Below are 72089 nucleotides of genomic sequence, written 5' to 3'. Positions count from 1 at the left end.
TTTTGTTTTTTTTACTTCTCTTAACAGACACCCTTGCCTATTGCTGTAATGTTACCAGGCCTTTTCAGAGGATAGTATTTCCATTACCCAAAGAAGACCAGAATTTCCTAGTTTCAGATTCATTGGGAAAACTTCACATCCTCACTGAAGAGCAATGAAGCAAGAAAGGAAGAGTACTTAATTGACCTCTCTGTTGAATAGTTATCTAATTGATTTGTATTCAGAGGACCCAGTAGCTGTGGCCAACAGGGATTGGCCCAAGTCCAAAAGAGAGTTTGTTTTTCTTATTATTAAAGCTTTGGAGATTTAAAATCTTTCTTTTTTGTACTTAAAAGACTATTCTCTGGAACTTAGAAAGTGCCAAGGAAATGTCTTACTTACAAAAGCAGGTCTTCAACATTTACAAATGCAATTAAGGAAAGAACAAGGGCCAGATTACTGTAGCTAATATTTCTTCACCTTTAGGAGTAGGAAGATGACTATTTTGTTTCCTCATTTGAAGGAATTAATATTAAATTCTAGTTGTATGCAATTAGTAAGTTGAAGAGTTAAGTGATGCAGAATTTGAAAGGTTGCATTCTAACCTAGATATTCCCTTATTAACAACTAACTGTTCAAGTATTTCTGTATCTTGTAAGCATGCCTACAGTATTTAGTTCCCTATCTAAATACTTTCCTTTAATAGTTTAATTTCTAAAGCACATCAGGCTTCAATATATCCTGCATGTTAAGAGTAACAAATTAAGCATCATTAGAGGCAGCATTCTTTGGAAAACATGGGTACAAGCCATTTAATTCAGTAACAGTTTTTTTCTTCTTTTTCACAAATTTATTACTGCTCTGTTGTTTTTCAAAGTTTCACTCAAAGGAGGCATTCATAAAAGTGCTTGCTTTCTCTTTCTCTCTCTCTTTTATCCCTGAGCCACATTTTCATGTAATTAATGAAATTAACAACAATGTAATCTGATGTTTCTAATAGCTGCAACAGCATCTCTCACTTTCAGACAGTAGGTTTGAACCATAGACATTTTGTGAAATTTATTTATTTACATCCTGGCTTTATTATTGTTACAAATAACTCAAGGTGATGAACATACACATCACACTTTCCTCTTCCTATTTTCCCCATAACAACAATCTTGCGAGGTGGGTTGGGCTGAGAGAGAATAACTGGTCCAAAGCCACCCAACTGGCTTTCATGACTAAGGCAGGACTTGAACAGCTGGCTTACTACCTCTCCTGAAAAAAAAGTCACATATCTGCTAGTTTTTTTCTTTTTCCTCTGTAAGGTTCGACCCAATCCAAATCTGACAGCTCTCAGCTTGATTCCTAATTCTACAACTGCAGTGTAAGAGGGAAAGAATCAAGAATAAGTATTGTCCTGTATGCTTTTCATTGGTTTATTCATTTAACAGAAGCCCTTGTTAGAAGACGCTCTGGGACATACGTAGAGTTCTGAAAGAACACCAAGTAGCAGCAGGTCCCATTAAAAAACAAAAATGTTCATACTGTAATGTAGTTGTCTTGAATTCAGAATTTATGGCAATGAATACATTCATTATATACTGCTCACAAAAATAAAGGGAACGCAAACCCCTTCAGTTCCATGGTAAAATGTTCCCTTTATTTTTGTGAGCAGTATATTTTAAGTAACAGGTAGATATATTTAATAATATGTATGCTGGAAAAGCCTATCTAATCTAGATCTTGAAGAGAAAGTGGTAAGAAAGATAAGAGAGAAAGTGAAAACTCCCTTTTTGTCTCTTGACACCAAGGCCAGTTGAAAAATCAACACAGAAACAACTTGTGAAGACCCTTCTCCTTATCTATCTATTCTGTTTGCGAGTGGTCCCAGAGCCTCCGAGGCGCAAAGAGATAATGTAGTCTCCAACACCTTTGGGACTGTTGAATATATTAGCCTTTAATAAAAAGGAATTGAGAGAAAATAAGCCTTTAAACAATTCATTCAGTTCTCAGTTTACTCAATTTACTCCCTTTATTTACATACACACACACACACACACACACACACACTCATATATATGTTTGGCTCGTCTAATTCTTATTTAGAGTATTAAATGAATATTATGGTTTGTAAAACATAGTTGATGAAAACCCAGCTAAATGCAGTCTATTTAATAAACACACAAGCCATACTTTAATGTGATGCATGAATTAACTTGAAGTATACGACAGGAATTTCTAGAATTCCAAGGGAATTTTTTTTATTACATTTCAATAGTAAATCCATTCCCAACATTATGAATGGTCGAGCTTTAGCTTGTACCATGTTGTACAAGAATCTGCTATTTCAAAGATGGATCTATTGCATTTCCACTCCCATTGTGTCACTTTTCCAGGAACTCTTATCCTACTTATTGTGAGGAAAGCAAGAATAGAGTGTAAACAGAAATATTGGCAGAAAACTATTTGGACCCCCAATGCACAGATGCTACATCTTCATCATCATCATCATCATCATCATCATCATCATCATCATCATCATCATCATGCTTTCATTGCTAATTGAATTCCAGCTTCTGTCAGTCCCAGTCATAGTTAGTGGTGACAGAATGAGGGATACAGAAGTTACATTTCCCTACTCATATATCAGGCATGTATCTGGATAAATGAAAACAAGTATCTGCTACCAAATCACATTCTATCTTCTCCAGAGTTAAGAGACAGTTAATCAAAGATACATAATAATTTTGCATTGAAACTAATTGTCTGCTATTTCCTTTTATGTTGACTTCAAATAGATGATCTTAGATCACTAAATTCAAATGAACACAGCCCACATAGTTCTGGAGGGGAAATTCCAACTGGTTTTGTTCGTGTCCCGGACAGGAAAATATACACGTATTGAAACCTCTCCCTATACCAGAGTACATGTTAAACATTTGGGGGTGGGAAGTGGGAGGGCCATACCAAACTCAGAATTGATAGAACAATATGTTAAGGAACTGTACAGAACTTTGGCATAGATCTTGGACAGAAACCAATTTTAAAAAAAGGTGTGTTCTCTGCTTTTTTCCTTCCAATCCCCTGAGGCTTGCGGCAGATGTTGGAAGAGGCCCATCACTGCAAGTATTCACAAAAGCTCCTGTGACAATTCAACAAATACTTCTGTTTGCTATCTTATTATAAAACTGAACACCAGGTTAATGTGTTGATATGTCAGGTAATACAAAATGAAACTCCCTGGTGGTGTTTTTGTTCAGTAAATATAAAAAAACACTCCATTTCTGAAGCATCTGCCATGGGAGCTGCAAGTTTGTAGATACTTATTCAGAAATGAAGGTCCATTGAATGAAAGGCAATGCTATAATATGTTTAGAAGTTTTTTTTAAAGAGGTACATTACACTTAAGTTTCCAACTTTTTATTTCACAAAAAAGCATATTTTAGAATAATTCTGAACATTAAAGACAGGAGCATGCCAACCAATGGAAAAGCAAGCCTTTAAATTGTCAGCCAACAATCGTAAGTAGATTGCATGTTTTAACCTTGGAAAGGTTACACCCTGTCAGAACAAACAATTTTCTCCTAGGCTTGTGAGAAGCACAAATATAAAGTTAAAGAATAAGCAAACGAACAGAGTGTACATGCTCTATCTATGCTGTCCTGGATTAGGCTTTTAATTTTTTGTGGTTGGAGGGAGGGAAGGCCCATTGCTCGATTTTAGGCACTACACTCTAATGCTGTTTCTCCAACTGTGCCAAGGACATAAGAGGTTGGGATAAATGAGCATTTTTTTCCCTAAAAAAACTGGTCCACTCCAAATGTCACTTTTCCTAAACAATAAACTCTTGTATAGTTTTATACTGGATCACTTTCAATTTCTGATGCCCAAAGATGTGGGTAGGCTACTTGGAGCAGTAACATTTACCACTTGTACTATAGCTTTTGAGCTTAAATGGACTCCAGAAAATGGTAGAGGACAGGAAGGTCTGGAGGAATGTTGTCCATGGGGCCGCGATGGGTTGGACACGACTTCGCAACTAACAACAACTATAGCTTCACTGTGGGACTTATAATCTCTCTGTATGAGATTATCTGTAATGCCTTAATTAAAATTATAAATATGAGATGGTAGGATGCTTTGTTTAAAGGAGACAATTATTGGACTTTAAGAATCCTGCCTGGGATCTTTCAAGTAAAGGCAGTTTTTAGCTACCTATCATGTTGGGTAAATTAAATGAAATAGAGATGCCTTCTCAACTGCTGGCAACTCTAAAGGAATCAGATAATCCTGATCTAATTAATTGAAACTGAATCCAGACAAGATGGAGGCGCTCATTTTGAGAGGACACAGTTCCAAAATATGGTACAATTATAGAACAATAATCCCAGAAGGAGCAGGTACATACTTTGGAGATACTTCTAAATCCCTATCACTCTTTGGTTTCCCAGGAACTTATTAGGAGCACCATCTATCAGTTTCAGTTGATACACCAATTGTGTTCCTAAAATAATAACCTTAAGACTGCTGTACAATCCAGGAACCTTCAAGCTTAAGCATAATAATGCAGTATGTGGGGCCTTCTTATTTTATGTCCAAGAATTTCTGTCAGTACAAAACTTGGCAATCAGGTTGATTTTGGAGAAAAATGCATAGAGCTCATAATAAATCTAGGCTTAAAACTGTGTCATAACTGTCAGTGGCTTTCAGGGTAAAATGCAAGGGCTGATCACTACCATGAAACTCCTGCATAGTTTAAGTCCTGGCTACATGACATAATTCCAACTTCTCTATTAATGTCCACCTTTACTGAGATTATCTGAAGACCTAGAGCTGGTGCCTGCTGGTTTGGTGTTGATTTTGGACTGACCCTTCTCCCGGCTCTTGGGAAAGTGCTCCTTAGGAATGTTAGCTAGAAATTTTGAAAAGGTTCTTAAACACATCCCTGATAGGCCTCACAACTTTTTTCATTTTTGAAAGGTCCTTAAACATATCTCTCTTGCATAGCTTTTAAGGCTGAGTTTAACCATTATTCTTAATTAGTAATTGTACTTGTTTTACTCGATTTTTAAAACTGCTATTTTAACTGTTTAAATGTTCTGATTTTAAATTGGTCTTCCGCTGTAAACCATTGATGGACTTTACTAGTCAACAGTGTATCAAATGAAATAAATAATCCACAGTAATGAATACTTTGATTTGATTAATCATTCTGTAACTGCTGACTAAGCATAGAAATTCATTTTTCCCCTGCACATATATTATTGTTATTGAGAAAATGGAAACAGAGTAGAGAAAAGCAAACAAGTATCAAATGATGCCAACATTAATGAAACTATTGTTTCTCTGATGTACACCAACTGTGCCTAATTGCAAGTTAAGGTATTGGTTTCAATTACATTACATTTTTTCCCATTCAAACCTTGACAGTTCTAGTGGATATTTATTGGTCAAAAGATGATAAATCAGGTGTCCTAGTTCTGGGAATGTCACTGTTACTGGAAGAATTATCATGCAGTATTCCTTATGTGAATAACTGTTGCTATATGTTGGTTGACCACACTAGAATGGTTTTTCAAAAATTCTAGCTATCATTCTAAATCTCCAGCACATGCCTGAAATATATCTCGACCATTCTAGGAATAATTCTATATTTCCTACATACCTCATCTTGAAGGTAACCATGGAAGTTTGATAGACTTTGCCAAGGAACAAAATGTTTTCTTTTATACATAAACAGAAAATAAAATTGCATATTACAATTAAAATTATTATGCAATTAAACTATTTCAGTTTGAAAGGATACTGTCCCAGGGTACTCTTTTAGATTACATATAGAAAGCAAGATGAGGGAAAGGCAGAAAAAGCAGGATTTTTGCCCTAACAATGCTGCATTATGTTTCCTTAAAGAATTGACATTATTAAAAAGCAAAGTATGATAAATAAAATATTTCATGTGAGGTTTTTTTTAAAAAAACTTTTGACAAATGATCACAAATGCCCTTTGTTATTTCACACATGCAGCCAAATCTTTATTTATTTTAGAAGGAAAAAAAGTGATATAGTTGCCACAAAGATAGTACTGTATTAAAAAATACCAGCTTCACTAATAACAAATGTTTCTTGTACAACTTGATTTATTAAGATTACTTTTCTGGAAGAATTAAGCAGCAAATTACAAATGTATCCACAGACCTTGACTAAGCCTATGAGTACAGTTATTCAGATAGAGGCCTTGCTTGTATGTTTGCCTGTTGGATCCCTATTTCATCTGATTAATTCTCCTAAAGGAATTAAGACTGTAGATGACATGGATATTTGGTCTCTTCTAGCAAAGGATTCTGAAAGTTCTGCAACTCTTCTTCAGCAGCACGTTGAATGATTTTTGATTTGAGTGACCTATCATTCAGCATTATATATCAGCCACTTTATATTATCAATCATTGTGTTTTTCTCGGTAAAATATATGAGTGGTTTACCATTACCTTGTCCTATGTAGTAGGAAATTGTTGTGCCACTACTGTCAGCCCTCCCAGGTAAACCAGGCAAGAAACACAACCAGATGAACTAATTCTACTTTATTGTAAGGTTATATTAACAGATTATTGCAAATCTGAAAGTATAAACTTGCCACCGCCAGTTTTAACTGCTTGATCCATTAGGGTGGGTCCTTTCTAAGTGGCCGTCTCTCTTGTCTGATTGTTTAGTAGGCAGCATTTCTTCCTCTTGTTCACTAAGGCCATGCACAAATTCCATTACACTATAGTGATCATCTTCCCATATAGCTGCTGCTCAGTATAGGTGCCTGTTTGCTTTAGTTGGGCTGTTGGGATGAGCTTCATGCCTTGTATGACCCTGGTGGGATTATTCACTCTTGGCATAGACTCCTGACACCTCCTTTTCACTTCCATACGAGGCAACCAGCAGTATGTGATGGAATTAGGATCTACATCTACTTGTAAATTCATAGTAGATAAATTTACAGCACGGCTACACAATATTTTTGAATATTGGACAAAGAAATAATTTAACTTAATTTTAATTACATTTAAATTAAGTGTAATTGCATTTGAACTAAATATAGTTAATTACATTTTAAGTAAATATAATTAGCATTACTTCCCATGTATTTTTTTATTTTTCCCTTGTTATCAAACTTTAGAATTTGGTAGCTGAATTTGTGGGGACACGATAAAGACTTTGTGGGGCTACAGATTGTGTACTGGAAGCTGACATTCAAAGTGACCAATAAGTGACCCTCCAAAGTTTCTGAACTATTCCCAACACCGTCTCCACTTAAAGTTGCAGGTTTACTAAATATTGAAGGACCAAATCCTACTCCTTTCATCAGCAAACGCTGAGACCATTTTATATCACAGATAGGTAGATTCAATAAAGTATACATGGTTAAACAACAGATACATCATTTAGCAGCATCTTTTGTAAATAAGTAGCCACAGTGAGTTATCTATCTGAAAAGGTGAATTAGCAACTTACTGCATAATCAATTCTGCGTAACCATACTGCATAATCAATTCTCATGTGAAAGAATAGTTTTATTCTTCAGGATATCAAGCACACATTCCAGAAACAGTCTTTCTATCCTGTGTCTGAATGCTACTAAAAACAACTTTGAAAGTATGGAAAAACTGCTATGACCTGTACTTGAAGCAAAAATCCCATTAGACTGATTTGCGTAATTCACCAAAAGGAAGTATAATTTACTTCTGTCAATATGTGTTTAAATATAGAACTATTCTTATGGTTTATTCTTGGCATCTGATGCACTTGAACTACATATGGTTAATTACACATTTTAAGTAAATATAATTACTGTTACTTCCTATGTATTTTAAAATTTTGAAATAAGAGCCATGGTGACACAGTAGTTAGAATGCAGTATTGTAGACTAATTCTGCTAACTGGCAGCAGTTCGATTCTCACCAGCACAAAGTTGACTCAGTCTTCCATCCTTCTAAAGTTGGTAAAATGAAGATCCAGATTGTTGGGGCCAGTATGTTGACATTTTAAACTGCTTAAGAGAGTGCTGCAAAGCACTATGAAGCGGTATATAAGCATAAGTGCTCTTGCTCTTGCTATCTTCCTCATCTGTTCTGCCCTAATGACTTCTTTCAGTTGGCTGAAGCAATGGGAAATGAAGTCAAACCTATGAGTACTCTAATATAGTCTTGTAGCACACAATACATTCCCCTTTTTAAACATCTATATTAAATCACTGGCACAGGTCATCAATTGGTTTGGAGTAAGGTATCATCAATATGCTGATTTTTCTCAGTTTTACAATGACCTCCTGCCCAAATTAGAGATGGTATGGAAATCCTGATCCTGAATTTGCAGACTAGAACAAGCTTGGGTTGACTCTACCTAGAGGCATCCTGGAACCAATCCATTAACTTAAGATATGGTCTCCTGTAGATGGAATCTGCACCCCGTTTGTGCGAGTAGGATCCCATGCTTAGGGAACCCAAACTAGGAAAGATCAAAGGGATGTGGACTCCTATACAATCCTTCTGTATAGTGGCCTCCTTGTTATAGAAGACTTTATCTCCAAAGTGGGAGGAGGCACTCACGTTGTTTTCCACAAAATGGTTTGTTTCATGTAGGTAGTTGATTTTTGAGTGTCTGTGTGTGCCTTTGAGTCACTGTTGCCTGGACTACTCTCTGCAGTTTTCTTGGCAGCATTTTGGAAAGAGGATTATCTTTTCCTTCTTCCTAAATCTGAGAGAGAAAGAACCTTTATGTGCCTAAGGCAGAAATCAGAGTCTGGTTTGTAGCTGGTGCCTTAACCGCTATACCAAACTCGTTCTTGATTGACTTTTATATTATTTTATGATTATATAATGCTCGACCTGCCACACACACACATCCACACATGTATACATACACACTCTTATTTAAATTATTGGGCTGGAGCCTTGAAAGCTCCATGTTATATAATTTATATAAATAATAAAATTTTGAAAGTAGCTTCCATGACATTTAGTACAGCTACAATGATAAGCTGCTAAAATAAGAGCCATTGTAACGTTCAGTAATTCTGGCCTTGAATTTTATTGGAACTATACAAATGTCACTGAAGTGAACATAATTTTGGAAGAAAGTATCCCCAACTCTATTTTTGCACATTTGTGTAGTATAAGTTCTACTATCGGTAGTTTACTGAAGTGAACTCCCAAGTAATTGCTGTCAGATTCTGCACAAGTACATGGTCTTTGTTCTGTGAAAGAGAGTTCCAATTTGAATTAGCAAATCAACCAAATCTTTTTTGTCACAAGAAAGAATTCTGTTGAAGAAAAAAATGGAATACTTGCTCGGTGCCTTTTAGTTTCTAGTGCTAGATATGGTGTTTATAAGCATCCCAGATTCAGAAAAAAATAAAAATAAAAATCACTATTCTTTCTCCCCTTGTCCTTAGTAATGGTTGGGTCTAACAAAAATATTGACCAGTTTCTGTGGACCAAATTCATCATTAACACTATATTTTAAAAAAAAATCAATAGTACAAGTGTGCCTAAAAATCAGTTTTACTAAGGTAATTGGACAGGTTTTAATAATACAACCCACCTGAAACATTAACAGTTGAGCCCTTTCATCACCCTTAACTTAATCACAGACACTTTTTTTCTGAATAAAACATTGTACAGGATATGCTTTATTGCTCCTACTAAAAAAGATAGTAATTCCACGTTAGATTTTAAAATGCACAATTAAAATTCCAACAAATTATTACATCCATGATAAAAAGAATTCTCTTTCAACATAAAGTATACACTGGATAGGAATTAATGTGAACACGGAGTGGAGTTTGACAAGTTATAAAATTAGTGTAAGTAGTGTACATTCATTCTGAAGGTCTGCTAAGTACAATGTTTGTGTGCACAGTCTTAGAATTAATCAGAGGCATTCTGCTCCCCCCCCCATGCTCTTATATTTGTTGGTTGTCTGCAAGAATCTTCTATATTCTGCACTTTAGTATTTACGTATGAGAGAGAGAAAGAGAGAAAGAAACCATAGCTAAAAAGCTGCTTTTCATATAGGACAGCTATGTAGTCCTGCATAAAGATACAGCTTGATACTGGCATTAGCCACATAATTCTTCTACTCTTGCTCCAACAATTTCTAACAAAATAAAAGAATATATGTCGATACGTTTTGTGCTTCTCAGTTGTTCTCTTGAGAAATTGCTGAAGTCTAGAGAAAGAAAGAGATAAAAGGAGAGTTTTCAGTTATTTTAAATAAAGCAGACGGTCTCTGTGACATGAAATTCTAAATAACTGTATGATTGAAAAATATAGTATTAAGTATTATTACATTTTCCAATAATTTCCTGAGGTATAAAACAAATTTGCCTGTTTCATATAAGGGGAAGGAGTGGAATTGATTTGTGAAATACCTAAAAAATATATAATTATCATCATTTATTAGTGTTAAACTACTATCAATAATAATGGTTAATAATCAATAATTGGTTTTATTCTTTTTTTAGCTGAGACACTTCTCAAAGGCTATCATGCAGACCAGCATTTTTAACACTGAAGGCAGAGAACTGCATAATTCAATTTTCTTCAAATGTCTGCCCTGAGGGAACCACATCAGAATAAGGACAGTAGCCTACTCTGATTTCCCAAGTTCCAATATTTTGTTCTTTTTTCAAAGGGCACCCTCCCTTTTTTTAGTCTCCTTTAAAAATATATATATACAGAGTTGCAATATGAAATGTTAAAATGAAGACGGGCCATCCTGAATGTGTATAATATTTTCTATTTGGAAGTTATTTTTTAGTAATGAAAAAGTCAGAATAGAAACTTTTATAATAAATCCAGTGTGTATTTTTTTTCTCTCTTCAACAATCCTGAAGCTTATTATGTTTTTAATATCCTTGTCTAGCCATGGTTACAGTATTTTTCCTGGCTGCTTCCTCATTGCTTCTGTCAGCACGACCACAAATGACAAGACACATAGTGATACTTACATATGGAGTCCTTTCTCCAAACTGACTATAGAACGTCATTTTAACTTTTTGCTTGTGTCCAGTTCTTTGATCAAAGGTCTGGCAGATTTCAAAAGGTGGACTGTACAAGTGGAGACTGACAGCTGTTTCGGTATGGCTTGGGTTCTCCACACGATGCAAACCAATGGAGTCTACAAAGAATAACAAATCAATGCAGTGCAGCAGTTAGCTTGGGCAGATCCCAAGTTCTCAATTCCACCCTTCCATGAAGCCCACTAGGTGACAGTTTCACCCGCTGCTTTATTAACGTGCTATATTTAAATGGGTCTTTCAAAGGCCTAGCATGCATATCCAGGAACCCAGTTTATTTCTTAATCGGCATTGGACTCCCAGCAAAGTATTCTGGAGTAACTGAAGTTTATACTACTGAATCACGTTGTGTCGTGCAAATCTAGAAAGACAATGCTCCTTTCTGGCCATAGGACATAGACCAGCTCCACAAAAGAGCACTTTAAGACTCCATCTCATTTAAAAAAAAAAATTGAAGACAAAATGGTGAAAGAGCAATGAAGGGCTTCCTAAGCCTATTTACAATTATTTCAATCCTAAAATAGGCTATTATGGGTTTTAAAGGCTTTAAAAAAATCAAAAAACCAGATAGACAGATAGATAAAGAACCACACAAAGCACTGGGAGATGTGGCTGGATTACAAGCCAACATAGCTCCTCTGCATTTTATTTGGCAGTTGCCATTTTTACTTAATAATAATAATAATAATAATAATAATGATAAAGTTGGAAGGTCATCTAGTCCAACCCCCTGCTCAGGCAGGAAACCCTATACCATTTCGGACAAATGGCTGTCCAGTTTCTTCTTAAAAACTTCCAGTGTTGGTGCATTCACCGCTTCTGGAGGCAAGTTGTTCCACTGGTTAATTGTTCTGTCAGGAAGTTTCTCCTTAGTTCTAGGTTGCTTCTCTCTTTGGTTAGCTTCCACCTGTTGCTCCTTGTCCTGCCGTCAGGCGCTTTGGAAAATAGCTTGACTCCCTTTTCTTTGTGGCAGCCCCTGAGATATTGGAACAATGCTATCATGTCACCCCTCATCCTTCTTTTCATTAAACTAGACATACCCAATTCCAGCAACCATTCCTTTACTGTATATGTTTTAGCCTCCAGTCCCCTAATCATCTTTGTTGCTCTTCTCTGTACTCTTTCTAGAGTCTCAACATCTTTTTTACATCGTGGTGACTAAAACTGGATGCAGTATTCCAAGTGTGGCCTTATTCATTTTGTTAAATAGCGCCCAGTGTTCATGTCTGTCCAGATCCTCCTATATCCTAAGCCTGTCTTCTGGAGTGTTGGCTATTCCTCCCAGCTTAGTGTCGTCTGCAAATTTGATGAGTTCCCTATCTATCCCCTCGTCCAGATCGTTGATGAAGATGTTGAAGAGCACTGGGCCCAGAACAGAGCCCTGGGGCACCCCACTACACACTTCCCTCCATGTAGATGTGGTTCCATTGAGGACCACACGCTGAGTACGGCCGGTCAGCCAGCTACGGATCCATCTGGTGGTGATGCTGTCTAACCCGCATTTTTCTATCTTCTCGAGTAGTAGGTTGTGGTCTACTTTGTCAAATGCCTTACTGAAGTCCAAGTAAATTATATCCACAGCATTCCTCTGGTCCACTAATTTTGTCACTTGGTCAAAGAATGCAGTAAGATTTGTCTGGCATGATCTGTTTTTGACAAACCCGTGTTGGCTTTTAGTAATGACTTTGTTTGCCTGTAGGTGTTCGCTGATTCGTTGTTTGATTATCTTTTCCAGGATCTTCCCAGGTATTGAGGTCAGGCTGTTAGGTCTGTAATTTCCTGGGTCCTTTTTTTCCCCTTTTTTGAAGATGGGAACTACATCAGCTCTTTTCCAGTCCTCTGGTAGTTCCCCAGTGCTCCAGGATCTCTGAAAAATATAGTTCAGTGGTTCTGAGATCACATCTGCCAGTTCCTTGAGAACCTTGGGATGTAATCCATCTGGGTCCTGGTGATTTGAACTTGTCTAGGCTGGACAGGTGCTCACCATTTTCTTGCCTATCTTAACTTGTATTTATATTTTGTTTTTTATGGCACTATTTTTGATAGGTTGGTCTGTTTTTTTCCCTTTGTGTAAAGACAGATGCGAAAAACGAGTTAAATAGTTCTGCTTTCTCCCTGTTGCACTGCAGGAAAATTGCAGAAACAGAAGTTATTCTCATTATATAAAACTAAAATTTGAATGGGAAGAAATGCCAGAAAAGAAAAACAATGTATGTATTTAATCAAGTCAACAGCAATCCCAGCTGGCCGTATGAATCCAAATATTCGGATTAGGAAGGAACCTGTTATTTTCAACTTGTATTCAAACATATATATTGATTAGCTACTTACTGTCACAGGCAAACATGATAAAATAAATATGCAAAGTGAGCATACACATACATAAAATAAAGTGTAACAAACCTCAAAGTTATCAAAAGATGCTAAAATGATCAGTCTTTTCAGGGAAAGGGAATGTGTATTTGGGGATGGAGAACCTAAACTATTGGTGTTTGAATGAAGGTAGCAGCAGAGACCCTGGCTACCTTTTTCAAGGTTTTCATAGACCTGTGCATCAAAAGAAATTACATTTTCTCCTCTTCTGACTGCCAGAATAGCAGCAAGGGGTCTATTTAGTTTGGACACCAGGCACATATAGCTGTCTCAATGTCATCCAGCTGGCAGAAATATATTTGGTGCTGAACTGGAATATGGTTATGGGTTCCTCCTTTGGATATGCACATGGTGTTAGCATTTCTTAAATCACAATACTTGGTTGAAAAGTACATAGTAGTACTACCAGGACATCCTTCTTGGTATATATAGATTGACGAAGTTGAGAGGAGAAAAGCCAAAAAATTAGAAAGTGTCATGTCTAGCTTCATGGACTAACTGATGTAAAGGACTTTAAGCAATGATATATAGGTCAAATGCCAGATATTAAGAAGGTTTCATTAACCTGGATTTCATTTGCATCTGGAGTTGGAAGAGAAGGTTAGCTCCAGCTTAGCCTCTTCTTCTGAATTCCAGCACAAAGCCAGAAAAATAAAATGGCCAGGAAAAACAGGAAAGGTTAGGCACCCATTTTTCCTCTACTTGGAGAGAAAGAAGATACTAAACCTGCCATTGTATATCTACAGATATGGAGTCACATAATTTTATTTTTTGTTATTTTAAACAAATGGAGGGACAGGGACCCAGAAGTGCCTAATACCAAAAGTAGCTTCTAATTTAGTCAGGAATGGTTTAGTTTTCTTTATTATTTAAGAATATGGCCATGCAGAACAAACTTTTCTAAACTTAAAAAACAGATAATTTGCAACGTTCAACATCTACTGTAAGCATGTAATTTGTGCAACCATATAGCTGAAAGATGGTTTGAAGGGAAACATTTTTTTTTAAAGAAATGGATGTTTTATGGATGGTCGGGTAAATAAGATGACAGCTTGGGAGAAAGGAAAAACACTGTGGCAAACAGAACAAATAAAACAAACTGAAGACAACTCTCAGGAATGTAATGGAAAATTATGTGGTTTGAAGATAAGGAAAACTTAGTAGCAGCAAGGTAAGTGAAAGCTTATTAAAAATATTTAGTAGCTATTATGAGACAGGAAGATAATCTCTGGGATCAGATTACTGATCTTTTTAAATATTTTTATCCCCTCTCTATTATCTTTACAAATAATTCAAAGTGGCAAATGTACCTAATTCTTTTTCCTCCTTCTATTTTTCCCACAACAACAATCCTGTGAGGTGAGTTGGGCTGAAAGAGAGTGACTGGCCCAAAGTCACCCAGTCTGTTTTTCATGCTTAAGGTCAAATGAAAACTTACGGTCTTCTGTTTTCTAACTGAAATCCCCGCTATCAAAATTATATAGAATCCAACGTTTTAGTTATTATGTATACAGTAAGTCAAAATGACACAGATTAGAAAGAAATAGTTTAGCTTTCTGGGGAAAAAATTGATGGAAAATTACAAGCTGTTAGGAAAGGAAATCTAGTCAGTATTTTAAATTAAGGACTGGTGTATTTTCAACTGTTGTTCTTTCTATCTATTCTCTATCTTGTCTCCAAAGTTAGAAAAATATTCAAACAATGGTGTACTAACATGAACTGAACACATTCTCTTCTCTCTGTTTTGTTTTGTTGTCAATAAAGTTATTTTCTAAAAATCAGTTCAATTTTGTCTCCAATTAAATCATCTTTTTCCCCTATCCAGTAACATGCTGTCCAGGGTAGAAAATATAATCTTTGAAGTTTCTTTTCCTCAGATAATAGCCAATATTGCAAAATGAAGGGGGCTTTTTTTAAGGACAAGCTAGGAATTCATAGGGTATGCCTCTGTCATAAAAATGCAACAATTCTGGGATTCAAGTATCTTCCCCATATTTTTTTTTTTACAAGAGTGAAATTGGCAGCATTTGGGAGGATCAAGCAGTATCTCTTGTTCCACTCCTGTCCTCTAGGATTAGAGAACAGAGCTGAATCATAATAAATATTACTAGACAAAATATGCCAAAGGAAAAGAGAAGGTGAGATGACTAAGTGATAAATGAATGATCGGCATAGGGGCAACCTATGTTCCTTGCACTAAGCAATAGTTTTGATGGCAGTTGGGATATCAATAAGACCTTTTTGAATTACCAAGCTGTCAGTAGATGCCATGTCAGTGTCTAAGTTGGTCCCTGTTGGAGGTAAACTGTTAAAATTGTAAGGAGGAGATTAAATGAGCTTCCCATAATCTGTTGAAGGCTATGGAATAAAAATCATGCATGCATGCACGTACGTATATATAAATAAGCAAGCAAGCAAGCAAAACAAGTCATTTACGGAAGCAGGAAAAATAAGGTTATTTCCCCAAAAATCATAGAAGGACCGTGTCATGACTTTTACCATACCATAAAAAATTAAACTTTAATGGTAATCACTATTGGGGAAAGTAATGTTAAATTTAAAGATACCAAAGCAAAATGACTTACCATTAATATAGGCACACTGATTTCTCTTTAACACTCTTTCTGATTTTTTTAGCATCTCTCCAGTCCCCTTTTTGCCAGGCCACTCAAACAAAGTTTCCTTTAGGTTTCCTTGAAGTAGCTTCATAAAACAGTGTGAATCTGTGTGATCATGGATACTACTACAAAAACAGAGATTTCAAAAAATGCATAAAGTCAGAAAGATTGATGCCTATAAGGCAGAGGCTCCCTACCTGTTCTATACCCCGCGCCCCTAGAACACTTCTAATATATTCTCACACCCCTTACAAAAGTTTGAAATAATGAATTATGGATATACACTATAATTTTGAAAACCTAAGTTTTCACACCCCCTGGAATATCATCTCGCACCCCCGGTTGGGAACCCCTGCTGTAAGATGTGTTGTGTGTGTGTCTGTGTTATATACTAGATCAATTTTCCACAATTTGGCATTTTCCAAAGAGTTAAAATACTACTTCCAGAATTCCCAGACAGCACATTGGCAATAAACAAAAATAATTGCTGTTTTGCATGGCGCAACATGCCCTACAAATTCAATTATCATGAATATAATGTTCTATTCCAGTTAGGTAACAGCAATAAACCACCATCTTTGGCTGATCTGGAAAAGCTAAGCAAGGTTTGGACCTGCTTAGTATTTGGATTGCAGATTGCCAGGAAATTCCAGAATTGTAAATTAGACTGAGAAGTTGGGGGGGGGGAGGAGGGAATACCCTGGAGGAAGGCAAATGGTAAACCAGTTATTCCTTGTTGCCAAGAAAACTAAATAGACATATCCCTGAATTAACTAGAGGTTGCGTTCTGTTCGAACGAGTCTTATCTTTACAATGCTCCAAAGCAGCCAACTTTCAATATCCAAGTGTTGCTAAACTCTTAATCCCAGTATCCCAGCCAAATGATCCATGGTGAGGGTGTTGGGAACTATAGTTCAGCAAAAGTGGACAGTTCAGGTGCAATCTTTACTTTTTTTTTACTTAAATAAAATTTTACATTGACCCTTCAATTGTAAACTCCGTCTGCAATTATGTCTTTCATACAGGCATACTTATTTATATGCTAGTTATAAAATTTTTGTCCTGCAAGCTTCCTAATATGCTTTAAGATCTACCATTATTAATGCTATATTTCTGAGCCTTAGTACTTATATGATATGTTTGCACATCTTTTTTTATTAAAAACCAATTTGGCAGTATTTGTTTTCTCTGTCTGTTTTGCAATAGAAAATAAATGCCACGTACTTATATTGTGCAACACAGTTAAGGGAAAAAAAGTAAAGTATCTAGGTTATAAAACACATATATTTCAAAGAGGCTAGGAAAGAAATAGAACTAAGACAGCCAATATTTAGGTTTGGAAACAGTGTTAAACTATGTAGAAACAACTCTTACCCATAGATTTACTATTACAGACCTCACTGCCCTACTATTTTATCAATAGTAATGTTCTCAGAGTTCTACTTTTCTTATAAGGGACTGAAATGTATTAAGCGATGTTGGCACCTTAAATGCATTTGACTACAAGCAGAACCGTGTAAGCAAATTTACTAGACACTACTGCAGCTTCCCAGCAGAACTTCATGCTAACTAATCTTTCTAAACATCCAAGTACCTGTAATCCCTCAATTTTGGCCATAAATGTGATGGGTAAAATTGTGAATATGGTTGTAATTGCTGCGTACACCATCCATATCCACAAAATGGTTTTTTTCACATGCAGAATAGAAGAGGAATCACTTGGTATCCTACTTTCCATCTCTGGAATAGAAATAAGGCTGCAATAGCCTAAGGTCACTTGGTTTGAGAATGTCCATGCTAATTCCCCAGTATACTTTCCCCAGTGGAAAGTTCTATGTCTTTTGATAAATAATTGAGACAATATAAATTTTGTTTGCTTGTGGTTCACGTCTCCCTCTCTATTTTGCCAGCCTTTATTACAGTCTTGCCAGTTTACTGTTTTCAATATTTGCTGCTAAGTAAGCATCAAGCTATATTTTTGCAGCTGAATTGGGTGATTGTGTGCTTGCTCTGATCTGATCTAGTATAAGGATTAACAGGAATGTAATGGGTGCAAACTAAAGTAGAAATGAGCCACAATAATTTTCCAAAATTAATAGCATACATTCCAGAAAAACAAAACAAATAAAAAACCAAACCAGAAGCAGTATTATTCTGTTTCTTATTAACTAAGGAACAAGCTAAAAAATGGAGCAGGACCTTTTCTGTCTTACAAAGCTCATTATCCTTCCATGTCATGGAAACCGGTTTTACCATAGAGCAGAGATGGGCAACTACAGCAACTTTACAACTTGTGGACTTCAACTCCCAGAATTCCTGAGCCAGCATAGCTGCCCTAGAGCAGGGGTGTCAAAGTGCCGGCCCGTGGGCTGGATGCGTCACGAAGAAACCGCACCCACCCCATTGCCGGCAATGGGGAAAAAGTTCCGATACGTCGTACAATGTCACGTGACATCGTGAGTTTGACATGTCTGCCCTAGAGGCCTGAGAGCTGAGAACAACTGTTATTTCAGGATCTCAGGATTCCAAGCCATTCTTGCACATAAAAAGGATATGTTATCCTTTGCCACATTGCCAACAACATTTCAGAGAGATATTGGCAGATTGAAAAAAAAAAGGAAAAAACTGGGGTGGAGAAGGAATAAGAGGAGCATTCTACTCCTGGTTTTAAGCAGCCATCATAACACAATGCTCTTTCAGTCAAACCCTGGAGCCATCTTATAGAGGCTGGTCAGAGCAATGAAAACCCTGCTACCATTGTAGTAAAGCACAAAGAAAGAAGTCACCAAGTGGCGCTAAAGCAACTTGTTCTGACAAAAGCAATCAAGATAGCAGTCCTGCAAAAACCAGAAATAAAATGACAGACTGTTTTCAAGAACTATTTCTGGCTAAGCTATAAAACCACTTACAACATATGTTTGCAATGCTCACCCTGTTTTTGTCATTTGTAGCTGGCAGTGGAAGCCTATCACTGAAGATTGCAGGGATAGGATGAACATTTATGAAGGAATCCAGATGTCCACCAGCATTTGATGTGTACCATAATTTGGTGATATTCCTATGTATGTGATTTTTAGTGGTGAACCCATGTGGAAATCACTGCATATTAGACAATCATGTAACCACATTATGTGGACTGCGTTCCGAAGAAGCGGATTCTTCAGGCTCCCAGAGGATCTTGTACACAACTGACAGGCTGTGTCAGTGTCAGTATCAAATGTGATGCTGGGCCTCTTGTTGTTCTTATTGCCCCGGTCTTAAAATGCTAGAATTAGGTGGTCTTAATCTTCTTTAATACCCACAATTTGACAGTTACAGTTAGAATAAAAATGGGATGAAGGGGGAATGAATACTGTATTATAAATGAATTCCTCCCCATTCTCCAACATGGTATGCATAGACAGGACTGATAGACTAGTTCTTGGCCCACTTGTGAAGTCATACTCAAATAATGTTAAAGTGTAACAAAAAATGCTTGTAAATTAAATATTAGAAAATGGGAGGAGTTGCCTTTCCAGGAATAGAGGTTCTATAATTGATGCTTATTTCTTTTTTTAAAAATAGTTATGTCTGATCTCAGTTAAGCTGAAAGGGGTCAGGTGTGATTGGTGTTTGTATGGGTGAGAATGAGGGACTGAGACCTAGAAGTCCGGAAGGTGGCAATGGAAAACCCTTTATACACTGTTGCCAAGAAAACACATGAATGAGTGTGCAAAATTGCTAGAAGTCACAAAATTGCGAAAAAGTGTGTGGTGTGTATGGGGAGGTTGTATTTTTGAGCCACCTTTTTGGTAATTATTCTCTTATGAGAAGTGGTGTTAAGAGTCTCAGTTCTGGAGATGGGGACTTAAAATAGCAGCATTATAAAACATGGTCTTCTTTTGGACTAATCTTGGTGGTTGTTGAATGCAGGCAGAAAACAAAGCACATCTTCATTTGCTTTCCTGAAGTTAAAACAAGCTCTATCTGTTCTGACTAACCTTTGCAGGCCGAATGCATTATACTCTTACGGAAAAACAAAATCTTCTTCAAGAGAAACAGCAAGCACTAATGAAGCCTCACCAAATGACCAGTGACCATTAGAAGTAATCAGGTATACAAAAACATGGTCATTGATAACTGTTGCACATTTGGTTTTGATCTGTGAATTTAAAAGTTATCAATCTGTTGGAAAGGTGGACTTTAAAAATTTATTGATAAGTTACAACATAAACAACATTCTCTTCAGAGTGCATTCAAGTGTATTCACATTGTAAAATCGGATCCACAGACTTTTGACCATTAGTATCTTCTTAATTACAAACCTGCCATGGCCTTCTCCCCAGCATAAGATCATCAGATTGAATTTTCCATTTCCTTTATCTACAAGATTTCTTGTGTATCTGAAACGATAAAACGTCAGGGAGCCTTTGTAAGTTTTACCTTCGGGAAGCAGAAACAATTTTTAAGAAGATATGAAATGGCATAGACAGGCTGCCATCCTGTTCCAAAAGCACTTCACGTTAAAGGTTATTTCTGTATTGAGACATTAAACGATTTTGCATCCTTTGATATTATGAGCACTTATAGCATGCTAGTATTCAGAAAATAATACTGAGTTACTTTACAGGCAGATGCTGGACAATAAACACATGTCAAATGATTTAAACAGATTGCAGGACATAGACTAAAGCATATATTTATTTAGAGGTTTTTTTATCCCACCTTTATTATTTTTTATAAAAAAACTCAAGGTGATGAATGTACTTCATACTCCTTCCTCTTCCTATTTTCTTGACAACGACAATCCTGTGAGATGGGTTGGGCTGAGAGAGAGCTACTAGCTCACAGTCACCCAGACAGCTTACATGCCTAAGGCAGAACTAGAACTCATGGTTTCCTGATTTCTAGCCTGGTCTCTTCACCCTTGGACTATATGATTAATAGTGGACACCAGCTTTCAAGATTTTTTGCTTTCTTTTGAAAACAGTTCCTTAAGGTTTAGTGAGCTCCAATGAATATGCGAGTCTACTTGTGGAATTTTTCTCTATGGTGTATGTGTGTGTGTGTGGTGGGGGGGAATTTTCCTCTTCGGCTCCCCATGCCTGACCTTTCACTCTATGCAGATGGATATTTCTTGAACCCTGGAGGAACAAAGATAATTATTTTCTGCCACAAGTATTACATTACATGCATTTTTCTCCATCTCTTTATATTTTATACTAATCTTTTCCAAGATTCTTCTCTCATTTCAAAGGAAGTCCAGCATCAAATAATTTTTTTAAAGAAAAAATACATGTATATAGTGCTATAAAATTCCAAACAAATTTATTAAAAACAAATTTGCAACCCAGTTGACAATATAACCCAAATCCTTCTTGAATTAGATAATTTCCAAATAGTCATATTAAGGAAAGCTACTTTTCTGTGTGAGTTATTTTATACCCCAAAGGAAAAGTTATATAACAATATATAGCGTGTGCATACATGCATGGACACGTATGCATAGAGTCAACAAAAGAGAAAGGAAGAGATTTTCCTGATGAAATACCAATTTTATATATAGCAAACAAGAGATTATGACAAATAAGATAAGGAGTGTCAAGGGTAGGAGTTACACAAGAGTCTCTGATTAGGAAGTTCTTCAATAAGATTCAAGATAACAGAATACAGCTCGCAGAACAGGAAAAAGAACTGAACAGATATTCTCCAAAACATTTGAATTAAGTCTGATTTTTAAAAAGCTGCAAATAAGGACAGTTTCCTAATGCATTTTCATTAGAAAATACATCTTTTAAACATTATTCACAATTTATCTGTCTTAAATATTACCAGGTGAATGTATGTAGTTTTAAACCAGAGAACCATCCAGACATGGAGCAAACTAGAAGTTATCTGCAAGGAATTTTTTTTTCCAAATGAAAAACAGAAAGAATTGAAATGCAGGAAACTTACTTATGCATAGACAATGTGTTATCAAAAATATTGCAACCAATATATGATATATAACATAACAAAATGATCCAGTCCTAGAAAATGAAATCTCGCTTTTATTACATGACATTGTATTTCTCTTATGTAACTCGTAATAACATTATAAAACGTAAGTCAATACTTGAGTAATGAGGGGGACTTCTGGTGAGCATTATGGTGAGCTAGATGTCCTGTTGACAGAGGATGGCATTTATGACCGAGATAGCAGTTGGATGCTGTATCTGAACTTTGAAAATCTCTTCAGAGAAAGGAAAGATTACATGCACTCGAGAAAAGCTGGTCCTTGTTGAGTAAACTGCAGGAACCATAGTTTTGTGGGCCGTTTATGAGTTGTTGAGTGGTTGGGAATCAAAGTAATAGTAACAATACAACAGAGTTGGAAGGGACCTTGGAGGTCTCCTAATCCAACTCCCTGCTTAAGCAGGATATCCTATATCATTCCAAACACATGGCTGTCCAAACTCTTCTTAAAAATTTCCAGTGATGGAACACCCAGAATTTCTGGAGGGAAGCTGTTGCACTTGTTAATTATTCCCACTATCAGGAAATTTCTCCTTAATTCTAGGTCAGATCTTTTTTTGATAAATTTCCATCTGTTGCTTCTTGTCCTGCCTTCAGGTGCTTTGGAGAATAGGTTGACCCACCTTCTCTGTGGGGCAGCCCTTCAAACTTTGGAAGATTGGTATCAATCAACTTTAATCCTTCTCTTTGTTAGATTAGACATACCCATCGTAACATGGTCTTTTAAGGACAAAAAGTTTGACCGAACCTCATTTCTTAATCTTTTCTTGAATTATCTTTTTATTCTTTGGGGAAATATTAAGAATGTTGAGATCAACAAGTTTCTACTGTATTCAATGCGCAAGGTTCCTTCTCCTAGGTAAAAGACGTTTTAAATACAAGTCTAAGTCCTTTGAAACATATTATTTTTGGAATATAGCAAATAATGTTTTTTGAGTGCTTTGTTTTTGAAAAGTTAAAGGATTTGGAATTAAAAAATTGAAATAAATTATAAAATCCTTTCTATGGGAAACTGGATGTTTGCATTTTTAGGAAAAATGGTAAGTTGGGTTTTTGAAGATTGGATCCTAGAAGCCACTAGAAGCAAATAATATAATTGATACATCCAGAAGTATACGTATGTAGTAAGTGATTGAGAAGATACCCTTAAAAATTTCTGCCATTATTGAAAAATTAGAGGGTATAATGGAAGAGAAACAAGTTTCACTCAACAAGTATCAAATTTACTTAAATATGAAGCTGAAAAAGATAAGATAGATATAAAACAAGGTGCTGAACCTATAAACCAAGCGTGCTGATGTTTTAATAATTAAACAGGACATGACAAAAATAGACCATAAAAGTGGCATATACAATTTTTGTATTGGATTTATAAAAGAGATGTGTTTGATTTTTTTTTGAGAAAAGACAACAACAAAATGAAAAAAAAATGTGTTGTATTATTTCTAGGGGCTTAAGATCAAGACTTACTCCCCTTGGGAGTAAGGGGAAGCAATATTGGGTGGGTTATTTGGCCAAGGTTAAACAATAGATTGTTATTTCTGATAATTTTTAATGGATTTTTTCTGACTAGGACTGTAAGGTTTTTAAGGTTTTGCTCTACTGAGAAGAAGCAACATGCTGCGGATCCTGCTGGTTGAGGAATTTCAGCTGGCGGGGTCCAGGAGAAGAGCCTTTTCTGCCGTGGTGCCTGCAGTTGGGAACACTGTGCCCAGCTGAGGTGAAATCCTCACCCACTTATTTGGCCTTCTAAAAGGGTTTGACAACCTCTGCCTGGAGCCCCAATGGGAGAATGGCATCCTGGAGAAGGTTAATGAATTAGATAGACCCCATCTCCTCCCTGTGTGTACTGCGCTCCCGTCCCCTCTATCTTAGTCAATTGAATTTTAACAAATTTAAATTTATGGTCTTTATTTATTATTTTAATATTTCATATGGTATTTTTATTAAATGACTGAGCTGCCTAGGCATAGAAATTTAAGAAACAAATAAATAAAATAAGACTTCTATTTCTGACCATTTTTAATTTCTTTTCTGATTAGGACCAAAGATGATATTTTAAGGTTTTGTGTTAATAATAAAGAGTTATGTGGGTAAAAGGTTGTTATATTTTAAATCTTTTTTTTATTAAATTTAGAATTATTATGTTAACATTTCTGGTAGCTTTTTTGGTTATTTATTGAATATATTTGAAGGATAAGGTTTGGGAGATTTGTTGAAGAATAGAGAAAAGGAGATATGAATGAAAAGAAGGAAATTAAGTGGTCTTATTAGATTAAGCTTGTAACAGATGTGGTCATTTCTGGTAACTCTTAATAGAGTTTTGCTGATTAAGGTGGATGACAAGGAGTTTTAGATATGTTTATAGAGAATGAGGTGAGATATGGGATTAAAAGATTGTTGTATTTGAAAAGTTGGTGATAAGTTGTTAAAGTTGTTTAATACTTGCTGGGGAAAAGGAGAAGTTCCTTTTTATCTTCTTTTTTCTTTTTAAATATTTTTTTCTGTTTTTTCACTTTTTGTTCATGTTTTTTTTGTAGTTTGCATTTTTTATTGTATATTGTACTCTTTAGTAAAATTAAAAATGTTATTAAAATTAAAATTAAAAATATTTTGAGAGTTGAGCATTGAGCACCTTAAATCAGTTTCTGTTTTGTAATTGATAGGCACAGTTCGCTATATAAGTATGAAGCAGGAATGTGTACTAATACAGATATTTCCTGATACTATGATATACTATGACTCAAAAATAGATTTTCGTTTCCCCGAAGTGACCAGTGGCATTTTCAGGGTGTCAAAGGCCATCCACCTTCATGATTAAAGCCTTACCCCTTTGTATGTGTATGTGTAGCCTTGATCTCTTAGATTGCAGTTCTGCAATTGCCATCTTGCCAGTTTTGAACACACACACACACACACCACTGATATCAGTGAAAATGACACAGATGGGGTTGGAACCAATTCCATTCCAATTTGATCACTGATGAAACTAAATCCTTATTGCTTTATCCAGAATTCAGGTGTGTTGCATAGGTAAACAGCATGGCAGCTGTTTGGGAGCAGACAGTCGTTTTGTAAAGCTCTCTGCAGGAAATTTATGAACAAGAGGAATAATCAGATTTAGGCTTGTGGATTCTATTTTGCGTTTTACCAGAGTCTTGAGGACCATCAGTTGGAGTAGAGGCAACAAAAGGGTTCAAGAAGAGGAAAACAAGGATTCTTACTTTCTTCAAGGATTCCTGAATGCTTTAGGAAAACAAATAGTGCTCAAGATGAGCCACAATCAACCAATTATTCAGAGATTATAGTCTATGAATAAACATAACCAGCGAAGGGGAATCTCCCTGGATAATTGGTTCCACTGTCAAAGTGCTCAGTTAGAAAGGTTTTCCCCTCACTTCATAATCTGCCTTTTGTAACTTAAGTTCACTATTCAAAATCTTGTCCTTTGGAATGAGACAAAACTGGTCCTGCCCCATTTTATGTGACCTTCTTTCAGGTATTTGAAGTATGTTATCATTTTATCTTCCCCCTCAGATTTTTCTCAAGGTTAAACATATCCCACTCCTTCAAACTCTCTTCATAGGACTTAAGAGAGGAAAGTGCATAAACTTGTTAGCAGGACCTTGTAGCATCCTAAATATGAGATAATTCCTGAGAGTTATTTCTCTATAACCAAGTCATCTATTCTGAGGAGCTAATCGTAGCTCTTTATTGTACCAAGATATATTGCTTAATTTTTAAAGACTTCCTGTATTTAATAACTTGCTTTGTTGTGGCTTGCTTTATTATTTGTAATCCTGATAATATTCATGCTTGCATTCATATAATACAGTATCAGGCAATTTCATCAAGCCATCTAGTACGGTAATAATGCCATTAAGGGAGTATATCAATCCAGCCAAAACATTTGGATCTACAAATGGGTTTAAACCTAAATTTCCACTGCCACCCAAATCAGAAAATGTGGAATTTGCATCTCAGAGGCCTTGCTATTATTTCCGTTTAATTGTCAATATGATGGGTGATGTAAATGGTGCAATACTCAATTTGCAGAGTTGGTCCCTAGCAAGTCCCTTAGCTGTTTGGTCACTCCAGTCTTACCCTCTGCTTCCAATCACCTGAGCCTCAAATAAGTAGTTTCCTTTAAATTTATAGAATATATTTACTTTAGGGAAAGGAGACAACCAATCAAATGCTAAATAACCATTAGCTCATGATTTGATCATTTCGTCTTCTTTCCCTCTACACCAGTGGTTCTCAACCTTTTTAATGCCGTGACCCCAACCGGTCGTAAGTCGAGGACTAAACCGGTCGTAAGTCGAGGACTAAACCGGTCGTAAGTCAAGGACTTTCCCTGCCCGGGAGCGCCGTGCATGCGTGGTTCCGCCCCCCTGCGCTGGCCGAGGCATAGCTGGCAAGCGGCAGAGACGGAGCAGGCCGACCACCAGCTGGCCCAGCCCAAGGGAGGTAAGACACCCGCCGGAAAAGGGAGAAAAAATGGCGGACAAAAAAAATGGCGGACAGCCTTGCTTGGCGACCCCCGTGAAATGGTCGATCGACCCCAAATGGGGTCCCGACCCACAGGTTGAGAACCACTGCTCTACACCTATAGTAGGGAACTCCTGGCCTTCCAGATGTATATATCTGGCTTCAACCCCAGTTAGAGATGTAGGCTTCTGGGTGTTACTATCCTTCAGACATTGCTAAAACCACAGGCTCTCCATACCTGTCTTTTGTCGTGAACAGAAATATATAGCAGTTAACCATCTAAGGCACAAAGTATGGGGAGGGATGGTAACATTCCCTTACATTTGCAAATAAACAGCTGTCTATCCTAATAATGAAATTATTTATATTAAATAATTTTTAACAGAATATACAACAAAAGTAGTCAGGATGCCAGAAAGATGTGAAAGTTAACAGCGCTTTTGATTTCTGTTGATCAAGATAAGTTACTTTAAAGATGTATTTGGGATTCTTTATTCAGTGGTATCTGTAACATTCTTCACAGGAGAACTGGAAGGACAGGAGAAAGGTAATTTTGCAAGATACCCTGTGCAACTAGGATGGCCTTGACTGACAGTTGCGCATTTACCAACCAATTGGCAGCTTATAGGGAAAAGTAATCAATGCCATTGTTTACCTTAGAAGATTAACACTGATAAGGAGTCAGCTAACCCTTTTTAACCTCCTGTAAATGAAATGTAATGTACCAGGAAGGGTCACGCCTGCTATATCAGCCACTGAGGTCATCTATATTCTAAATACTAGTTGTCACTCTCCAAAGTTTTGGGAGTTATCTTTGGTATTTTGCCAAACATGATCAGGTCATAGAACCGTGGTTCTCAACCTATGGGTCGGGACCCCATTTGGGGTCGATCGACCATTTCACGGGGGTCGCCAAGCAAGGCTGTCTGCCATTTTTTTTGTCCGCCATTTTTTCCCCTTTTCCGGCAGGTGCCTTACCTCCCTTGGGCTAGGCCAGCTGGTGGTTGGCCTGCTCGGTCTCTGCCGCTAGCCAGCTACGCCTCGGCCGGCGCAGGGGCCGGAACCACGCATGCGTGGCGCTCCCAGGCAGGGAAAGTCCTCGACTTACGACCAGTTGGGTAGTCCTCCACTTACGACCGGTTTAGTCCTCGACTTACGACCGGTTTAGTCCTCGACTTACGACCGGTTTAGTCCTCGACTTACAACCGGTTTAGTCCTCGACTTATGACCGGTTGGGGTCACGGCATTAAAAAGGTTGAGAACCACTGTCATAGAATCCTGATTAACTTATGTAACAACCATATTGATTTGGATGTACCTTAAGAACTCACTTTTTGACCTTTATTTATTACATATGGGAAGGATAACTTAATGGTTAAGGCAGCATATCTGACCTGGTGCTTTCTCTTGGCTGTGATTAGCAGTATTTCCAAGCACTATGGCCAATACCAGATTCAAGAAGGCTATATGCAAGGATAAACAACAACTGATTCACTCAAATCGGCAGTGGGGATATGCTACTAGTTGAAAGATGCAGCTTTAAAGAATTAGTTCACAAACTACTACAAGCTCGGAGAGTTGGGTCTGCATTAAGTATTTACCTACTTATCATAATGCAGACATCAATGTGATATATGTTGCTATACTCAACATCACTGAATGCAGGTTATTTTTTTCCTCTAATATCTCTTATTCTCTTTCAGAGAAATATGCTTGTTGGACTGTTGTGACATAGACCACAAAGAATATCATAATGCTAAAGAATAACAACGCATTTGATTTGCTAGACTAAAACCAAATTAACCATACACATGAAGTTTCTGTTGAGGCAGAAAATATGTTTGCACGTATGATTGTGGAAATGGAAGATGGTAGATGATAACCATAAGGTTCAAGGGGAGTGAACTGCATAAATGATGGGTAGTAACAACTATTTTATTATAGTGGCTATTCACAAATGTGCATGATCAGTCAGATATTACAGCTGTGCTGCAGTTTACTCAGCTTTTGGTTCCTTGAGGTCAAAGGGACAAAGTTCTCTTTTGTTTAAAATCAACCTGCACATGTCAAATAGCTCTACTGAGTGATGATATCTAATCCTTTGATCTCATTCCCACATGGGAATAGAATCTAATACCTGTTGCAGTTATACAGGACCCCATCAATATGAAAGAACACACAAATTGGGCCAATAGCAACTGGATGTGTTTATATGAAGCTTCTGGATTTAAAAGACATACTACGTGCTAATGTTGTTAGGAGGTTTGTGAATGCAATTTATAAGTCCATCCTATGGATTATGAATCAAACCAGCATCAGAATCAAGTATAACAACTTTGCAGCATTACATGGGAAATACAAGACTGTACTGTAAGTTGCCATTCTGTGTAATGTGATTTTCAACTGCATTTGACAGCCATCACATTACAGAGCGACTCCTCTACATCTCTGCAAGACAGGCAGCGCTTCTTTTACATTATATTCTGCAACAGACAGGGTTGTATTGCTCCAAATTCCCTTTCAGATGCATTCCTGAAGATTCGGTATAAAAAAAAATGAAGAAATTCTTGGAAAATCTTGCAAAATGAAAACCAGACGATCAACTTAACTTCACACCTAGTAATCAGATGCACAAAACGGTAGAAAAATTGAACAGGTAATGCCAATTCTAACATATCAGCTGCAAAGGCAGGATAAAACTAGTACGACGTCCTTGGACACAAAGGTTGGTTAGTCCAGGTGCCACTTTAATTCCCCGAACGGGAAGTTCGAATGAGAACCAAGGACGTCCTGCAGCATAAAAAGGGTCACACTGCAAGAAAGTCTGGGCTAGACAGTCTGGGAGTTTTGCCAAAGCAGCTCTCCCCAGCTGTTTCTAAGATACCCCATTCATTTCTAAATTACCAACCAGCGCCGGATTGCGTGGCCCACCCTCGCTCCAAGTTAGGGTTTTTTTTTCTCTCTCTTTTTTTTTAAAAAAAATCCCACTTAATTTCATTTGCAACCAAGGGGAACCGTGTTGGTAACAAAACATTATCCATCAGGGATGAATTATGCATATTTTTTATGAAAGCTGCAAATTAGATTCGCGTAGCAGAGTTGGGCACACCTTAAAATCGGGAGGGGGGCAACGGAAGAGAATGGGCTTTCATCTAAAGGGCTGCACACCAAAGGCATTTCTTTCTCTGCATTCGCGAGCAACTAAAAGCTCCGAGGGTATAACTCGGCGTTAGCAGGCATTCATTTCCTCCCCCCTGGTTTCCCCCACGTTTACCTGAATTGGTCAAACTGGGCATATTTGGTCCACTCGTCCGGGTTGCTCTCGTAAGATTCCATTACAGTTTGCACTTCTGCCACATTGACTTTATCGCTCGCAAACAAGTGATGCAGGATCTCGACCAGCTCCTTCAAGGTCTGCACTTTCCACACTTCTCCCTGCATCGAGTACTCCATAATTCTCGGTCGCCGCTCCGTTGCACGGAAAGCCTTCCCGCTCGATGGACGACGAAAGCTACCCGGGGCGCACCTCACCGCGAAAGCGACGCTCGCACTGAAGCCGCCGGCTTCGCTCGCCTGTCTTCTCTTCTGGCGCTCAGAGGAGGAACGTACCAAATACCCAAGGAGAGCAGAGGGAGGTACCAATTGGGTCCTTTCAGTCAGCTATAGGTCCCTGGGCAGGCTAAAATAAAGGACACCCCCAGCGTCGCCGCCGCCACACAAGTTCTCGAGCTGCTCTTTGGAGAACCCTTCGCTTTTCCAAAATGAAGCGCCCGCCTCTTTCTTTCATTGCTTTCCGGCCCCGTTTCATACAAAATTAGGGTCCTAAGCGATACGGTGTTTTAACTCTGCAGCGCAAACGGAATTGTGGGGCGAATGCACAAAGAAAGGCCTCATCAATGGAAGAAGGAAGGAGTTCCCAGCCCCCCAAAGATTGTCCTATCTAACCAATTATTGCTAATCTTTACAACTACAATAGAAGGCAAAGCCTCCAGATTCGATCGGATTATCCAGCAATTTAACAAATCTTAAGAGATGGCACATCTGTTCGTTCTTTACATACTCTCTCTCTCTCTCTGTGCAGGTTTAATTTCCACTTTTCCTGTACAATAGTCGTGGGATCAAGAGAAGGTTGCTTACTAGTGCTCTTCCATATCCCTTAACTGGCTTGCTTAAAAGTACCGAAGTAATAATTTGGGGGGGATTCTTCTTTTTCTATCACTGTAGGCACAGTAATACCCGTCTTGAAAATAGAATTAAGATTTAGCACGGCTTTATGCAAGCATCGGGGTGTGATCCAAGATGAAATGATGCAGGTAGGATCAGCTACATCCAGAGATCTCTAAACTTGGCTAAAAATATATTGCAGGAGAAAGCAGGTGCAAAATCCCAAAGCAAACATAAAAACTGTTTGAAGTTCTGTCAAAAGCAGTAAGTCAATCATTAGCTCGAAAAATAAGCTCCCGCTTACATCATTCATAGTTCTGGCATGGCAACCAAGAGCATCATCAGCTGAAATTTCAGCACAGAGTCCATGTAGTAAAGTTGTGTACCACCTATTTTGAACTGGAATGAACAATTTCGGACCCATTGGTACAACAGACTATATAAACACACACACACACACCCCTTTGCACAACTATTAAATCCTTCTGTTGTGCATTACATGTAACCATTACTGTTAATCTTTACATTTATAAAGTAATGTTAGCTAAATTCATTTGGTTGTGTTAAGCTATACTAAGAACCCATCTGAAAAACTAACATTGCAGTTATTGTTTGCAGATGGGGTATTGAAAGCACAAAATACTTCTTCCATTTAGAACACGCATAATTTATTTTGATGAAATCTGACACAGTCCCATTTGCTTTCTTGTTTAATGCTTTTTTTCTGAATTTAAACATACAGAGTTTATATATTTAGTTATTTTTACAACTGGAGACTTAGTCACGCATAGCTTTTTAATGCTCCTATTTAAAAGCTAACCATGCTGATTTTACCATAGTGGAAGGGTGTCAAAATGCTGGCCCGCAGGCCAGTTGCATCATATGGAGGCCGCGCCCACCTCAGCTCCGGCAATGCAAAACAAGTCGCAATACATTGCGACACATCACGTGGCGAGTTTGACACCCATGTCACAGTGCATCATGCTGCTTGTATGAAATACAACATTCTGTTGTTTGGTGCAGAATAGATTGAAACACAAAGGACCTAAAGAGAAAAGGTTGCAATCCAAATCCAGATGGGATTTCTGAACAGGAGTGGTCATTTAGAAAAGCCTTTTACCTATTGGACTTATTTCAAAAATCAAATTGCTAGGCAACATTTTGAATTAACATTTTGAATATTTTACATATTTATATATTTTACATTTTATATTGTTTATAGTACTAATAATCTTGCAATCCAATTTTATGTGAACAATCTAGAAATGATATAAATTTTGGTGGAAACATACATATGGCTTTCAAAAAGGTTGCACAAATCAATTCAGTATTATTTTTTCCAGAATGTCAATACATATTATATATGAAATGCTAAAAAGATCAATGAAAATGATACTAGTGCTAAATATTAAAGATGCAAGAAGAAATATTACTAATTGGTCCTTCTCAAACTTAAAATTCTGCTTGTAAAAATGTTGTGGTGATTCAAAAGCAGTATTAATTTCTTTGGAATTTATTTTCCAATGGACCAATACATCTATTTGCATTTTTGTCTGAATTAAACATACATATTAATCTTTCATTTCCTTGTTATTAATAGCATTTTTTCCATACTTGAGCTATTAAATGAAGCAATTTGTACGTTCCTCTGGGCACACAAGAAAGGCTGACGTATGCATGGTTGCATATTTTGACATTTTGATCTGTATTGAGGTCATGATTCTATTCCAGGTAGTTAGCATTTAGTTTAGTAGTGAGAAGCTTATAGCTTGTCAGATACTGCCCAATTCTTACATGCAAGCCTGCAAAGCCAAGGAAGAATATTAGGATCCGTTTTGAAATGGAAGATCATAGGTCATCCATGTTGAACCTAAATTAAAGAAGTAAAGTTCTCTTTCTGTGGAATACCCTTCCACCAAATAAAAGAACTGTACTCTTGCTTCTAGCATGCAAGAAAATTTTAAATACACAATGCTTTAATGTGTATTTGGAGACTGAAGTGAGGATAAGATGAATCTAGCTGATTCATGTTGTTATGATTTTATATTAGTACTACTCTGTTTTTGAATTTGAAATGCTCATTATTGACTCCTAACAGTGAAGCAGCAAATAACTTTTTATAATAAATACATTGGCAGGTGAGAATATGAGAAGGAATAAAGAAAACCATTAAATAACTGCAATACATCATAGAAAATTCTCAGAAGCCGTATAGAGTAGCCATAGTGTGATAGACAGCAAATAAAATTTAACACATAAATAAATAATTTCTGCAATCTTGGCTTGAAAGAATACTAAAAAAATAACCTTACCAAAACAAAAACTAAAAAGACCTAAAATGACTAACTTCCTTCACAGCAATTATGCTTGAAACAATTTTCCTGCTTTTAAATTATATAACATGATTTCCTTCTTCCCATATTCAATCCTTATTTGGTAAATCGTGCTTTATCAATTTTGATTAAAGAATAGTTTAGACAGTTTCAAAGAGGAACAAATTAGTGTGGGCCATAGCTAAAAAGCAGAATACGATTAATTTCACTTTTGACTATTATTATGATTAAATATTAAAGTACTACTGATATAGTTCTTATTCACCCTCTATAACAGAGAAATTAATCTGATCAATGATATCTCTTAAAGGTCATTATTTGATAGTTATTTCCTTAAATAGTGTAACAAGATTCTGTAGACTCCACTTGAAGCAACCTGTTGAAATGAAATAAACATGAAATATAAAGGTTGAGAGACTTCAATGAGGAAGGTGGCTTTGCATAGCATTTGGATTAACATATAAATGGAAAGAAGTAACAAAGGTCACACATTAGAAAAAAAAATATTTATACCTTGGATAAGAAAGAATGCAGAATGTGATTTACTTTTGAAGTAGTTCTGACATTTAATGTGTAAAGACTATATCTGACCTTAATTAGAGGAATGTGATTATTTTCCACATATAGATTTCAAAAATGAATACAAAAATTACAGGAAAATTTGTTTTCTGTGTGCTTGGGAAGGTAGTGTTTGGCAAAGTTTTGTTTAAAACCAAAAAAGAAACAAAATTTATAAGCTGAAGTGAAGTTTTATTGTAATAAGAGGGTATGCAGACCAGAGTTTTTGCTCATCAGCACATATTGAGAAATACATGAATGTGGGAACATTTACTGCATGTTTGATTTAGAGAGTGTGATAAATGAATAGGCTTCAAATATGGAATGTTTTGCAATAGTATGAAATTAAAGTTTGTTCCCTGAATACTATAATAGAAATATAGGATAGAGGTAAAACATATATAAATCACTCTGAGTACTTTGGTAATGACATTAATAAATCTTTTAAATGCAATGGAGGATGTAAGAAGAAAAAATACTTCCTTATTTATTCAATTTACGAATACTGGTATATTAATAGGAGTCTTTGTCGTAATGCTGAAGATAGGTTAATTAGCACTGTGAATAGCATATGTACTTGGCTGAGAACTCAAAATGATTTGCAGCAAATATTAGATGGTATGATGCAACAACAGGCACAGGTCTGAATATTAATATATGAGAGAATTTGGGAAGGGATATGAAACACGTGAAAAATTTTAAGATATGTGAAAAATTACAGCAGGTAAATTATTTTATATATCTTGATAAAATGTTTTTAAAGATAGAAAAGTGGAGTAATTTTGGGATGTGGCTGTAGGTTGGAGCATGCTCCTGGCTACTTTGTTACATGGAAGAGAATTGGCTACATTAAAATATATATATATAAAAGCTGAATGCAATAGGAAAGTATTATGTAAGAAGCAGGTGTGGTAAAAACAGAAAAGGATAAAGAATAAATGAAAACTTGAATGTGGACTGAGTACAAAAATGAGTGACCAATATGAAAGAACATTAGCCAGGATACTACAATGCTATTGTAAAGTGGTAGTTTGGCTGCCGGTTTACCAGCAGTTAGGTACATGCTTGCACGCTTCCCACTGTGCACCACAGGAGGGTGAGCTAACTTTGCATGGGGGGGGAAATGAATGGCTCTTCCTGCAGTGTCATCCAAGCCCCCCCTCCCTCCCCTGGAGCCGCCTCGCAAATGGGTATTGCAACCAGAAGATTCAGGAATGATTGCCTGAATGACGTACCAACTCGTCTCCCCACCAAACTGGTACCTATTTATCTACTCACATAGAATATGCTTTAAAACTGCAAGGTGGGCAGAAGCTGAGGCAAGTGATGGAAGCTCACCCTGCCACACAGTGCTGCAGTTCAAACTGCCAAGCAGAAATAATCTCCAGCCTCATTAAGCCACTGAAATGCCATACCTCAAAGTCTTAGTAAGAAGGAGAAGATGAAATCCTCAGAGTCTCAAGAAGTTTAAAGAGGAAAAGGCAATGTATGAAACTATATAGAGGAGGTGGAAACAAAGATGGTTTTCAAGGAAAATAAGATATGAAAAGTATTGTGCATAGTCCTGATGTAAACTAGTCTGGATTGGGGGTTTCTTTAAGGAACGGTTGCTGGAATTGGGTATGTCTAGTTTAACGAAGAGAAGGACGAGAGGGGACATGATAGCAGTGTTCCAATATCTCCGGGGCTGCCACAAAGAAGAGGGAGTCAAGCTATTCTCCAAGGTGCCTGAAGGCAGGACAAAAAGCAACGGATGGAAACTGATCAAGGAGAGAAGTAACTTAGAACTAAGGAGAAACTTCCTGACAGTTAGAACAATTAACCAATGGAACAACCTGCCTCCAGAAGCGGTGAATGCTCCAACACTGGAAGTTTTTACAAAGAGACTGGACAGCCATTTGTCCGAAATGGTGTAGGGTTCCTGCCTGAGCAGGTGGTTGGACTCGATGATCTCCAAGGTCCCTTCCAATTTTTTTTTTTTATTATTATTATTATTATTATTATTATTATTATTATTATTATTATTATTATATTATTATATTATTATTATTATTAGTATTATTTCTCACCATTTCTCATTTCTTTCTGCTTTTTGAATTATTTTACTTACCTCAAAAGAGAATGATATGTATATAAGAAAAACCTTGTTAAGCACTTGGCAATCATCACATTCACATATACATTCATTGCATATTTCATGAAATGAAATGGGAAAAAGCAACTAATGGGGAAATATTATCCCAAACTTTCTCTGGTCTCAAAAGCAAAACGAAACTAAATTACAAACAGAATCCAGTCTATTGCATTTAAAATAATGAATCACAGACAAGACCAAGTAGAAAATACATCTATTTATCTCAGATGTAGATGCTTTAAGCTTTCCATGTACGATAAAGCTCCTTCAAAGAGCGAGATCGTAAACTCCACACAGCCTTGTGAAATGTACTCTCCATGTCAGACATGAACCTGTTTCCCACGAACAGACATGCCAAATCTTGGAACAATAAATGCTAAATTCAGCTGTAAAGGTGGCACATTAATTTCTGCAAGAAAATCATCAAAGAATTTGTACTATAAACTTTCCTCAGTATGTGTTTCTGTACTTTTCTCCTATACTAACAATATAGAGAAAAGAGAAGGAAAAAGAAAAAAATTCCATGGCAATAGTGCAGATATCTCTTCCATCTGTCCATGGGGAATGTCTCTGAAGATTATTTTAGCCAATCCACTATCTAATAGTCTTAAGCAACTGTAGCTATTAATTCATCCCCAGGCCTGAGACTTACAATAATGTAATACAAGTTTGCCATCGCTTCCAAAACACTGTAAAAAAAACAAGAAAAAAAGTTTAACAAGTAGTTAAACAACAAATGTTAATACTTAATTAAAATTTATATTAGCAAATTTTATTGTAGTTAGTTCAGTTAGTTATATAAAGATTTTCTTGTGAAATGCTGCCATCTATTGACAATATATTTTTAAAAAGTTTTGATTATATTGTTATTTGTTTTGGTGTGATATATCTTATAAACATGTGAGAGCTCTGGTATTCTTAAAAACTATAGTGCTTCCCAATTTTTTTAAAAAAATCAATTTGTACAAGTCATTACCAAATTTCCTAAGCATTCACATGCAAGATTTTAGGATTAAAACTATTGGTGAATTGTGAGATTTGGTATTTACAAAAATCCAGCTCTTTATAATGTTATAAAAGTATCCACCCCAAATACTAAACTCTCTGGCACCAAGTGACCTTTTAATTCCTACCATAAGAGGCAGAAATAATTTTGTAAACTAGTAGTCACCTCATATAGTGTTCCAACCTCCTGATCTGGTGAAGGAGCAAAGGACTGATTCACGTAAATAAACTGCATGAGAAAGAAATAATACATTGGTAACATTTTATCAACTCTAAGCACAAGAATGCTGCCCAACAATATTGTGGCCATTATGTCTTTTAATGTTTAACATATTTTCTATCTGTGCAGCCCTTAAGCCCTCTGGGCCTGGTTGTTTGTTTACTGGTGTTTCATTACTCAACATCATCAGTGCTCCTATTTTTTAAACTCAAAATGTTGCATAACAAACCAAGTATTTTATACTTATTCAGAAACAGTAATTCAGCATAGACACACTGATGATAATTTTGTATTGCGATTATCAGGTTAAAGGGAAGAACAACATCCCCAAATACAAGACAGAGGTTATACTGTACTGAACTCCCTTCTCCACCTCAAAAAAGTGTTGCAATTATTGAAATGAGAAAAACAGCCTACTGCCGATCCAAGAAACTGGGCTACTAAATCGGCATTTCCTGCTTCACATCATATTCAGTAGCATCATTAAACAATAGGGGATTGAAAAGAATAAATTAGGCTCAGTGGAAAATTTGTAACCTCCAACAAATAGAAATTTTGAATCCATTCTAGTATTTGGAATAGTGTTTTCATCCAACCTCCCTTTTTTGGCTTATATTACTACAGTTATAATTTTTGTTAATAAATAAAAACAGAAGAAGAAAACTTCTGGGCACTTTGTATAAACCATTGTGTGGAACTCAACTCATTTAAATTTACGGTCACTGACCAATACACAGCAATATAAACAGCTACATAAAAGAATAAAAACTGCTGTTTTCACAAAATATGTTACGGCATCTTCAGCAAATTCTACCAATGTAGGAATTGAATAAAATTTATTTACGTTACACATAGTATTGAACAAGAATCAAATGGGTAAATATATACTTCATCTTCTTTGCCCAACTTTTTCCCCAAAACAGCAGAAATGTAATCCTGCCCTCAGATTTTTATAAATGTGACTACATATATGAATATTCTTTACTGTTTTTATGTCACAGGGGTAATGATGTAATCCTTCCCATGGCTCTCTGATAGAATCAACATTAGATTTTTTCAAGGGAAAATATTTTAAGATTATAATTTGGACTGAGATCCATACCCAACTCTCCACTTTTACATCTCCAACCTCCACTACTAAGGTTGTAGTGGAAATACTTCTGGGTAGCTTTGAAATTTAGACTGCATTATTTCTGAAGAGTTTATGGCTGTGTAGAAATTCAAATTAGGTAAGTTGTAGTATATATTTTGCTTCAGATAATTTCAGGTTGTACCATGTGTGGAAGTTCCTTGACCTTCTTGGCAAATATCACTGCCTTGATTTTATGGAAGTTAATTTGTAAACTTTCTACTTCACAACACTGGACAAATGAAGATAAGGCTCTTTTCAATCGCACTTCCGTTCCCCCCAAAATAGCCCTATTACTAGCATAGAGAAGGCGTGGGGCAGGCCATTAAGCAAGTTTAGGTAGGTGAAACATTAATGTGTAAGTTAACCATAAGCAGGACAAAAACATATCCCTGTTTCAACCCAATGACTCTCTAACCAGGTCAGTTAAATAACAATAGCAGTAGCACTTAGACTTATATACCACTTCACAGCATTGGCCATTTCATTGGTGGGAGTTCCTGCTTTAGCTTTGCGAGCCCATATCAACATAAACTCCGTCGCGTGCAGTCTGGCTAAGACAATTAATGCTACTTCGGTGGCTCTGTCAGCCATTAACCAAGAACTTATAGAATTACGTAAAGCTATTCTGCAGAACAGGGCTGCCATTGACTATCTTTTACTCCGCCAACATCTAGGTTGTGACTCTTTCGAAGGGATGTGTTGTGGACTTCAACTCCCAGAATTCCTCAGCCAGCAAAGCGTAAAGTTGCCAAGGTTGGAGATCCCTGGTCTAACATCATGGACTAGTATGGCAAACAAGTCCAAAATAATCTACATCTTTATTCCCATATCTGATAGTGCATACAGTTTTATTGTCCTGCAGTATGTGAACTTCAAGCCAGTCACATGGATTTAAGTTAAGGAATCTTTTACAGCCACAATTAATTTTTATACCATGAGGAAAGTGACTTTTATGGATTTTTTTATCACTTAATATACTGCTCTACACAAGTTTTAAATGGGATGGCATGGCACTCATGTTCAAAAAATGTTGTTTAAAAAAGATATGCTTTCCTCTGGTTTCTTATTTAAGAATGAGAACATAATTGCATACCAGCTGTTCAGATGCCAAAAGTTTGAGAAATTTTTTGATGAAGTCAATTAGGCTTTGTATTGTTCGAGTTCTTTCTACCGTCCATTTCTTGGTCTTCATTATAGGAGTATCTCCAACAGCTTTGAGCAACACATCAACTAGAAAACAGAACACACACTGTAAATGAAAAATTGAAAATCAAACATGATATATGCTAAAGTATACTGAATGAAGTCTCAAAAATACAGAATGGGCTTTAGAAATAAAAGCAAACATCCTAAGCTATATTTTTTTTTCTTCCATTCAATCACGTCAGATTCTTCCTCTACAAGGCCCTGCTGTTTTCTTGGCAAGGTTTTTTCAGAAGTAGTTTGCCATTGCGCTTCCTAGGGCAGAGAAAAAATGACAAGCCCACGGTCGCCCAACTGATTTTATGCCTGAGACAGAACTTAAAAATCCCAGTATCCTGATTTCTAGCCTGATGTCTGAACCACTACACCGAACTGCTTTCCAGTGGCTTATTATGCCAATTTGTATTATTTTATTTAAAATATATTTAGAAGATAAAACCAAAAGAAATCTCATGACCACAATAAATAGGAAATGACTAATAAAATAGTTATAAAGAAATATCCAGCTCAGCTACATACATAATTGCTACTAAAAACTGTAAAATAAAATGTAGTTGCAGAGACTAAAATGTTTACTGACAACTGTAATAATATAGCCCCGGGGTGTCAAACTCGCAACATCACATGACGTGTCATGACGTATCGTGACTTTTTTTCCATTGCCGGCAATGGGATGGGCGCAGTTTCAGCATGACGCATCCGGCCTGCGGGCCGGCAGTTTGACACCCCTGATACAGCCCAATGGATTTGTGGTAGTGATAAATTCCAAATTCAAGAGGGTAATACAACCCCTCCCCCCATCATCATTCTTATTCTTGTCCAGCTTATCCTTCAACTGCAAGTAAATGAATATTTTTCCTTTTGCCAATTTAAAATACAGACGAGCTGAAAAGGGATGGTCACATTGAAATATATGGCATTCTTAAGATTTTTAAAGTGGACATTGCACATTCCAATAGGTAATTTTAAAATCGAACAAAATGTTGCCATGCAACATTTTAAAGATTTATCATTTTAAAGATGCAAATTAGCAAATGTTCAAAGAGCTCTGGACCCTACTCCATGACATGGCTAGAAGGTGCTTTGCGTGTGGTCCTAAGCTTGTACATTGTGCTTTTAACTATATTTTTTTTAATTAACTGATTTAAATAACAGCTAGAAAAGAATTTAAGGGGAACTTGGCATCTCTGAATAGTTTCAGTCAAACCAATAAAGTCCCACTATTAACTTTCTCGGTCCCTAAATAAGCAAAATGTGAATGTATAATGAGGCCTTATTATAAAGGGGGGAGCACTTTCATGCAGCCCTCTGGGAATCAAAAACGAATCACAAAGCGGAGAAGGTAACAATCAATAGAAAATTGGAAATGTGAAAAAAGGCTGCGATATCTACGACGGCAAGTTTCCCCCCCCCCCATCCGCCCTGCCCGACAGGTGATCTTTCCTCCTCCAGCCGCTTTACTTTTCTTCTTCGTGTCTCCCGGAGGTTCTTCGGCCACCGGGGAAAGAGCCGAGGGGGGAGTCGCGTCGAGCACCCCTACCGCAACGGCTCCTCCTCCTCCTCCTCCATTTTCCGAGGTTTCTTCCCCACCTTCCCCTCGGCTCCCCTCCTCGGGCGAACAGCCAAGCGCCGCAGCAATCGGCGGCGGCGCCTCCTGCTTCTCGCCGGTCTCCGACATAGTGCTGCAAAAGCAGAAGTGGTGCCCCTCCCCCGTCCCTTTCAGCGGCTGACGTTAGGAGCACGTGACGGGGAGTTCAGCCTTTTTTTTTTGTTTTTTGTTTTTGGTCCTTCCGAGCCGCCGTACCCCCCCCCCCCGGAGTTAATCAAACGACGTGCCCTCCGTCGGTCGCAAGCCCGTAGAACGGTTCTCGTCTCTGAACTCCGCCTTCGCTCGGGGCTGAGAGAGGGAGGGGCCGGAGCCGAGCAGGGGGAGGGGCTTCTGCCGACTCGGCGCGCCGCAGAGTGGGGTCCGCGAGCCCCCTCCTCGCGTCTCGGTGGGGGGGGTCCTCCGCCGACGCCCTCACCATGATTAAAGCGATCCTCATTTTCAACAACCATGGGAAGCCGCGGCTTTCCAAATTCTACCAGCGCTACGTGAGTGTCGAAAGGGAGGCCGCCCTCGGGTGGCTTAAGGGGAAGGGGGCTGCGTCCTCACGACGCACGGGACCCTTTGCGCCCTCCGGGGCGGCGGGCTTATTATTCGGGACGAGCCCAGGAAAACGGGTTGAATGGGCGCCGTCCAGTCGTCCTCTGAAGGCGCGGGTTGGGGTGGGAATGGCTCGACGCCGTGACGGGGAAGTCGATGCGAGGCGGGTTGAAAGTCTTCGTCGTGTGGCGAGCGCCAGATTAAGGAACCCGATTCGGCTCTAGGAGGAAAGGGCGGAAGGGAGACTTATTTGCTAGATGTTTACGTGTTGCAATAGCGCCTCTTCCCCAGGTCGGACTCTTCAGGGTTTCCTAGTGGCTCTGCGCGAGAGGTGGAGAAGATAACGGGAGATCTCAGGTTGCCTACCCCTGGCCCTAGACCAGTGGTTCTCAACCTTTTTAATGCCGCGACCCCAACCAGTCGTAAGTCGAGGACTAAACCGGTCGTAAGTCGAGGACTACCCAACCGGTCATAAGTTGAGGACTTTCCCTGCCCGGGAGTGCCACGCATGCGTGGTTCCGCCCCCTGCGCCGGCCGGGGCGTAGCTGGCAAGCGGCAGAGACGGAGCAGGCCGACCACCAGCTGGCCCAGCCCAAGGGAGGTAAGGCACCCGCCGGAAAAGGGGAAAAAAATTGGCGGACAAAAAAAATGGCGGACAGCCTTGCTTGGCGACCCCCTTGAAATGGTCGATCGACCCCAAATGGGGTCCCGCCCCACAGGTTGAGAACCACTGCCCTAGACGGCAGAAGCAGCCGGCTGAGTTGGTTAGCGGTTGTTTCCGAAACGTGCAATGCCCTTATTTTCCCAAAGGACACACCTGAATAGGGCAAATCTGAAGGAGGTTTAGAAGGGTAAAAATTTAGGTTTATAATTTTGCTTTACAAAGGAAAATTCAAGAGCAAAGTAAAAAAAAATGTAAAAAAAAAAAATCTTAAAATCTTTATGAAATGAATATATGGCCCATGTAGCAATCTGATATTTTCTAAACGTTTGGGGATTGCAGCTCCTGTTGTGCCCAGCCAGATTGCTATGCAACTTTGCTCACCTGGAGCTTCCAGGTTAAACTTCTCACTATTGGTCAAATAGGCTGGGAATGATAGAGGTTGTGATCCGATTGATATAAATTTGAAGCTCTTTTTTTTAAAAAAAAGTAAGATCGGAAACAGGAGAGCCTGGTTGGATGCAATGAATTTCTCATGTTGCTTGAGAATTAAAGCTGTTTTCCAGTTGATGATATACTATAATATAAGTTGATCCTGTGCACTGTTATAAATTAAAAGTTGAGTGTTCAGCTTGCTACTATTAGGTACCTGATGGAAGAGGGAAAACAACAGCAAATATATGTTTATCAAAGAGAAATGCAAAACAAAATGTCTTAAGAGTTGCTTATTTTCTGTTAAAATTGGTATAATGTGGCTTTGCCAATATATAGAAAAATATTATTTTTTTTCTACACAACTGTGTATGTGTGAATGTTTTGTTATGTAACTGTGTATGTGTGAATGCTTTGTTACATAAATGTGCCAGTTCTGATTAGCAGCATGGACATGCAATAAATCACAAATGTTTGTATACTAGCGTCTTAATTGTATTTTCCTATGAAAAAGATTTGTTATGGGGAGTGTTAAATAGAACGATCAAGAACTTGGCATATCAGCTTAGATTTATTCCAAAGGATTTCCTCAACATTGGAACAAATTTGGAACAAAATCAGATTCACTGAGGTTGTAAGATATAATTTTGTATAATCTAAAAATAAAATATTACATTTGAACTTTCCTCCAAATGTTCAATACAGCATACATTTTCATCTGAAGCAGCATTCCAAAGTATTTAAAATCCTACAGTGAGTCATTGAACCTCTGGAGAGTTTTAACATAAGTCTCTTTGGGTCTGGTCTGATATTAACTGTGAAAACACAACAGCTTTTCAGTTGCTACTTAAGCTCTTCCCAAGGCCTTTTGCAAGCACGAATAAAGCCCCCCTGGATTGTGTTTCTTTTTCATTCCTGTTTGATTCTTGTCATCTTTGCCATCTTTTATTTTTGTCTCCTTCCTTTTTAAAGAAAATATATTTACTTTTAAATTGCTTAGAGTCACTGGAAATAGAATGGCTTACATTTTTAACAAATGTGTTTTTGTTATAAAAGTTGTATTGTTATAAATGATGACAGATGAATGGTTCTATTTGGAAACATCAACATGTTCCTTTCTTTTCAGAGTGAAGATATACAACAACAGATTATCAGAGAAACATTCCATTTAGTATCAAAACGTGATGAAAATGTTTGTAATTTCTTAGAAGGAGGCTTGTAAGTATGATCAAATTAGAAGCTATATACTCAGTGCATATATACATTGTGTTGAGAGTTGTTCTAAAATAGAAACTCTTAAAGTGAAATGGAAAACTGTAATCTTTACCAAGCCTGATACTTATTAATGCCCTATTCTGGAGATATATAGAGAGAAAAAGATTGAGAGAGAGAAATATGGAACGTGTACAACCAGAAACATGGCATTTGGATTCATTCACACTTTTCTGATACTATTAACTGGAAGCAGAATTTGAACCTTAAGTCACAAGGACTGTTGTAGTTAAACTCCTTCCTTGAAAAACATGTAAATGTTTGGTTAGACCATTATTTATTGTATGATCTTAAATCTTCATTAGCACTCAGTTTGCAGCCTCTTTCCCTTAGTCATTCTAGATCTTGTGTAAGAACCTTTTAAATTTTTCATTTTTTATTGTAGTGCGAACACGATATATTTATGAAAGGGACACTTTGATCAAATTTATCTTCACAGTGTTTCTATATCTACTATTGTGGAACATTTCTTAAGTATCAAAACTAGTGAAAAAATATATATTCAGATTATCAGTTATTTTTATCATTAAATTTCCCACAATTATGCCTCATGTTTTCTCTTTTAGCTACCAACCAAGACCGCTGGAATATTGTTAATTGCTCTTTGACACACTATTCTATTTTAGATTAATAGGTGGATCTGACAACAAATTGATATATCGCCATTATGCTACATTGTACTTTGTTTTCTGCGTTGATTCTTCAGAAAGTGAACTTGGCATTTTAGATCTAATACAAGTAAGTCATCTACGAGAGGGTCACAATATTGTATTCTGTAGTTGTTCTTTGTTTTCTTACTTGATAATAAAGGAGATCAGAAATCTTGAGAAATACTATTTCACTAACATAATACTGTAATTGGATAACAATTAAACTGATCTCTTATTCATGGCCTTTAAATTTTCAAATTTCTCAGTATTTTTATTTGAATATTTTCTTAGTGTTATGTATTAGTACAAGTATCAGGAAATAACTACAGTTGTAACTTCCCAATATTAAGGTTAAGGAGCTGATGTAAGCTCTAAAATATCCTTTGGAATGTGATAAAAAAATATTGGTCATACTTCTTTGCGATTGGAAAATGATAGGATAAAATAAATGTAAGGTATATCATTTTCAGTGTGTAAAAGATTACAGGTAGTCCTTGATTTACAACCACATCTGAGCTCAAAATTTCTGTTGCTAAGCAAGACAGTTAAGTGAATTTTGCCCCATTTCATGATCTTTCTTGCCACAGATCTTAAATGAATCACTACAGTTGTTTACTTAGTAGCATGGTTGTTAAGTGAATCGGGCTTACCGGTTGACTTTGTCAGGAGATTGTGTGATGTTGGGACACTGCAACCCTCATAAATATCTGCCAGTTGCCAAGTGTATGAATCACGTGAAGTATTAATACCACTTTATAAATCCTTAGTAAGACCATACCTGGAATACTGCATCTAGTGTTGGTAACATTAGAAAAAAGATGTTGAGACTTTGGAAAAAGTTCAAATAAGAGCTACTAAGATGATTAAGGGGCTGGAGATAAAAACATATGAAGAACGGTTGCAGGAATTGGGTATGGCCAATCTAGAGAAAAGAAGGTCTAAGGGTGACATGATAACAATATTCCAGTATTTGAGGGGCTGCCACAAAGAAGAGGTGTCAACTTATTCTCCAAACACCAGAAGGCAAGACAAGAAACGATGGATGGAAACTAATCAAGGAGAAAAGCAACCTGGAATGAAGGGGAAACTTCCTAACAGTGAGGACAACTTTCAGTAGAACAGCTTGCCTTCAGAAGTTGTGGGGGCTTCATCACTGGAGGTTTTTAAGAAGGGACTGGACAATCACTTGTCTGAAATGATATAGGATCTCCTGCTTGAGCAGGGTGTTGGACTAGAAGACCTCCAAGGTCCCTTCCAGCTCTATTCTGATTGATCACGTGATCATGTAGATGCTGCAACAGTCATAAGTGAAAAATGATCATAAGTCACTTTTTTCAGTGCCATTGTAACTTTGGTCACTAAACGAATGTTTGTAAGTTGAGAACTTGTAGTTCTCCATTATTTCAAAATGTAGTGTAGTATTTAATCATAGCCCTTTGCTGTTACAAAACATAATTTGCATTTTGGTTGTTGCACTTGCCTGCAAGTTCCTTATCCTCACATTGACGTATTAACCAATAAAGGAGTAGGTGTCTGAAGGAAGGTAATTACAAAGCTGGACTTTTTGAAATCTGATGTTGCAATTGAGACTTATTTGGGAATTGTACTACTTTTTAAATTGGTTTTCTGATCAAGTTTAGGGATCATAAATTCCATGGGATAGTATAAGTAGTATATGTTTTTTGTTACGGTATTAGGAATAAGTACATCCATAACTGGTCAAACCACTTTTGGGCTGCCATAGTATAGATCAGGCATGTCAAACTGCCGGCCTGCGGGCCGGATGTGTCACGCTGAAACCGCACCCACCCCATTGCCAGCAATGGGGAAAAAGTCCCGATATGTCGTGTGATGTCACGTGACGTTGCGAGTTTGACATACCTGGTATAGATAGTCCCATTCTTTTATTTATTTTTTGGGCACTCAGCTCATTAAGTGCATTTTTGGGTGGTTAACATAAAAACAAAAAAGTTAAACAATGAAAATTAAAGAACGACATTATAAAATAGCACAAACAGCACAAAACACAAATCTATTCAAGAACCTAGATCATTGTTCCATGTGGATCTATCCAATATCCTAACTCAGTTCTTTGGGATAAAACCAAATGTTTAAAGCTTTTTGGAAGCAGAGCAAGATTTGGGCCTTTTGGATCTCATGGGATTTGCTGTTCTAAACGGCAGGTGCCAGGACAGTAAAAGCATAATTCCTGAGTCCCATTAGATGGCATTGTTTCATTGAGGACACCAAGGCATGCTCATTCTGTCAGATCTAATGGGATGGAGAGAGTAAGTCAGAGATAAATAGTCCTGCAAATCATGGGTAATGCCTCTGATTATACTATAATTATATTCTATAAGTGGGGCTCACATGCTACCTTAGATAACTTTGTATAAAATGTGAAAGTTTTATATAATTTTTTTGTATTGCTTACATAAAGAAGATAATCTTAGACATTTTTCTCCGACTATACTTGGACTTCCTAACTTCTGCAAATTAAATAATTGCTTTTTATATATAATAGGGATGTGCATACTTCTAAAATAATTTAGAAGTGTTTTGAATTCTGTGTGAGCAAGCATCTTTTTATTCATTAAAGTAACCCAACTTTCAGGCTTTTATGCATACCTAAAAAAGTTGTGGCTGCTTTAAGAATCTTACTAACTTGGGAACTGTTTCCTTAAAGCATGTACATTTTTTAGACTTTCAGTAAACATGAAAAATAAAGGGTAGACTACTTTAATTAATAGAGCAGCAGTGCAACAGCTATATGTGGGATCCAAAGCTCTTTTTTAAAAACATGTTCTACCCTAATATATAAACTTGTTAACTGTGGGTTCCAGAATAAAGCAGTAGAGGGAGCTAGGTGCTAACTTACCATTAGAGTCTAATGTTACTTTTCTAATTGCAGTGATTTGAAAATGAATGTCCCTTTATTCACTGACAAACAACAAAGTGTAGTATGTTTTTAGTGGCTTCCATTCATCTTTGCAGTTGAAAACATAAGTTTGCACTTATGTAGCTTTAATTCCCCTAATCTTAGCTTTCAATCAGTCTTTTTGTGTGCACTCTTGCTGTTTTTTAAATGCTGCCTACATAATACATTGTGATTTGTAGAATTAGACATGTTAATATCACTACCAGGAAACGCTTAGTTGTGCAGACACTTGAATAGTCTTATTTTATTCTGTTTCAGTAATACTTTTATGGCAGCATAATGACTTAGTGTACCTTTTCTCTTTAGCTAAAAGCACCTATTTTGACATTATGCTTAGAAAGTTTGTAACATACCTGCATCATTATAATTTGATGTGCTTTACTCCTAATCTTCTTGCACCAGAAAGCAACAACTCAGATCCACAACAATGGGAGAGTCAGTTCTTATATGGTTAGAGAGTTTTTTAAAATTAGATCTGGTTCTTATCATAACAAGAGACAAGTGGAATCTATGCCTCTTCAGGAATATGATGGAAATAGGCACTAGAGACAGGAACATAATGCTACAAATAAAGTTTATTCTCTGCAACTATGCATTTGTTAAGGGCTTATATGTAGAAATACTACTTTTAAACTGAGTAGGGGCTCTATATATCCCATTAGAAGAAATATTTAGCACCACTGAACTTTTTAGCTTTTTTCTTTCCAATTCTGAATTTGCTTTCCCATTTGGCAAAAATATTTGTCTCAGTAAGAAATTGAGGGTTGAGAAGTGTCAATCATGGTCAATGTGTCTGGGTTATAAACCCAAAATTCCAGGCCAAGTCTGAAGTCTTTGACAAATAACCTACCCTTGACATTGTTACTTCTCATTCTCTGACAAGGATTCATCTGAGGAAATCATGACAACAGATAGTGAACATTGTAAGCTGGTTCTTAAAACATTGATTGATGAATAGGCTGTTTTATCATGAAAATGAGTTAAAGTTAACACTTTTCCAATTCTCTAATACAGGGGTGTCAAACTGCCTGCCCGCAGACCAGTTGCATCATACGGTGGCTGTGCCCACTCCAGCTCTGGAAATGCAAAAAAAGTCGTGATACGTCGCGACACGTCACATGACGTGGCGAGTTTGACACCCGTGCTCTAGTACTACAAGAAAGAATATGCAAGCTTTCATTTCTGTTTTAGATTGCATAAGAAAGCTTGTGGCTATATTCAAACTATAGTTAAACTGAACAAGCCCAAACTATAGCATATATATGTAATACATAAAGAGGAAGTCAGAAATGTAATGCGTACTATATATCTTGTGGATTAGAAATGCATGTTGAGTTTGCTACATGATACAGAATGGAGATACGGAGTGATAGTATTTCTTTATAATGGAAAAAAAAATTGGATTAAAATTATAATTGCTTCATATATGTTTGAGTGGCAATAAGCGGTGATGCTCATATGTATTACAACTAGAATGCTATTTTTTTAACAAGAACAATGTAGGGTTTTTTTTAGGTTGGTGAAGTGAATGGAACCCAGAGACTTTCTTCAAAATAAAAAATATGCTTGAAACTGGCATTTTGTAGCATGTTAGCTTCTACATTATTAACTTGGAACAATATTCAAAATTGGTCTTTTCAGTTGGTGAGTATTGAAGGAAGAAATATCACTAAGTGCATAAATCCCTTTATGTAAACAAAGGGAATAGTCTTGTTTCAAAACAAAATATGTTGAAATCTAAACAAACTCCATTCTTAAACAGATGGGTTTAATTTATGTCATAGCTGAAATAATGTCCACCATATTTTGCTTACAGTTATAATAAGAGTTCCTAAGCATATTTAGACTGTTAAGCTGTTATTAATTTTCTAGCCATATTGCTAATTAAAAAGTAAGATAATGCTAGGCTCACTGAAAAAGCAACAAACTTAATATAGTAAGATTAGAAATACACAGGTGAAAAGTGAGCAAGCAAAGAACAGCTTGTTTATCCTTGGTCAAATTGGAAATGAAGTTTAGAGCAAACATCTGGAGTTGTTTTTGGTTTTTTTAGAATACATGTATATATTCTGATACCATATATTCAGTATATGCTGTACTTTTAACAATGGCCTTTTTGGTAAACATTTCTGTTTTTATAAAAATAAACTATAGTTTTTGGTGATGTTTGTAGCAGTAGGCTATTGCTCCTAAATTACAGCAATATAAGGATGCTAATTGTCTACTACAGAATGACCCAATGTAGATTAGTAGGCTAATTTTTGTAGATCTGGTTGAGATTAATGTAATGTTCAAGTAGTGGATGTATCTAACAATAGACTAAAAATAATCTTTTAGATGATAATCTAGCCTTCCTGCATTTTCAAAATAGGAATTAGCATGAAATATGAGAGCTTACATTTCTATGTAAGTGCTAGAGCATTATATTAATAAAATTTGATCTCTTTACAGACCCATTCATGCAGCAACTGTTTGAAGTTAAGACAGTACTGAACAGGGAGGCCTGTGACCAATCCTCGAAGTTGTGGCCATCACAGCGTCCTCACAGTCATGTGATTACAATTCAGGCACTTGGCAACTTGGATACAATTATGACAGTCACAATGTCTCACAGTCACATGATCGCTATTTACAAGCTTCACCACAGGCTTCTGACAAGCAAAGTCAGTGGGGAAGCCAGCAGGGAGTTCCAAGTCATGATCACATGATGTGCTTCACTGCTGCCAGAACTGTCCTTATAAGTTGGCGGGGTCATGTTTTTTTCCCAGTTTACAACCATATCGCTTAGCAAGAAAACTAATGTTTCTGACATTTCATTTCATTTCATTCATTTTATTAAATTTATACCCCGCCCTTCTCCCGTAGGACTCAGGGCGGCTTACAGCCAGCTAAAAACAATCTTCCAAGAGACAAGGCATATGGATATATTTGACTTCCTGACTTCTTTATAGTAAATAGTACTTGATTTCATGTTTGTTCATAATGTCGAGGTTAAGTTGCTATTCACCTTTGACCCTTTGTTTTTTTTTTCCTTTACAGGTTTTTGTAGAAACTTTAGACAAGTGTTTTGAGAATGTCTGTGAACTGGATTTAATTTTCCATGTAGACAAGGTACTGTGGTGAGATGCTGTAACATGAAGTCACAATCTTCTGAGAAACATTTGTTTCTGCTTCCATCAGATATGTTTTTTTCATATTTCAGTTATAGATAGGGTAGTAATTTTTAGTTTACTGAAACATTAAATACCATTTGTGGCATTCTTACCTGTAGAATTTCTTTGCAAAGAAGTATAAAAATGATTACATATAGTACATTCTAGTTATTAAGAATGGAATCATTGCATGCTTTATTTGAAATCAGCCTCTTGAATATTGTGTTCTAAGTTAAAGATTTAGAAAACTATGCTGCCGACTTCTGGTTTGACGTCGTGGCATGATGGGCGCAGGAAGATGGGGTTTCGTCTTCCGTGTTCGATTTTGCCCCGCTGGGGACCCTAAAAAGGGTCAAAAGTCACCCCAAAGAGGCAACGGAGAAGGAGAAGGCATTGATCGTGGGAGGGCGGTGGCCCTTCTGTTTGATCTGAGGAAGCCCTCCAAACCAGCGGGGGAAAGACTGCTTGTAGCGGTCAAATGTCTGAGACATGATGTGAAAACTTGGTAAACTTGAATATAATTTTTTAAAAATTATTTTAGTTGATGTAGCAATCGAAAGTTTAAATTTCAACACAATTCTTTTCATTAGATTTATATTCCACCTTTCTTCTTAAAATTCAAAGTGGTATATATAATTCCCCCTACCCCTCGCATCAATAATCTACAAGGTAGGTTAGGTTCATTTCAAATGGTTGTCCCAAAGTTATCCAATTATTTTTCATACCAGAGGGTGAATGTTCTTGGTGCTACACTGCACTTGTGCTTCAGATGAAAGAAATATATATTTGATCTATTACAAATGTTATATTAGGAAAGTTGATTTATGTTAAGATAAGCATACTTTAGAAAAAGCATAATAAAATACAACTGCATTATTGATATAATTGGTGCAACCATTGTTTATTGAGTGTTCTTTTTAGGTTCATAATATCCTGGCTGAAATGGTGATGGGCGGAATGGTTTTGGAGACGAACATGAATGAAATAGTCACCCAAATTGATGCTCAAAATAAACTGGAAAAATCTGAGGTAAGAATGAAAGTTGGTAAAGCCAGTTGGAGCATGATCATACAGTTGCATGATCCAAAGTAGTCGTCTACTTTTTAATACTTGGCTATTTTGATTGCTACAAGTCACCATTTAGAATGTGGCATGATAAAGCCTTTGTTGAGTGCTTAAATAGCTGAACATTTCATTTTTCTTCTATCAGATTCCCATTTGCATTTATATTTCTGAGCTTCCTTCAGTCAAGGCTTCTGACTCTTAAAGCCTGTTTAAAATGGTGATAACCATCATTTATGTAGTAGTGTACATGTGGATACATTTTTTGTTGTGTTCCAGGCTCTACCTAATTTGATATTAATATTTTTAGATACATTTAATTAAAAGAATAAACGAGAAGCCAGCATGTTGTTAAAAAACCAACCCATTTTTTTGTTTGGAAGTGTGTTTTGTTTAATTCTCAGAAGCCATAAAATATGGCAAAGAGCAGCCTAAAATATTTTAACTTCTGCTAAATTTTGTGTTAGAATAATTCAGGCCAGCGTTTTTCAAACTTGGCAACTTTTAAGATCTGTGGACTTCAACTTCCATAATTCCCCAGCTAGCAGTAATTGGGGAATTTATGGGAGTTGAAGTCTGTATCTTAAAGTTGCCAAGTCTGAAAAAGCTTTGGACAGGTCACTTTTGAAAGTGCCCATAATATGTTCCCTGCATTCCAGATAAGCCTTCAGGGCAAAACTTTTGAGGAATCCCTGTTTAGATTGGCTCACTAAATGGTATTTTTGTAGCAAATAGAAATTTAAAAATGTTAATAAGATGAGCATGTGCCCCTAAAAAAATTGAACACACAATTAAGAACCTTAGCTAATCCTAAAACATGATAAGTGCTGTGTTATCATAGCATTACCTTTTCTTTTTCTTTTTTTAAAAAAGGGTAATATATCTTGAGTTAAGTAAAAATGTTTGTTAAATAATCAACAAAACTGCTGATTCTCTTTCCACAAAATATCAAAAGAACTATAAATAACTTCATGAATTCCTATCAAATTAAATGAGACATTAAATACATTTTCTATCCTTTTGCCTCTCAGTAACTTTATTTACTCTTTAGCAGCCCTTTGGAGAGAAGCTTTCCCCCTGCCCCAGAATCACATTCCTTTTCCTGCCCTCTCATGGCTATTTGCTTGCAAAAGAAAACCTGCCAAAAATGCAGATATCTTAATTTCAGTGACAAAAAACACCTTTGGTCAAGTCTTTATTTTCTAATTTGATCTAGTTTTATACCATATTTACCCAAATGGAAGAAACCATAGGCAGCAATCTTCAAATAGTCCAAAGGAATTGCTAGAACAGAGGCAGGAGAATGAGAAAAGCTGGTATCCACTGCTTTTGCCTCTCTTGAGAAAAATGCAGAGTCCATGAACGTTTTCCATCTGCAGTGCCAGCTAGTCACCCTGATCAAGGTTAGAAAAATTACTTTCTAACAGTGGACTTGGGACATTTTTATCCTCTCCTGACTCTTGGTAAGGCAGGCATAATGTTTTGAATTCTTCCTCTTTTTTGTCTTGCTATAGCAACTCATCTCTACAGTGGAGGGCAACAAGAGGATGGGCAACAAGAGGATGGGACAGCTACCCATGTCTTGTGCAAAAATGTGGGTGGCGGGGAGGAGGAGATAAATGACAAAACAACATGATGACATCATCATGGAAATGCTGCAATTTACCTGCCCCAACATCAAGGCATGATTGTGGCATTAATCTGATGTCACTGTGTGTAAATCATGATTGTGGCATCATCACAGCTTGCCGTGGAGGCTACTAAAAAGAAATAGAGAGTTACTGGATTTCTTACTGACTATAAACAAGTAAAGCCCTAAGTTTGCCTATTGGGAGAGTAAAAGTTATTGGTTTGAGTTTCACACCCTACAGAATAAGGATGCATAAGATTTGTGCTTACTGGGCACAGTGCAAAAGATGAGTTTTCTGTAAATTGTTTTTCTTTTTTTCCTTATTCAGCTACTTTGCTTCCTCTACATCACGGGCTCCCAACCAAGGGTGCTCGCACCCCCTGGGGGTGCGAGACGATATACTATGACAGTGTTTCTCAACCTTGACAATTTTAAGGCATGTGGACTTCAACTCCCAGAATTCCACAGCCAGCAAAGCTGGCTGTGGAATTCTGGGAGTTGAAGTCCACATGCCTTAAAATTGTCAAGGTTGAGAAACACTGTACTATGAGGTGCAAACCTTGGGTTTTGAAGTTTCAAAATTATAGTATATATGCATAATTCATTATTTTGAACTTTTGTAGGGTGCAAGAATATATCAGAAGCATTTTAGGGGTGTGGGGTATAGAAAAGGTTAGGAGCTGCTGCTCTACATCCTATTTTGTCTTGCTCTTTATAGTATAGCTGTCCGTCTTCCATCTGCATTTCTGCTACTTTATTTGCTAATTCTGCTGGAAAGGAAGAAGGGCATGTGTTGTGTGTGAGAAACAGAGTATGTAATTGTATGCATATTTAGGTGATTATCAATTTTATATACTGAAAGAGAGAAAGAAAAGCACGTGCAAATATATGTTAGGTGTAAATATTTAATGGTGCAATAAGGAGGTAGACAGTCTCCAGGATTAGTTTCAATTAGATTGCCCAAGTGGAGAAAGGTGTACAAGATGTTGGTATATTTTCTTGTTTGGGATGATAATCTTAAATTCAGGCTTGTCTTCCTTTTGGGTAAATTTGTGATAAACAGGTAAATATTGTGATATATAAATAGGTATGACATATACATTATTTTCTGTATCTGTCTATAATCTAAAATATGTATCATACATACTACAAATAAAAAAGATATCCCAATTGATAAACTTTTTTCAAGTAAATTTGCTTTGAAAATTCATAAAATCTCTCTATTCACCATTTGGTTGCATTTTTAAAATTATTATTTAAGCTATGTTCTAACTAAAGAGCAGAGCAGCACTGGCTGAGAAGCACAGAAATTTGCATACCTATGCTAAGAGGTTATATGCTGGTGCAAAAATAAAGGTATAATAAAATTGGAATCAGGCTTGTCTAAATATACAGTAATTTCTTTGAGTGGTTCAAGAGATAAAGGACCTCTTCATTCTTTTTTGAAGTGCAGTTTTAGTAATCTACAAATATGTTCCTTTTTATTAAATTATGTTTTAAAGGATTAACCTGTTCCTGAGTTTTAAATAATGAAGGAAACCATTTCAGTATAGTAGTCCAGGTTAATTTTAATTTCTATTGCCTCACTGAATGATTAATTGTTTTCTGTGTATGCAAATAAAACTTGACAGGTATTTAACAAAGTACTAATGGAATAGTACTTTACAACTTTTACTTTCTATCAGTGCATATTACAGAGCAAAATAATAATGACAAAAAGGCAATATAGTCTGTGAATGAACTAATGAAACCCTTTAAAACCTCTTTGGTATTTACTTTGGAGAAGATACTTTTGTTTTCATGTCAACTCCTAATCTTTTGCCTTTGATCCAAAATATCCCTTCTGCTTACACACTATGTGTGCATATTACTAATTCCCTCTCCATCCCACAACTGCACTGCATACTATCTTGAAGTGTAAGTAGAATGACTTTTTGGAATTGTGTTGGGCAAACCCTGATGCATGCACAAAATACTGCATGTGGGTCTTTGGATCCAAATCATGGCACTATTATTTCCAGTTGATACTCAAATACCATTTTTTTTTCAAATACATTCAATACGAATGTCAGTTTTGCTGCACTTTTAGGCAGCTGGGCTTCACTTCATAATCAAGCTAATCCTGGATAATTTTGTTCAAAGGGAGTGGCCTGCTTTAAAATAAATGGGTGGACAACTGCTTACAATGAAATGAAGGTCCTGCTTCCCCAACATACGTCAACTGAAATGTTAAGCAGAAGTATCTTTTGCTTCTCTTAACAAGACACGGTCAAATTTACTTGTCAATTTTTTATACCCTTTCTTCAGAAGAAAAATAAGCCAAATTAATAAAGTTTAGTCTTTGGTAAAAGGGAAAATTTGGGATGAGTGTCAGGCACTATCAGTGACATGGAAGGTGTTCCCTGGAAGAATTGATATTCTTGTGTTTTTTCTGTAGTCTTCAGCTGGGTGTGAATTTGGTCGTTTTAAGTCAGTCCTCATTTTTTCAAACCACCTGATCTTTTCTAGTTCTTTCCATTCTTCTCTTTACAGACCTTTATCTTTCAGTCTCCCAGACAGGACAGGTAGATACAGGTATTGCTAATTTTCAGAAAAAAATGTGCTGCTTTAAAATAAGGGAAAGCAAAATGATGTCAAAGGCAAATGATAAATTAGGCCAGACTCAAAAATTACGTGTTGATAAACCCATATTAGTCTTCGTAGCCCACTTTTTGTGCTGGTTTCCTTCATCTTTTATTGCTGTAGTGTATTTAATAGATTATCATTAACTTCATATATTTTTACTTTTGTTTTCTCCTTTCATTAGTGTTCAGCTTTAGAATTTCTATCTTTAAAATGTAATTTTATCATTTGAATGCCCACATCATTAACAAATCTAATTTATTTGCTATAGATATGGTGTTCCTAATTGCCTGGTTATAATCAGCTAGTCAGAAATCAGAATGCTATCATATCCACTCTATTCTTTCATGCCTTTTGTTTATTTCTAGAGTATTCAAGCATCTGTGTTAACCATAATTATATTATGTCTATAATTAGATTAATATCTGTTAGAATATATATGTTTTTTTTTAAAAAAAACCAAAGATGTGAAAATAAGATGTTAAGCTGATTTCAGATCCTGGATGGACAGAAACTTTTGCTGTCCTTTACTATAATTAATATCGTTGATATATCACTTAAAACCAAGGCCAGCCATTGAGAATTCATGTTCCAGAAGGGAGAAATCGTGAACATTCATAAAATGTTAGTCACCATCAATTCTTTAATATTTATTCAGAACTGCTGACCTTTCTAATCCTTACTGAGAATGCAGGAGTACAAACTCTGCGTGTTAGGTTTTACATTGTAAGATTAATCAGTTGTTATACATAAATATTTTTGAAGAGTTTAATATAATAGACCCCTTGTTCAAATGAAAAACGCCTAAATTCATGCTATGGATGAGCATCTTCTATTTCTGTCATCCCCACTTTTCTAAGGGCTCCCCCAACAGGAACAATTTATAGGGTTTGCATTGGATTGTAGCAAAAAAAGATGTGGAGAATTAGAGGTGTTTTGTTTTTTTAAGCTAAAATCTTCAATTTTCACAGGATGTTCTATGTTAGGGCTGGTGATATTTTTTCTCCCAATTTTTAAAACTACACAGTAATTCTAGGGAGTTTATAGCGGGTAAAGACTTTGAAGTGAACTTTGTATTTTTAAGCTGTTACCAATAGTGTAACAAAATGCAGTTAGCATCCTCCAAGCCCCCCCCCCCATCTGCTCCTATGTTAATGCTTCTATGCTGTGTTACAAATTTACACAATTAGGTAACTCCAATAATAATTATAAGTATCTAACTAGATAGCCATAGTAGCAACTGTGGTTTAAATACTGTTTTTATGTATCCGTTCTCTTTTTTTTCTCTGAGAACTTTTGTTAGTTAGAAAAATATAAATACTATTTTAAATTAGATATCCATTTTGAAAAACAAAATCTGGAGAAATTAAATACAAGAATAATATTTAAAAGAAAAAAACATTTTAGGGCTTTGAGAAATTATTGTCAATAAGTTTTGAATGGGTTAAGATTGAATATGGCTAGTTAATGTTACTGAGGAGGTTTTGCTAGCAAATGAGAGAATGCTAAAATAAGAAAGCATTTAAAGCTCAGTCCATGTTCCATGTCAGATATAATCTTAATCAGTAGCATGTAAAATCCTAAAACAGTATATTTATTTGTATCACTCTTTGTAGGCAAATGTTATCATTAAATAGCTAAGCATTTCTGTAGAATTTTCTCTTATAATCCTAAAAAAATCATGTAACTAGGTATCTATTTCCAGTTAAAGTTAGTATGCTTCACAATATCCTATGTTCATGTTAAAAGCGACCAAAATTAAAATACAACTTTAGATTTAAAGTCTAATTAAGAGCATTCCAAACAGTCCATTTTTTTTAATTCTATAAATATATTCTTCAAGATAAGGGTTCTTTCTTTATTTTTATGTAATATTGCTGTTTTATTTTCTGCTTTACACATTGTTTTTATTTTTGGGTCTGGCAACTTAAAAGGAGATAATAAATCAAAAATTTTTAAAAAATTCATGTCCATCCATTACTATCGCTGTGATCCAAGTGCTTGAAATTTCTAAGAGTATGTGTAAGTCTTCTATCTGTTTGGCATTTTGATATACTTGCAGACTTCATTTTGTTTTTTCTCTAATTCTGTTCATTTATTTAACCTCATGAGAAGAGAACATGATCATACTTTTATATTCTGTACTGCATCCTTCCATCTTATTCATAACCCTGCTGCTTTGAATCATACTTGTTCTGGGAAGAAGTGTTGATAGAAAACACGAACAGTTATAATATCTAATATCAAATATGTTGGAGGAATGAATTCTAAAAATAGTGCATATAAAAGGATCTACCTTTTATAATAAGCACAAACACTTGGGAGGTTGATCTATCCATTTATCTTGTAAAAAAAGCTTGGAATAGAGTTATTACAATTCTGTCATTTGGAAGATAATTATAATTTAAGCAAACAATAAAGCTAGGCACTTATGTTTCAATGTAATGTGCTGTATAAAAAAGAAATACAATATACAACTTCCATATTACTAAATAGTGTCCTGAAAAGAATCTAAAATATGCTTTGCATTGCTAAATGTCAATTTTTGTAATTAGAAGGACTATGACTTTCCCACTTATGCTAGCTGGGTTAAATGTATTATTATCATCTCTGCCTTTTTAACACGTAAGAGTGCTCAGTCTGTAATTTGTGATTACAAGCATCACTGAAGGCAACCTGTTATAGGTTTGATTCAGACAAATGTCAGTGAAAGTTGGAGAGACAAGAGGTGACTTTCCCAGCCATCCTTTCATAAGCAAGTCTTTAAGCAGTGAAAAAAAACACTCTTTTTGAAGGCTCAGGGAATCTTGCTGTTTCATTGGGTTAGAGATCATGCTGATGATTGATTATCTAAAAAAAAATGAAAGGATCTTGCCAAAACTAAGAAGCTACCATTTGTAAATGTTTTCAAAATACAGGAAAGGAAATCAGTCACCCCTTGTCCATGTCCTTATTGGGGATATTGTTATGGAATCAACCCTATGTCTTTCAGTGACCATTGAATTTTGAAGTACATATCAAACTTATGTGATTATTTAAGTTGAGATTACAAAGCAGCTGGGGAAATGTGGTTGGATTAGTTGTAATTTTAGCTGTATATAAATTCACACTGTATTTCTAATACCATGTGGGCATGGGTAATTAGAACCACAAAAATGTGCCCATTGGCAACTTGTTTATGATGTAATTGTGAAACTCCATGGGATATTTTATAATTTTTCCAATACATGTAAAAAAATGACTGATGCATTCAAGAACAACTGCTAAGATGAGGCATATTGAATTCCTTTGTCAATTGCTGTAACTTTTTGTCTTTCTTTCCAACTCTCAAAATAGAAGTTAGCTAGAAAGGGAATTGGTAATCATGAGCTGGGTGATGGAAGAAGACTGGATTTTTAAAAATGTTATATTCCTCATCTCTTTTACTTCCATGTTAATTGGATGGGCCCATGAAAAGAAATGCATGTGTGGCACAATTGCCTATAGCTATGCATCATTGGTAGATTTTTTGTTTACCATAATTATAATTCCAGAACAGTCCACTATGTCTTAGAAGTATAGTGTGATTTTTAGTTCATACTTTAAATTGTGGTGGTGGATGAAAGGCAGCTGTGAACTAAAATTGAAGTGGTTTGCCCCATTTATAGTAATACATAGATTCATCTACTGAATTCCTGCCAGGGAAATCCTATTAAACATTGTCTATCAATATCTTTAATAGCTGGCAGGAATCCTAGTTCATATGAAGTATTTATAAATATGCTTTATTTAAGTAGATGTAGATGCACACATAGATTATTTTCCTTGCATAAAGAAAGTATGTACTAGAATGAGGGTAAACTATTTTTCCTTTAAAAAAATAAATAAAGCAGGATATAGGGTTCTCTGGTATTTGGAAACCCACCAAGAGAAACAAAATGTTTAAAGAATCTTTATAAAACAATGTTAATTTGTGCTGCTCTGTCAAGGAATATCAAATTGTTTTAGGTTTACTAAAACTAAAAAAAAATGGGATGGATATTAGAGGTTAATATTTGTATGTTTGACACTGGTGAGCTTTTCTCTTGCTTGCAAAAATACAACATTGGGACTTGGAAGTTCCAGCTATTGAAAAAGCAGAGATTACATTTTCCTGGAAAAAGGCAATTATGTTTTCCTATACAAGAATGTGTTAACTTCTATTTAAATGTATTATTAAATAATCCTTTTATGAATTTTGCAAATACTGTTATGATTAAATGTTCTTGACCAAATAGAACTTTTTTTGGGGGGGGGGAACTAATGGCAGCTAATGAAAAATTCTGAATTAATGGCCCAAATCCTTGGAATATTTATGTGAATTCAGTATGTTTTATGTTCACACAAACATGATTATGATAAAGTTGTGGTCTTTAGCATTTCATTTTTTTTCTTTATGAAAAAATTAATGGGGTCTAAAATAAATTTAGATTACTTACCTTTAAAGTAAGTAAATGCTGTAAAATGAAATAATTAGATAGATATATAGAAGCCACATGCAAATGTGATATACAGACATTGTAAATTAAAAATTTTCTCAGGGAGCATTTTTTTAAAAAAAAATGGTAGTGAAACATATTAGCAATTGTTAATCATAGACAAAAAACAGTGGTGCTTTCTTCTAGAAAGCCCTAACTAAAGCTGCTTTTGGAGTGTAAGGAAGATTTTCTATTTGTCTGAGTGTCAAAGTTCCAGGCAAATATAAGAAGGCTTAATGCCGTAGAAGACATGAACTTTGAGTACTTTACTATTCATATAAGTTAGTTCAGGGAATGTAATGTCTCAATATTAAAAATGCCTTATTATCTCAATATTGTAAAAATATGCACAAGTATAGTTAGATCAGCGGTTCTCAATCTATGGGTTGTGACCCCATTTGGGGTTGATCGACCATTTCACGGGGGTCGCAAAGCAAGGCTGTCCGCCATTTTTTCCCCCTTTTCCGGCGGGTGCCTTACCTCCCTTGAGCTGGGCCAGCTGGTGGTCGGCCTGCTCCGTCTCTGCCGCTTGCCAGCTACGCCTCGGCCGGCGCAGGGGGCGGAACGACGCATGCGTGGCGCTCCCGGGCAGGGAAAGTCCTCGACTTACGACCGGTTTAGTCCTCGACTTACAACCGGTTTAGTCCTCGACTTACAACCGGTTTAGTCCTCGACTTACAACCGGTTGGGGGTCGCGGCATTAAAAAGGTTGAGAACCACTGAGTTAGATGGTATTTGGAATTTCAAATTGTTAAATATCCTTGGAAAGCTTCATTTATTCTTTTGTTTTGAAGTGTTCTCTTGCAAATACAAAACAGTTGAGAAACTCTGATAACATTATACAAGACAGCTTTATACATTGCCCACCCCACCATTATTTTTATATTCTCTTACATTAAAACAATGGCTTAAAACTATAGCATTAGGTGAAATAATAAAATCTGAATCGAAACAACATGCTTCAAATTACTTGTACTCTATGTAGAGAATAACTTTATTTTTTGTATTTTACATGGGAAAAAAATCTGAATTTTGATTGTGGTTCTAGCAATTGTTCAGGAATAATTTGCTGTACATATTTGCAGTTTGGAAAGGACAGAGCACCATATTTGAGGAGAAGGAAATTCATTAGATCATGGTTTAGTATCCACATTTCTAAACATATAATTACTTAATTTTAAATCAGATTTAGATCAAACTAGTGGTTTTTTTTAACCTTGAGGCTAAACATCTAACACGCTAAAATCACTTCAAAAATATGTGAAAAGTTTATTTTGTTATAATGTTGAGAATTTGATTAAAAACTAAGGTTGTAAGATAACTATTTTCTATTTGAAATTAAACAGATCCTGTAAGAACTGTGTAATTGTCAATTTACTATTGTATAGTAAATGCCAATTGTCAAAATTGTAGTAATTGTCAATTTTACCATTTGCAAGTATCAGAAAACTGGCCCAAGCTATTTACTGTATATGGTGCAATACCTAGAAACAGTAAAAATCAAAGCTAGCATGAGCTTTAATGTTAATTAACTTCAAACTGATTATTTTACAGACAACATGTTGATTTTTCATTGTTGCCATTACACATATTAACCATATTTTAGATTTTGTGTGAACTGCTTCCACTTCCCCTTTCCAGATGAATATTTCAGAATTTTCCATTTCATTCCAATCCAAAATATCACCTGGTTTTGCTAATACTTAATATTGGTGTCTTTATGATTTATTGTAATGCTTCACTGTAAATTGTAATGGGCGCCATCTTAGTGGTATCTTTTTCTTCTGTATACAGGCTGGTTTAGCAGGAGCCCCAGCCCGGGCTGTGTCAGCTGTAAAGAATATGAATCTTCCTGAAATCCCAAGAAATATTAATATTGGTGACATCAGTATAAAAGTACCAAACTTGCCCTCTTTTAAATAATTTGTGCACTCCAGGTAAAAAATGAAAAATTACTAGCTGCTCACAAATGTTTACCAAACCAATGTTTTGTTAATTGAATAAAAGATCGGCATACTCCATAGAAATCTTCTGTAGTAAAACTGTGAAATTGTGTTTTGCTTAGCAAATTTAAAAGAAGTGGCTCTTTTGTGAATTCTAAATAATACTTCAATGTCCTTTTAAAGCATATCAAATCTAAAATATATAATTTTCTGGAAAGGAATTCAAAGTATTTATTTTCTTTGTATAACCTCTTTTTGTATAGACTAAAACCTATACTGTAACTAGTACAACAATCCTAATCATATGTCTTCATCTGATGTGTTGCATGAAAACATTCAACTGTATTTTCTTTTGCTTTTTGAATAAATTATCATAAACTATATTTAAAATATTTGTTTAAAATCTAGCAATTATTAATAGGAGTGATTTCTGTCTTAACCAAGATGAAAATATATTTTTTTCTAAGTACAAGTTCTGTATAAGGTTAGCCAGCATTCTCCATTGGGGACGGGCAGAATTCTGCAGCTCTTTCAACATAAATGTGTATATTTCATATAACATTTTGCTTTGGATAGGGAAAGCAGCAAAGAATTATGCAAGGCAAGAGGGTCTTGGTAGTTATTATTATGCCTGTGTCTTTACTGATTTCTTTTTCCACATCTAGCTTAATTTTCTTCCTGCTCATAATCTAATATTTTCTGAATAAGAAGTTGATGAAATATCTATTTTTCTTTTCTACATCCATATTCTCTCCAAAATGATTCTTCTCTCTCATTCTGTCTCTTCAGTTTCTTCATATTCTCCCTGTCCTCTGGTTTCTACAATTTTGTTTTTGTCAGGATTCATCCACAAACATACTCCTTTTAATCATGACTATATCTCAGTGATGGTGAACCTTTTAGAGACTGAGTGCCCAAAAACTGCCCCTGCCCCCACTCCACCCCCCTGCCCCGCCCCCACCCCGCCTGCCCGCAGGGCCACTCACCACCTCCAGGGCCCACCGCAGATCTCCCAGGCAGCCCAGCAGCACCATTGCGGCCATGCCCTCTGCCCACACCCCGCAGCATCAAATGTGAGCGATGGGGTGTGAGGGCAGAATCTTGTCTACACTGCCTGGCTGCCATGTCCTTGGCTGCACTGCTCCGCATGGGCCACGCTCGGGGGTGACTCTCCTCCAGAGGGGCTGCTGGTGAGGGGGTCACGGGATGAGGCAAGGCTGGGGCAACGGCACGTGTGCCCACAGAGAGGGCTCCAAGTGCCGCCTCTGTCACGCGTGCCATAGGTTCGCCATCACTGCTATATCTTTTTTTTTTTTATTGAAAATTTTTAAAAGTTTTACAATATATCTCCCCTCCTCCCTCAAACCCCACCCTTTCCCACCCCCCTCCCTTCCCCCCGACTTCCCAGAGCTACACACAGGGTTTACAATATAATAATTATACTCTGTCTTAAATTATATTACCCTTAAGTTAACAATTCTATAACATCCTTTAGCTCTCTCCTAAACTAACATATCAAATCATTATTACAAAATTTTTAATTTTAATTAATCACAAATTTACTCAAAAACCAAATGAAACTTTTTAGTTCCATATTTATTCTCAATATAATCTATCCATCTTCTCCAAACCAATATATATCCATCACTGCTATATCTTATGCTGCCCTTTGTATTCATACTTCTCTTGTTGGTAGACATCTCAGCTTCTTTTATGATTGGATCTCAACATGTTTACTATTCTTTGTATTTGCTCAAGAGTTTTAAAAAGTTGAATATTCTTGGTGATAAAGCCATCATTATTTCTGCTTTAATAAATTAAATTGAAGAACCAGATCAAGATTAATTTTGGCCAGTTATAGTGTGCTAAAAGAATTTCCGCAACTACAAATCTGCAAGGTAGAACATTCTTCAAGGTAATTTTGTTTTCTCTTGAGGATTCTCATACTTTTGGATAATGTCCAGGAGAGGCTACAGGGGATAGGGAGACAAAATTCTTTCCTTCGTATGCTATCAAAAATTTAACTTTAATTACTGATTTGATTTATATTCTCCCTTTCTGTTCTAATGAGTACTCAATTTGCCCAACAAAATGTTTTAAAAAAATATTGCCTCCCAAGCTGGCAAGCCTCCATTTCTGTTGGAGGCCACTGTATTGTATTTCAGAGGCCTCTAACAATCCCAACTTATCATTCAGTGGACTGGGATCTGAGTGTCTCTCTGTTGGGGCCTCTCTGCTAGGAGATTTTCCCAGAACACACTTCGTATGGATATGTAATTGCAAAGGGGGGGGATTGGGTATGTAGGTGGAGAGGCAGAGATCTCTGTACCAGTCTCTTTGCTGCTGGAGTGTTATGGGCTGAGCAGCTGGCCAGTGGAGAAGTGGATAGCACCTTGGAAGAAGCTGGGAAGCTATAGTTTTGGGATACAGATGTTTTGTGTTTGTGTGATAGTGATTGAAAAATGATATCAGTATTCTGACCTGGAATACAGGAACTGGGGGGTGAGGATTAGTAAGGAAAAAGAGCAGGCAGTAATGTTGGGGTTGTGATAGGCAGAGGTAGGCCACTCTCAGGGATGGTGGGAACACTATTTGAGAGTGATCTCCGTATCCAGCCATCGATACTGGTATTGAGTGATCAAATCCTTGGTAGTGTTGCAGTCTGGTTATTGCTTATGAATGTCAAGTCATTTTGCAATCTGCCCTTATTCTTGGGTATAGCTTGGTTCTCTGATTGTCTATGGACATTCTCAATCATCCAGGTCATAGTTGTCCCAAAGGTGCTTTTTTCAAAAGGAAACTGGACTTCATCAGCAACCTTCCCAGTGAGGGAAGTCAGAGTCCCAGAGAAGGAAATATTAAAAAGGCAGAAAAATATATTTCCTCAAAAGTATTTTAAAAGCAGAAACCAACCTTGCCCCCAAGTCTCTGTCCCAAGCAGAAGCCAGCCCTATATAAATGCAAATGCAAAACCATCAGAAAGTTTGTCAAGACAAAGAGACTTAAAATCTGCATACCCCACCCAAACTCTAGGAGTCATTAGCCCCATCACCAGGGAAGCAGGATATGATAATAGGATTAAATCACAGATATCAAGGCCTAGAAAAACATTCAGAAATATCCTCAAAGTTCATGCCACAGGAACAGGAAACTATTCCAAACAAAAGGCTAGAGGGGGTATAAAAATCTACTGCCCATGTGCTCAGCTCTTCTTCCCTTTGCTCTTTCCTGCAAGAACCATCTTTCTGCCTCTTCAATAAACTGTAACCTTCTTCTCAAAGCAGTCGCCATGTTGCTTATTTGTTCCCGGCTTGGATGAATCAGGATGAAGACTTTAATCCAACACCAGCATGGCCAATTTCCTCTCCATTTTCCGCAGCTGTCCCCCTTTTCCTATTGCAGTGTGTTGAGTACCAATCAAACAAGTCCCAGACAACAGTTTTGCATCAAAATGCGTTGAATACCAAATTTGACGAGTTTTGAAGCAGTCAAGTACTGAGGTACCATTGTAATCTGATAGGGTTTGGGGATAAGTTGGGATCCTGCACTATGATAGTTAGATTTCAACTTTTTGTTGGTTACTAAAAGATAAATGGAAACATTATGAAAAGAAGCATATCTATGTAAAGGGGTTGGAGTTCAAACCCTTTGGAAATATTTAATCATGCCTCCTCCACAAGATTCCTGTCTATTTTTTGAAAACCTCATGAGGAAAAAAAAACCTCAGTAATTCATATTTTGTGACATACAAATTCCTTCTACTTTACTAATCGGGTGTATAGAAGAGGACGCTGGATTTATCACAGGCTACTTTTCAGCCATAGCAATTGTTTTAAAATAGTTCCAAATCTACTCTTCAATAATTGATTGTCCTGTGAAACACTGATAATGCACAATCTCAGTTGCAAATTAATAGGTTCATATAACATTTTCAACTGCCTTCACTTTTAAGAGCTGAAAAAAAATCTGCCTCTTTTTTTAAACTATGTCATAAATTTGGATGAATTTTTTTTAATACAAGGTACTGAATAGTTTTTCTATTCAGTGTAGCTGGAACTTTCTATGTACTGAACAGGAAATACATCTTAAATTTCTTCAATTTCATAGGCAGAATCTGTTTCAAATAAAGATTCCTTGCTGAATTTTTCTGCATATTACAGCCTCAGAATAACTTTTATTTTCCTTTTCATGCCCGTATGAAATATAGGCATTCTTCTCAGTACCAGAAAATAATGTAGTTCAGTGTTATTGAGCAATCTGTATTAAATATTTGTGGGCATGTATGAATATGAGACATCATTTTCCATTGGAGTTTCCAACTCCAATGTTGCAATTTAGAGTAAGATGACATATTTTTATTTTTACTCTTGCATCACTAACTACACCAGGAATAAGCATCAATGAGGAATCGGGGTGGACTCGGTTTTAAATAATGAGTATCTATGAATGCATCTAGTTTACATATTTAGAAATTACCGGTATTCTTGTTTCTGTGAAACCAGCATTGTGTAATGTTCATGTATTAAGTCAATCCCGGGAAATCTGAGATTCCAATCCAAAATCAGTTATAGGAGGGGACTAAATGGATTTGGGTCCCTCTGCTTCTTCCAATCTATTTTCCAGGGGAGGGGTGTAGAGATGAAATTGGGGCACTATGTATCTTCTTTGAGATTGTTTTGAGGTGTGAATCTAGCCTTAACTTTAATAAAATGATCTCAAATAAGCATTGCCTACTGTGAGGGAATGTGGGCCTGCAGCAACAGAGAGGTAGGAGTTGACCAGTTAAACGTTTGTTTGTGATTTGTGTTTGTGATTTTCAATTGGGCAACAGTTATTGAAGCAACATCATTTAAATTGGCTAACCTACAGAATGCTGGGACTCATGACTCTAATGGGAACGAAATTTGGGTACATTGTGGTCTACACTTCCAGAAACCTATGGAAGATAGGAGAGTTGTATTCCCACTTTCTTTCCTGCCTTCCTCTGGCTATGCACTGAATCAGCTGATGGCGAGGCCTGACAGGTGAGCAACAATTGGCTGCATTGGAACTGAAGGCTGAAATTCAATATCTCTTTAACAGTGAGGTAAAACAAGGCTGAAGGAGCAACTCAGAATCTTGCGAGGTAAAGCTGGCTGGGGAAGGGGGCTTGGCAATCAGTGGATGAGACTTGTAAGATTTTTTCACTATATCCTTACAAGAAACTTAATGTTAGTATTCATGGCTTCTACTTCTTTGGACTATCTCAAAGGGTTGCCATCAGTCTTGCAATTCTGAAAGTATTTCTCTTCTCCTTTACTTTTACTACCCAGAAAACTAGAGAGGATTCCAAGATTTCCCACACCTCTTTTCCTTCTGTGAGTCTAGTTACATTTTGCATGATGGTTGTCTAAGCTGCAATTCCTCCTGCTGCATCCAAAAGTTATTCCCACATAGCAGTTTGGACAATTCGACAATTTGGAATTCCATGAGAGATTTAAGGCAAATAATAAAAATAATTTTGAAAAACTGAATGCAGCCAGGGGCATTTGAAGCAGATTTTTTTTAAGGTGCAGCAGAAAGGACAAAAATGACGGCAGCAGCCTTTATCTATAGCAAAAGTTATCAAATATTTTTCTCTCAAGTCCTCTTTACATTCTTAACAAATAATCAAGGACCCTCAAAGGTTTTTGTTTTATATAGGTTATGTGTCAATACATCATTGTCTGTGTAAGTCATTGTCAATATCAGAAATTTAAAACTGAGCAATTTTAATATTTTTTTGACTTCATGAACCCCCTGAAGGGTTCTCCCTAACCCTAACATTAAGGATCACCAGACCACATTTTGAGATTAATTGATCTGGAAAAACATTGGTTATGGGGCTAATCTTGCAAAAAAACAAAAACCCACAGCCATTATTTATACATGCCTGACTTACTTTTTGCAAAGTCATCCTGTCCCTCCCTTTTCCCTTCCTCTGGGGAAGGTCAGCTGAAGGTTTGTGTGGGCAAGGCAGATGTTCTGGCAGCAATTCCTAATCTAATTGTCCTTTCTTGTTATGGACAGGCAGTAGTTAGTGGCAATTAGCTCAAGTTTTGTTTATTGGCAATTTTCAGTCACTAGACTAGAGCTTTGCCTCTTCATAAGGGAGGGGCAGATTTTTTTTTTTTTTTTTAGCTAGCTGTTTCCCTGGTCTGAACAAGTTTACTCCTCTTCTATTTCACTGCAGTTTCCTAACATACAATACTAAACCAAGGCAAAATGTGATTTACCTAGAAAACACTAAACCGAGCAAATAGCTTTTAGTAACAAACTCTTTAGCTTTTGGTAAATGGCAGTTGTGCATAACCTTCAAAAGGGCTAGTGTTAATTGTCTCTTGCCCTGCAAAAGTGCTGTGCTCAACATTCAGACTTTTGTCTGTAATCTTCTGGCAGCAAACTGGCTTTCAAACAAATGTTTTTGCCAAAAAGATTGACAACAAATGTTGCAGGACCTGAAAGAAAGAAAAAAACAACTCTTGGAAAGGGGTATGGAACAAGGATGAAAGGAGCAGTTTCCACCACCAAACAAAAACCTGGCAGCTTATATTAATCTGTTAAATTTTAAAATTTTGATGGTGTTAGTCCCAGTGAGATGGAACAGGCTGGTCTGAAGAAAATATTATGTGGACTCTGCAGTAATGATTATTATGGGCTTATATTTAGGAAGCAAATAACGTAGCTTCTGCCATCCATTTCTTTTTAAGATAAGATAACCTTTATTGTCATTTTTTTTACTGTGGGCACACATCAAAAATGAAATTTAGTTGCCCGCTCTCAAAGTGAAACATACATGATGCACACCTAAACATACTATGAACAACATATGTATAGACCCACATCCCTACATATACAGTACGTAGCAAATAAATATTAAATACTGTCCATCTTGAATATATAATGGAAAGAGGAAGCTTGAGAGTTGACAAGGTTAATGCTGTATGGAATGAAACTATGGCTGAATCTGGATGTTCTGCTATGGATACCACGAAGCCTCCTCCCAGAAGGTAACAAGGAAAACAGGTCATGAAGAGGATGTGTAGTGTCCCAGATAATCTTACGGACCCTGCTCAAGCAACGCTTCTGTGCTATGTCCTGGATGGGAGGAAACTGCCAATGATCTTTTCAGCCATTTTCACCATTCTCTGCACCGCCTTCCTGTCTGAAGCAGTGATGCTTCCAAACCAGACTGTGATGCTGTATGACAGGATGCTCTCGATCGTCCCCCTGTAGAAAGTGGTCAGGACAGGAGAAGGAAGATGTGCTTTTCTCATGTGACGCAGAAAATGCAGGTGCTGCTGTGCCCGCTTCACCAGTTTCTCACTGTTGAGCGACCAAGTCAGCCTACTCGTTAGCTGCACACCCAGGAATTTGACGCTGGTAACCATCTCCATAGGTGAATCCTTAATGCACAGAGAAGTGTGGCTGTGCCTGCCTTTTCTGAAATCAACAATGATCTCTTTGTTTTTTCCGGTATTTAAAACTAGGCTGTTTTCCTTACACCAGTTCACCAACCCCTCAACCTCCTTGAGATAAGCTTCCACCTTGTCATCCTGCTACTGTTGTATCACCTGCGAACTTCACAATATGGTTGGTGGCAAACCTGGCACAACAGTCATGAGTCAACAGGGTGAACAGCAGCGGACTTAAGACGCAGCCCTGAGGAGAACCTGTGGTCAGGGAAATGGTATTAGAGGTATTTGTTCCAGCTCGCACATATTGGGGCCTGTTGGTAGGAAAATCAAGAATCCAGTTGCACAAAGGATTAAAAATTCATGTTTATATTGCTCTGAAGGCTTGAACAACTTAATTATACAGAAGGGTAATTTTTCCCTTTGGTCATGTGTATTGGTGATTTCCCAGTATATCTGTGTTTTGAGGGGAGTGGCTTGAACCTTTTAGCCATCTCCAGCAGCCATTAAAATTCTTTGGTTCTGTATTTTAATCAAATCACACTATATTTATCTGCACAGCTCCTTCCAAGCTTGAGGTAATTACATTGGTGGCTTTGAGAACAAGGTAAAAGGTCCCTTCAGGTTGAGTTCTGATGACTACATGGATGTATCCATATCATTTGTTTGGCAACAATATGGAAGTAGTGTGTGGTTGCCTTTTTCCAGACGGTGTTTGTTTTCTCCCCGTCTATCTAGGTTGAACTTTCCTAGTGGTCACCCATTTGCATAGTTATTATTTTTGACACCACTTAACTTTTTCAAGAACAGCAAAATGGTAGCATTTAATAATTGAAAACATTTGTACATTTTTTCATTTAAACAATATAAAAGTAAAATGTATACAGATCCAGCCATAATAAGTGAGGAAAAGAGAATTCTAGTATTATGGCTCAGAAAAAGAGATGTAGAAATTCTGTACCAGAATTAACCATTTAGGATGAAACTTCTGCCAAGGAACTGTTCTGCCAATGAGAGCTTATATGTGAGACTTGTATGGACAACTATGTGTCAGAACTTTTATTGCTAGCTATTAAAATGTGGGAAATGAAAAAAGGGGAAGGAATTAAAAAAAATCTTGCAATGCACATTTCTATAATCAATTTCCATTTCCTAGCCATTTACTATGGGCTGTCAATTTGAGTTTAGTTTCCATTTTTTGCCTTCCTATTCCTTTTCATTATTTGTCCCCGGTCTATGTCACATCCTAATGTCCCAATCTTTACTATGCTATTACCTGAGTCACCCCAGTTGCTTACAAACATTTGAAACAGCTTACCCCAAGATATCTGAGTCACCTATTTATTACATTTTTGGAGAGCTATAAAAAACACGCCTCTTGGGAAAGATGTTTTGGGGGTGAGTATGTTCATGCTACCTGGATGGTGATGTATAATTAGTTAATAGAAGTTTGTTTTTAAATTTCTGATATTAATACTCTAGTTCATTCAGAGTCTGCAGAAATGGAGAAACTATAACAATATGTAACTCTAAGGAAACTCCAATTGAAAGATCTCCATAAAAAGCAAAATCACTGGATTTTAATGAAGTATGAGTTGGTTATATTAAATTGAGTTAGATGAGTAGCGTTTGCCCTGTTCTTCCCAACAGTGGTCCATCTAATAATCAAAGCTGCTTGAGTGCAAAGCAGACTGAAATAGGTCTGCAGAATCCATCTGGATATTTTCTCAGCTTGAATTATTATACTGATGACAACTATGAATTTTGGCATCCAGAAGTCAAATGCCCTCTCTAACAGGCACACATATACAGTGTAAAACCTTTATTTGCCTTTTGGTCTTTGGCCCTGGATGATCTAGATAAATTTTGTATTTTTCTTTAGTTCTCCTAGCATCAACCACCTTTTCCTTTTCCTATTGTCATTTTATTTGGATTATTTCATTTTATGAAATACAGTGTAGTAATGTTTTTAAAAATGAAGTTTTGAGGAAAGGATTTTTATTTGGTTAGCAATTACACATTGCTCATCTTATTTAAGAAATGAAAATCTTGTTTTTGAATCCGAATAACTTTGGAAGAAATCAAAGTTGTAACAACTACAAACGTTTCTGAATGTTTGCAATTGCTTTAGATAACTGGCTCTTTCTAGATAAGCCTAAGCTACAGCATATACAGATGAGGTTTGCATATTAGATTACGTCACATTTTGATTTAACTAAAGTTTATTAAATAAATCACAGTGATTGGATTCTGGCAAATACCCTAAAGCAAACAAATTGTGTTATGGGTAAACATGTACAAACCCATCAAGATGTTTTTCTAATTTCTCTTATTTTGCCCCATCTGAGCCCCTGTTCTAAAATATAGCCAGCCATTTTCTGAAGTTAAATTATATTTCAGT

General features: G+C 36.6%; 3 protein-coding genes across 3 annotated transcripts; 1 reads left to right on the top strand and 2 right to left on the bottom strand.

The window, feature by feature from the left end:
- Positions 1-9616: 9616 nt before the first annotated feature.
- On the bottom strand, positions 9617-30103 carry CDO1 (cysteine dioxygenase type 1). Its single transcript, XM_015819832.1, has 5 exons — positions 29777-30103; positions 20322-20399; positions 15985-16142; positions 10958-11127; positions 9617-10176 (listed from the first exon to the last, which is right to left on the bottom strand). Exons 1-5 carry the CDS (start codon positions 29953-29955, stop codon positions 10147-10149), a joined length of 615 nt encoding a protein of 204 aa, XP_015675318.1. The 5' UTR covers positions 29956-30103; the 3' UTR covers positions 9617-10146.
- A 5785-nt stretch (positions 30104-35888) lies between these two features.
- On the bottom strand, positions 35889-40949 carry ATG12 (autophagy related 12). The gene is made up of 4 exons (XM_029284830.1): positions 40713-40949; positions 39142-39278; positions 36863-36925; positions 35889-36380 (listed from the first exon to the last, which is right to left on the bottom strand). Exons 1-4 carry the CDS (start codon positions 40927-40929, stop codon positions 36321-36323), a joined length of 477 nt encoding a protein of 158 aa, XP_029140663.1. The 5' UTR covers positions 40930-40949; the 3' UTR covers positions 35889-36320.
- Positions 40950-41181: 232 nt separating this feature from the next.
- Positions 41182-62350, top strand: AP3S1 (adaptor related protein complex 3 subunit sigma 1). The gene is made up of 6 exons (XM_015819831.1): positions 41182-41345; positions 43617-43708; positions 44389-44500; positions 50390-50461; positions 51424-51531; positions 62107-62350. The coding sequence occupies exons 1-6, from the start codon at positions 41277-41279 to the stop codon at positions 62233-62235; spliced, it is 582 nt and encodes a 193-aa protein (XP_015675317.1). The 5' UTR covers positions 41182-41276; the 3' UTR covers positions 62236-62350.
- Positions 62351-72089: the final 9739 nt, after the last annotated feature.

Source organism: Protobothrops mucrosquamatus, unplaced genomic scaffold, assembly GCF_001527695.2.
Source record: "Protobothrops mucrosquamatus isolate PMUCROS unplaced genomic scaffold, P.Mucros_1.0 scaffold996, whole genome shotgun sequence".
In the NCBI taxonomy this organism is placed as follows: Eukaryota; Metazoa; Chordata; class Lepidosauria; order Squamata; family Viperidae; genus Protobothrops; species Protobothrops mucrosquamatus.
This window is presented reverse-complemented; position numbering and strand designations above follow the sequence as displayed.

Coding starts and splice junctions, on each gene's coding strand:
- CDO1 (XM_015819832.1), bottom strand. CDS start 29,955: ATGGAGTACTCGATGCAGGGAGAAGTGTGGAAAGTGCAGACCTTGAAG. Junction 20,400..29,776: donor GCCCAGTTTGACCAATTCAG/GTAAACGTGGGG, acceptor TTATCGTTTCAG/ATACACAAGAAATCTTGTAG. Junction 10,177..10,957: donor TTGGAGAAAGGACTCCATAT/GTAAGTATCACT, acceptor TTCTTTCTCTAG/ACTTCAGCAATTTCTCAAGA.
- ATG12 (XM_029284830.1), bottom strand. CDS start 40,929: ATGTCGGAGACCGGCGAGAAGCAGGAGGCGCCGCCGCCGATTGCTGCG. Junction 39,279..40,712: donor GGGAGACACGAAGAAGAAAA/GTAAAGCGGCTG, acceptor TCTGTTTTCTAG/TTGATGTGTTGCTCAAAGCT. Junction 36,381..36,862: donor AGGTTGGAACACTATATGAG/GTGACTACTAGT, acceptor TTTTTTTTACAG/TGTTTTGGAAGCGATGGCAA.
- AP3S1 (XM_015819831.1), top strand. CDS start 41,277: ATGATTAAAGCGATCCTCATTTTCAACAACCATGGGAAGCCGCGGCTT. Junction 41,346..43,616: donor CCAAATTCTACCAGCGCTAC/GTGAGTGTCGAA, acceptor CTTTCTTTTCAG/AGTGAAGATATACAACAACA. Junction 51,532..62,106: donor ATAAACTGGAAAAATCTGAG/GTAAGAATGAAA, acceptor TTCTGTATACAG/GCTGGTTTAGCAGGAGCCCC.